Source organism: Scomber japonicus, chromosome 9 (genome assembly GCF_027409825.1).
Source record: "Scomber japonicus isolate fScoJap1 chromosome 9, fScoJap1.pri, whole genome shotgun sequence".
Classification (NCBI taxonomy): Eukaryota; Metazoa; Chordata; class Actinopteri; order Scombriformes; family Scombridae; genus Scomber; species Scomber japonicus.
The window spans coordinates 9178095-9250183 of record NC_070586.1 but is presented as its reverse complement, the minus strand read 5'-3'; the positions used below and the strand labels follow the sequence as shown (position 1 = coordinate 9250183).

Here is a 72089-nt window from a genome sequence, read left to right as displayed (position 1 = left end):
TGTGTTTTATAATTTCATAACTAGGTTAAAAGATTATAGATAAATAATCAACCCGCAGTGACATACTTTCAAAATGAAGAGCGGCAGTTCGAGTAAACCAGCCAAACCTCCGTCTAGTCATCGAGTAAAATAAGCTTCTTTTTTTTTTCTGTCTATTGAAAACCACGTGTGTCATGCCCACATCACAGGCTCTGAGCGCGATGGTTCACAGCTCGATGGAGATATGCCAACTGCGTGAAAAGCAGCGATATTGGCAGCTTTTGAGGCGGTGTCGATGCTGCGTCATGCTTTTCTGTTGCAGCGATTGCATGTGTCTGTAAAGACGACCCTCAGCTCATACAAAGAAGTTTTAAGTTCACAATAATGAATCTTATTTCTAGTTCAAATGTGAAGTAGGACAAACTGTGTTCTTGCTTATTAATAATGCAATTCTGACTGATCTGGTTACTTTAAATAGTCTCGTCAGATTCTCCAAACCTGCTTTTCTTTTTTCTTCTTTTTTTTGGGCCACTTTGAGGCAGCGGAAACACACACAGACACACATACACACACACACCACACAACTGTCACATCATCACCTTTTTAAGTTGATATGTTGAACTTGTTGGTAAACTGTTGCTGATTTCCACATCCAGCAGTTACACAACAGCATTATGATAATTTTATTTGTTTACATACACCAATTGCTTCATATTAGAAGGGGCTAAAAGGAGCATAGAGCAATGTTAAAAAACAAAAAAAAAACATTGTAATGTAAGGATGGGAGGATGGAAAAGAAAAATACTCATTACATATAGTCCACCTGCTGAATATAAGTCCAATACTCACTTTCTTTTAGCTCTTTTTGTGCTCTCTACTAACTCCTGAGGGAAATATCTGGCTAAATGCTCCACTATGTTCACCAGCTAGCCTACAGCTAACTGTGTCTGTTTGCTGTTTGGTGCTGAGCAGTACTGGTAGTGTACAATGACTTTTTTAAGAGCTTTTTCTCTGAAAACAGTTCAGGCTTTGGGTTAAAGTTGCAGTCAGGCAGCTAAAACAATGAACTGAAACTCACTACAAAGCTCCATAAAACCAAGAGGAGCTGCAGAGTTGCTGATAAGTCTTTTGTAGTTGCAATGGTACGAGCCACACCTCTAACTTTACATTGTTATGGTGAAAAATCTCCATTATATCTGCTTTTAGGATAAGATTGCCTTAAGATAGCACTCCTTTAGAGCATATTGCACTCCTCTTTATACTGCCCCCTTGTGGATCAAGTTTAAAAAGGAGAACATGCAGAAGCTTCAGGTGGTCTTCATGCAGACACTGCTCCAAAAACAGAGGTGGTGTAGTTCAAGCGGCTTGTTCTGTAATGCTGGAGTCAATACTTTTTACCTGAGACACCTGAAATGTACATTTATCTTTAGGCTGAATGTTGTGCGCTACCTTTCACGAATGTGGTGTGTTGTATATGTTTTTTATCTTGGATTAAGAGTCTGTAATAAAGTTGTTGTTGATGATGATATTGAAATATTTTGTTCCTCTCTTCAGCATTGGTGTCTAATTATTTTTTTATGTGTTTTTTTCTTTTATAATTATGCAGCTCTGCTTATGACCGGGACAACAAGATCCGTGTGGCCATTAAGAAGATCAGCCCCTTTGAGCACCAGACGTACTGCCAACGCACCCTGAGAGAGATCAAAATCCTCCTCCGCTTCAAACATGAGAACATTATCGGCATCAACGACATCATCCGCACGCCAACCATTGACCAGATGAAGGACGTGTATCCTTTTCCAGACATTGAAGGCCGAGCCTCAGCGGCATAAATCATCTACCCTGACTTTATACTTCAGAGCATTATAATGACATTTGTTTAGCATCTCAAGTACCAAGAATCTGGTGTTAGACTTGCTGATAATGTCGGTTTTCCTCTTAAACTGAAATCATACCTACATGTCACCAGTGAGGTTTGTCTCACACTTGAGCTTTCATGTTGAATTGGCGTTGAATGATGGGGGTTTGAATTGTGTTTTATTGCATAATAGCCGCCTGTCACCACATATTTGGCAGAAACACTCTTCACTCTAGCCCAGCAGCGACGATACAAACTGGTTAGAGTCTGCAGCCGCTGTCCGTTACATAATGTACTGTGTGCCGTTTTACACTCTGCGTTACCTAAAAGGAAGCCTGCAGCTACTCAGCTCACTGCTTTTCTGCTTTCAAGATAACATGAGCAGTCATCCGCACAAAAAAACAATAAACCTCTTACAGATAAAAGATCGCTCCTTCCCTGAAATGAGCTTTCCTTCACTAGAAGCTCTTCAGTGAGGATGCACCTCAGCCAAATTTGATTTTTTTTTTTTTTTTTTTTTTAGTGCATTGTAGCAACTCGAGCACTAGCTTATCTAACCACCACGACACTTCACGGCCCTTTTGAGATTTGACTGATTTTAGAAGTTGCACAAAATAGCAGTCAAGTCAGCAGTTCATTAAAAAAAACAAGATAATCGTCTGATATGAATGATGCAAAGTTTCTTGTTTTTTTCATTGCAATGCTAACAACCTTAAATCTGGGTGTGCCAGTAAAGCTGAAATATATAATCTGATTTTATAGAACATACCCACACAGTCTAACTTCTGTATGTTTTAAGAAGCTTTTTGTATGACAAGCAAGCAGAGACAGCTCTTTAACCTGACGCTGTGCAGATATATTGTCCAGGATCTCATGGAGACAGACCTGTACAAGCTTCTCAAGACTCAACACCTGAGCAACGACCACATCTGCTACTTCCTCTACCAGATTCTACGAGGGCTCAAGTACATCCACTCTGCCAACGTGCTGCACCGCGACCTGAAGCCCTCCAACCTCCTGCTCAACACCACCTGCGATCTCAAGGTAGAGCTTGCCCCCCCCAAAAAAAAAATCTCCAGGAAAGGCCTTTCTTAATTTAACTGGTTTCAGTTTGCATGTACTGGCTAGCAAAGAAAAGCTGCCATACACTCAAATCTATGAAGTATTCAACAGAAATTGATCAATTAACTTACTAAACGTGAAAATAAACATTTTATTGCACAACACAACATGAAAAATGAGACCAATATTAGCTCTGATGAGTACGAAACTACCATGCAAACATTAATCTGAAGGCTCTGAACATGTTTACTCCAATCTTTTGATGGTTTTAAATTAAAATTAGCATCCAGTTTACTTTACATCTCGTGTCCTCTGATGTTATAACCATGTTAGTTTTTATTTGTCTCTCTTTTGTCCTCAGATCTGTGACTTTGGTCTGGCTCGTGTGGCTGATCCTGATCACGATCACACTGGTTTCCTAACAGAGTACGTAGCCACCCGTTGGTATCGAGCACCTGAGATCATGCTCAACTCCAAGGTGAGTGTCTTCACCTGCTGTGTGTATAAATATATGTTGACATTGACAATAGTAGTAAGGACAAGTGAAAATAAAATCAGTTTTTATGGATAAAATCTGTGTTTTGCATTTTTAATTATGCAAAATGAAATGTGTTGTGGAAGTATATTGTTTATATTTGTCCTAAATTAAATTTTAGATTACACTTTTCTTACAATTTCAATTTGCTTTCTTTCTTTATGAGTCATCATATCTGATATAATTCAACAGTAACACCAAGGCGCTAACACCTAAATCCGAGCCAAAATGATGACCAATATCCCAACTATGCTTAGTCAGGCTTAGTATATACATTATACATATTAATGTTCAATATATAAGACACGCCAGCAGTTTTTATTATATAAGATTCATATGTATTCATGAGTGTGTGTCTCTCTGCCCCTCGCTCTCAGGGCTACACTAAGTCCATAGACATCTGGTCAGTGGGTTGCATCCTGGCTGAGATGTTGTCCAACAGGCCAATCTTTCCTGGGAAGCACTACTTGGATCAGCTCAACCATATTTTGGGTAAAAAAAGAATTATCTTTATATATCTATTTATTTTAGGAGTGGAGTTAGACTGTGGTATGTGTTGTTGTTTTTGTAACAACCAGCAGACACAGAAGAGCTGCTCAGTGTTCACATAGTAAAAAATAAAGTGTGTACAAGTTTTATTATTGGAGGGTTTCGACAAAGATCTTTTTCATTGTGGTTTTCACACCTTGTTTGTACATTACTTTAACAGTCTCACTTTCAATTTGGAAAACACAAACCCTTTTATTCTTACTGCTAATAATAATAACTTTGTTTGTGCAGCACCTCTCATGCAGATACAACTCAAAGTGCTTAAATGAGAAATACAAAGAAACGAACAAAACAAATCACATAGAAGACATAAAAGATTAACAATGATGCAAGTTAACCCAAATTTAACCTAAATTTAAAAAATCTGCATGCTGTCCCTAGATCCAGAGGATGTTATAAACAGTGTAGCGACTACTTTTCTGAAAGGCCGCTGAGAGACTTAGTAGGCTCTTATCTGTGACACGTCTACAAAATCATATTGAAGTCCAGATGACGTTTATTTGAATGAACAAAATCAAAAACATATAAAAACCCTGATGTGATCCGACTGTAAGAATAAAGTGATGAAAGACGATGGTGATGGTGATGACGATGGTGACGGTCAACAGAAAATATCGGAGCTCTACTAACTCCCTTTGTCCAAAACTCCTGCCGCCACCCAAGTGAACAGGTAAAATCAGGGGAAACCACACCCATGTGTCAATCAATCCATGTGACGCAATACGTGCAGTGGAAGCAAATATAAACATAAACAAAACATATTTTGGCTCTTACAAACAGTTCAGGGCCATAAAGGCAGAAAGTAGCCTCACCAGATTTTTGAACGTAGTGGAAGATCTGAGACTTCTTGTCAGGACTTAAAGATATAGTATAGATATTATGTTATTGGAAGTAGAGTATATACTGTGTGTCAGCGGCCATCTCTCAAGGTTACAGATATCCACTATAGCTGAATCATGATGTCATATTTGATGATGTCATGATGCCTCAAAGTTGAGACGATTGTAAGTCTGTTTGTGAAAGTTAACAGTCTGCTTACAACTTTAGAAAACTTTAGGACTAAAATTTCACACTTGTTGTCAGTAGCAACACTTTCCTCGTTGCCAGTCCATAGATAGTTGTTAATATGCGTTTATCAAGCTGTACTTTTTGTGTCTTCGTGCTAGACCACATATGGCTTCTCCCATCTGTCGGTTTGTTGTGTGTTCAGAAACTGTTTTTTTTTTTTTGCTTCATGTGGCTGAAAACTTTTAACAACGGCTTGAGTTTGTGTTTTAACCCTCCTGTTGTCCTCGAGTCAAGGAAGGGAGGGAGGAAGGAAGGAAAGGAGGGACACGAGGAAGGAAGGGAGGAAAGGAAAGAAGGAAGGGAGGAAGGAAGGACGGACGGATGGAGGAAAGAAGGATGGAAGAATGATAGAAGGAAGGAGGGAGGGAGGGAAAAGGAAAAGAGGAAGGGAGGAATGAAGGTCAGAGGAAAGAAGGAAGGTAGGGGGGAGGAAAGAAAGAGAGAAGGAGGAAGGAAGGAGGGAAGGAATGAAGAGGAAGGGAGGAAAGAGAGAAGGAACAGTCAAAACAGACGGGGTCAATGTGACCCAGGAGGACGACACAAAGGTTAATAATGATTTTCTGTGTGTTTTTGTGCTTCAGGGATCCTCGGCTCTCCCTCTCAGGAGGATCTCAACTGTATCATCAACATTAAGGCCAGGAACTATCTGTTGTCGCTGCCGCTGCGCTGCAAAGTGCCGTGGAACCGCCTCTTCCCCAACGCTGATCCCAAAGGTCAGAACCGGGACAACCGCTCCAAAGACAAACACAATTCCCGCTGATGATGGAATTTATTATGAATGTTCGAGAGGTGGTACTGCAGACAGGGAAGGTCATGTCAGTTTAACAATTTCCTGAAGAAATTCCAGAAGAAAATATCATAAAAGTTACGTAAATGTAAAACCCACCGAAGCAGAACAGAAACATGACTGAAGCCTGTGAATAGTCAGGTTTTAGTAGAAAGGAATGTGTCCAATTCCAATTTGTGGAGAAAAAAGGATGAAAATACATTTTTAATAACATTTTTCAGTCTGGACAGCATGTGCACATATTTCTTGTCTCTCGAGTCCAAAAAAAATAGTAGTGGATTGCTGCTTCTCGAAGACTAAAATAAACTTACAATACACCCTCTAAAAATGTTTATTACATTTAGAAAGTACATTTTAGTTTCAGACCTAAATTCTCTGGTAGGTGTCTATGCAGAGGAAGCACAAAATCAATAGTTACACCGTTCAGGTTCATTAATTTTTTAAGTGACTTCTTCATTAAGAATAATCGAACTAGAGCATCTGTTCAAATGTTCTTTATGTCAGATCCAATGAATGTTAGTGGATGTGGAGAGAGGAACAAGGTGCAGCTACAGTCACACAAGTTACATCCAGAACAGTTTAATTTCTTGCTGGATTATAAAGATTGAACTCCAGCTCCTCTGTTTTAATAGTTTATTGAATAGAGGTGGAGGTATACTGTTGTGCAGAGCTCTAACTAATAATTATTTGCATTATCAGTTTATTCTCAATTAATTGTCTAATAGTTAAAGATGCTGTTATACTTCCCCAAGCTTTAAATGTCTTATTTGTATCCTAAAAGAACCCAGAGAGACACATTTTCTATAATTAATGACAAAAACATTGAATCCTTACATTTGAGGAACTGAAACAAAGCTAAAGTGACTAAAATAATTATTCAGTAATCAAAATAGTTGCTGATTTAATTTTCTGTTTAATTGATTAATGGACTAATTGTTGCAGCTCTTATTCTATGTGTCGTCAGTCATTTAACTTTAATAAACTTAAGTATGAAAAGGTTTTAAACATGCTCTAGTTCAGCAAATCCATCATATGTTAAATAAAATGAAAATAAATAATCCTGCAGTATGTGGTGTGTCATGGCGCCCTCTAGTGGACAATCCAGTGTATTGACAATGCTATTGATCGTCTGTATTAACTTTTTTTTTTTTGCTGCAGCTTTGGACCTGTTGGACAAGATGTTGACCTTTAACCCTCACAAGAGGATCGAGGTGGAGGAGGCCCTGGCACACCCCTACTTGGAGCAATATTACGACCCCACAGATGAGGTGAGTCCCATATTTCTGCTCATCTCTCATTCTTCTGTTATTTTAAATTTTTTAAAGCAACATATATCATCTCTGTTGTAAATACCTGAGAGGGGATTAAAGTCTAAAGTCTCACACTCCTATTTCCTGTCTGCTGCCGTGTTGTAGCCTGTCGCTGAAGCCCCGTTCAAGTTTGACATGGAACTGGATGACCTACCCAAAGAGACACTGAAGGAGCTCATCTTTGAAGAAACTGCACGTTTCCAGCCTGGATTTAGATCCTAACATCTCAACACAGGTAAGTCCTCACCACTGCAGTCTAGATTAAAACCAATTTAAAACTCTAGAGAGACGGAGTTAAGAGCTACAGAGGGGAAATAACTAACTTAACAAGCTCAAAAAGATCAGGGGGAGATCCTCGTCACAGTCCCGAACCCGCCTCCGCTGCTTTAAACAACCTAAATGTACCAAGAGTGAAGAGTGTTTTCTGACCTCACACAACGCACTTCAATATAGATTTAAATTTTTGCTCTTGCAGAGTTTGAAGTAGAGGTACTTCACAAGGATAAAAAACACTTTAAAAAGCACCTATCTGAACTGGAACTTTTAAAGGAGCAACACCAGTATAAGTCTGCTTTTTAGTCTGTTTGCAGCAAAAGTACAAACATGAAACTGTGTGAAGAAAAGACGGACATCTATAGTAACGTGAGAGTAACATATTGAGACCATTGACTATAGGCTTTACGCCGATCTGATGGGCTGTATCGGATCGGCCGATATTTAGCATTTTATGTAATTAGTGAGATCGGCTGTAATGTCTTAATTCGCCGATCCGATCAATGTCGTCATGGTGAAACTTTCTGCAGATGCTCCCGTTGCATAGATTGCAGACGGCTTGTGTTTTATCTCTCATTTACTCCGAAGAAGTTCCACACCACCGACATGTTAGTTTGAATCCGACAGCTAGTTTTTGAGACTGACTATTAAGTTTCTCTGCGTAGGATTTTGTTTAGAGGGATAAAGATTCTTCACATCTCCAGCTCTATATTAATATTCTGAGTCTCTACTGGAATATCTTTACATGATTTCCAGTTAAAAACTCCTTATTTATCTTCTACTAGTCCTTTATGCAGCCGCTCAGTTCAGCCTCTTTCTGAAACAGGCCGTTTTAGCTCCTGTCTCTTTAAAGCCCCCCTTAGCAACCACCTTAGCAACCAAAGCTTCTACATAAACTAACTATAGCAGCAGGATTTCACTTCTTTTTCTCCTTCTTTACTCCAAATCTTCAATTTCTCAAATCACATCCGTACATGTTGGAGCTGAAACGATGTGACGGACAATGAAGTTTTTTGAGTCTTGAATCATGAGCTGTGGGATTCAAACAAACATGTGGGTGTTGTGGGCAGACAGATAAAACACAAGCTATTTAACAATCTGAGCAACACTAAAGAACCTCGTGGGGAAGCATCTGCAAAATGTTTCAACAGCACAAATGTACCTGGATAGGAACACGAGGAGGAGCATGCTGAGTTTAAGAAACGGAGCGTGGACAAAGAAGACGTGATCGGATCGGTGATCGGTGATCGGTTTATTTAAACTCACTGATCGTGATCGGCTCCAAAAATCCTGATCGTGTGAAGCCTAGTTGACTATATATGAATATGGACAAAAACCACCCAAAAAACAAGGTATGAATCTAAAAATCACAATCCAGAAGCATTACACTCCTATCTATATGACAACGGTAATAGTTTTTAAAAGATGTTGAATATATAAGAACATAAAAACATACTGATGCCTTTTTAATCTAAAGCTTGAAGCTACATCTGTTTCAGGCCTTTCCACCATCAACATCAAACATTATCATTTCCCACCAAATCACACTCCTCACTCAGACGGTGCTGCCTTTTCCCTCCTTGTCCTCCGCTAAGTACGCTCCCAGCTGCTCCCTGTCAGCCCTCTCAGTGTGATAATAACTAACAGGGTGACATTTTATCATCCGCTCTGTGCCGGCGTATGTATGTAATTACTGTGTTTCCTCTCCGCGGCATTGTGATGTATAACATGGGTCAGCTGAAAAAGGAACAGAGTGTGACATCTTCTTAAATTAGAGCAGCACAAAACAACATGGGCTCCTCTCTGCAGTGGGTGTTTTACACTTTAAAATGTTATTTATACATCTTAAATCATCACTTGAGTGTTTTTTTAACTTCAGTTGTTAATGAAGTGAAATCAGTAGCCAAAGTTTATTACATGAATCTTTTTAAGTGTCTTTTTAAGTTTTTTATATTTTAAAATGTTGCTTGATGTTTTTCGTAATGGTGCAAATTAGACCCTCTATTGGCAAGGCAGCTTTATTTATATAGAGCATTTTATACACAGGAACGAAACACCATGATTAAACAGTACAAATTGGAAACATTAAAATATATCATTTAAAAAAGGAAACCCTGATTTATAATAAAAAGAAAAAGTACAGAGAAGTAGAAAGAGAGATAGAAAACAAAAGGCTAGACTGAAATAGAGCATAAAATATGAGAGTACAGCTTTAAAATAGGTGGTAATAAGTAGATAGGTAGGTAATATATTATAGTATCTGATGCTAAAAACACTCGTCTGCAACTACTAGAAACTACTTAACTACTAAATCAGGGGGAGTCAAACTCATTTTCATTCAAGGGCCACATACAGTTTGATCTGATGTGGACCAGATCATCAAAAGCTGTGTTTCCACTGCAGGAGTTCCTGGTAAAAGGACGGGGTAGGAACTTCTACAGGAGCCGTCCTCTCACTCGGCCCTCTCAGTGGCCGTGTCTCCACTGTAGAGTAGGACCCCTCGGCGACGTCATGAGTTTCGATCCCCACGTAATCGTTGTGCGATTACAAACCTCCTCTGAATCTCTTCGGTGCCATAGACGGCAATCAATGCCTGCACCTCTTCGTTGGTCCATTTGTCGTACATCTTCTTGCTGTTGTCTTGTTGTTTACAGCGGTGTCTGCTGGGCTAATGCTCCCCTTCGGCTGGATTTTAAAAATGCCGGTTGTTTCAGTGCTTTCTGATGGCGTCACAGCCTGCTCTAGGTTTAGCCAATCAGCGCCGGGTTAACCTCAAGCCCCACCCAGGAGCTTTTCAGGGCCAACGGAGTACCTGAAAAGCTCCCGCACCCGTAAAGGTTCCTGTAAATGGTCCTGTGGGGGAGGTTCCTGCAGTGGAGACACGCACCAACAGGGCTGGCCCCGTAAAATTACCCTTAAGTTCCTGCAGTGGCGCCTAAATAAAGAAAAAAAGATAGCAAGGAAGGAAAGAGGGCCAGATTGGACCCCTCGGCGGGCCGGTTCTGGCCCACGGGCCGCATGTTTGACATCCCTGCTCTAAATGACACTGCTTTTATGTGGAGAAAAAAAAGATCTCTAATTCTCACCACTTAACACCATCTATCAAAGGCTCATGTGATAAGTGAAATCACTGTTGTGTTAAAGAAGAAGCTCATTAGACATAAATATGTGGTTTTGTCATGAAGTGTTTAAAATAAAGACAAATCTTCTGTCTTCTCATCACACCGTCACTTTTTTTCTCCTCCCTCCAGATCACTCTGTGGACTGGCTTCTGCGTTTGCCACTGCTCCTCCTCGCCTCCACACTGTTGCTGTGATTTGGTGTTTTTTTTTTTCTTCTTCTTTTTTTGTTATTTTCTGTTTTTTATTCTCCTCTCCCGTTCTCCACATCACCTGGATTCCTTGGGTCTCACTCGTCAAGTCCACTTTGCTCAGGAATGGCGTCAGGAATCAATCAATCAATCAATCAATCAATCATTCTCTCTCTTACTCTCTTTTCCCTTTTTTCTTTTCTCTCTCTTCTCTCTCTCGGAGGTGAGGTGAGGGCAGTTTTCCCATTACAGCTTACAGTTTTGGAGGGGGGGCGATTTTTGTGTTTTAAGCCAAGATAAACAATTGTGTGTGTGTGTGTGTGTGTGTGTGTGTGTGTGTGTCTCTCTCTCTAAGGCGTTCGGCTCTGGCTATTCCTATTCAAGACCTTTTTGTCCAGTTAGATGACAGTGATAGACTATAGCTGTTGTGTTTTTTGGTGCAACTGTCGTGGTTATAACTCAAATGGCACATGTCACAAGTGAAATCACTATTGTGTTAAGAAAAGAAAAAAAAGAAAAGGAAAAAAGCAGCACAACAGACATAAACGAGTTGTTTTTGTCATTAATTATTATTATTGTTTAATCCTCCCTCCAGATGATTAATTATAAGAATCATCCATTACAATAAAATAATAAAAAAAAGGCCTTATGAATTTTTCTAACCTTTATGGCACTGTATGTTAAAAGGGATAACATGATCTCCCTTTATCTTTTTTTCTCTCATCATTTCTCTGGATTTAAAAGAAAAAAAGAAGAAAACCCCCAAATTAAATCAACTGATTTATGCAATTAATTAAAAATCACCAGAGAATAATCAGCGAGAGACTCAACAGGCCACAAAGCAATCACACAAGGTGTTAATGAGGATCTATATTTTATCAAACACCTTGTATTATATCCTTAACACACTCACAGGAAGCCCAAATGCAAATCTACACATATTAATATTTATATCTATATAAATATAGATATATATAGCCGAAAGAGTCTTAGGATATTTTAAAGGCAAGCGTGATGCTAGAAGGTGAATCTGATGAATTTCTAACTTTTTTTTCTCTTTGTTAAAAACACAAAAAAAGCCCAGTGTCACCTCTCATTGGCTTCTTCTCTTAAGATGTCAGATTGTGTATACACGCACCAAGTATCAACATATTTCAAAGCGCAGTGGAAAAGTTTCACCTTCAATATTTCAATATGTTTGCCTTAGCCATGAGAAACTAAAGGAAAAGTCCGTTTATTTCACACAAGTCTGTATGTACAGTATGATTATTTTTCATATGGGACGGGGAGGGGGGAAGGGGGGGGGGGGGGGGGTGTCATCACCAGGACTAGAAATCGGTTATCACACAGGACTCGTTTTCGTCCGGAGGAAATGTGCCTCCCTTTTCTTCCTGTTCAGTGGTTTATTTTATTTTTTATTTTTTCTCTCTCTCTCTCTGTCTCTGTCTCTCTCTGTCTGTCTCGCTCTCTCTTCTCCAGTCTCTCGTCTCTCGTTAATCTCTCTATCGCCTTGTTAGAATTTAAAACTGTGCCCTTTTTGCATGACTGTTATAAGCTCTGTATACAAAGACGACGATGTTTAAGTGCCACACAAAGCCGGGGGCCGATCCGCCAGGACAAGCTCTGGCTCTTTCTGTTCTACCTTTTCGGTGGTATATCACACTTCCCGATCACACGGTGCTTTTTGTCCTCTTTCTTTCTTTCTTTGTTCTTCTTTCTCTTTTTTTTTTTTGCCATAGCATTCTCTTTGTCTGATTTTTATTCAGCTTTCATTGTTGTTAATTTCTACAGATTAACCCAGATTTCAGTCTCCTCTTTTTTAAACCCAACTCCATCTAAGCATGCTAAGACGTTGTTTAATTTTTTTTTTTTTTTTTTTTTTTGCAAAATAGGAGAATAACCATATATCTGTATATATATATATTTACCAGTCAAGAAGAAAATAACCACCAACATGTTGTTATCTGAACCTGAGAAATGGGATCCAGGCACATGATGATAAAGTTTAAATAATACTCAAATGTAACAGATCATGTTCTTCATATTTGGTCCGCTGTAACATTTCTTTTTTCTTTTTTTTTTTTTGCTTTAAATTGCACATTTTCACGCTGATTGGCAGTGTCAGTACCAGCAGACCACTGCAGTAGAAACTTTAAAAAAGAAATAAAAATTTAAATAAAAGTATAAAACTGCAGCAGACGTCAAAGATCATATTTTCACTTCTTGCCAGTAACTGCTTTACTGAAGACTGTTTGAATTTATTTTGATTTAAAAAAAGAAGAAAAAAAGAGGAATTATGACTTAAATGATTAGTTGTAGATTAAAAACTTTTTCCTGGTATAAAAATTAAGAAGTCAGAATTGCTGACACTTCAATGTTATAAAAAAAGCAACCTGGAGAAATCAACCAACCGTGTCATTTCTTACAAAGTGAGCCTCAAATATCCAGCTTTGTGGTACACCCCAAGCCTTTTCTTATTAAAGTCTCCCAAAAAGAAAAAAGAAAACTTATTTGGTAATGTGAGTGACCTAATGAATGAAACTAAGAAGTATTATTATTATTATTATTGTTATTATTATTATTATTATTTAGGGACACTAAAAGCATCTCAAAGTAGATTAGTTAAACTCTACCTGAATGGATTCTCAAAGAATCTGGCTCTGCTGGCACTTAAACTTAAAAAACTTAAAGATTTGATCATTTCAGATTCACCATTTTTTTGGTGACGTCTTTTTTTTTCCGAGAATGAAAACGATGTATACGAGTCTGTGATGTGATGAAGTATTGGGGGCGAGATGTAAATTTATGATTCTTATTCGACATATATGTTGAAATGCAGGAAGATTGAATTAAACCTTAGTGGGTGGGAGCCAAAGAGCTGCAGTTTTATTTCATTTTCTGAGCTGAATAACGACAGGAAGTTGAGAAAAGAGGAGGATGATGATGATGTTCTGATTAAAGGCTCTCTAATCATATTCACTTATTTGCACTCAATTAACTAAAGACTTCAGATCAGTCTGAAGCTATTGACAGATTTGGACATATAATAATAATAATAATAATAATAATAATAATAATAATAATAATGAACTTATTTGGGGCTAATTATAAATTTAAATTAGTTACAATTCACTTTTCTTTTTTTTTTTAGACGTAACTTTATATATTAACAAGTTTAATTGGCTCTTCACTCAGAGGTTTAATTCATCTAATGACCAAAACTGTAAAAAAAAAAAAAATGCAGAAATTATATATATTAAAAAAAAAAAATTGCACAGATGTTAAAAATCCACGTGTCTCAATACTCTCCTCTCATTGGCCGTATACACCCGTCTGTCACATGACTTATTAAAATGCACTTGCTTCTACAGTAGTTAGGATGGGATTTGTAATCCGAGGTGCCTGCTGGGACTTGACTTGCCTGTAGATAGTCTTTTTTTTTTTTTTTTTTTTTTTTCTTCTTTGGGAAGGGCGGGGGGGGGGGGGCGGGGGGTGTAGAGGGGGTTTTAGTGATAAACCTTAAGGGCACTGGAAAACCTTACTGGGATTAGTTGTATGATAAGCTTCTGCTGAGTTCTTTGTGCAACCTGTCTGTTTGTGCCTTTTTTGATAGTCTTGATATCCAAGATTTGATGTGCAGCTTTTGTTTAGTCGGGACTCCGTTGTAATCGCAGTATAACGCTCTTAAAAATGAACACAATCAAGTTTTTGGGAGGGGGGGGAGGGACGGAGGGAGGGTATACTTATCTTTCAGTTATGTAAATTTTAAAGAGATTTGTTGCCACAGCTGTGTGATTTGTGACTGTATTGAAAAAGATGAAAAGCAAAGATTTATATTTTTTGCGTTACCCTTTTTTTTTTTTTTTCTCCTTGAGCCTACTTTTTTTTCTCCCCCCTTTTTTGGGATGTTTTTTTTTTTTTTTTGTGCAGATATTTTTATTGTAAAATGAATGTTATGTTTTTATCAGACACTAATCTTGTTTGAGTTGTCTCCAGTGGAACTACTTCACTCTTGTATGTTTTTGATCAGTATAAAAACTTTAATTGTGTAGTTTAACATTTCGGAAAGTTAAAAGAAGAAAAAAAAAAAGAGCGGGAAAAAAAAGAAGAAAAAAAAAAGGTCCTCGGTTGTATTTTGAAAAGGTTTCTGTTTGACCTGCCATAGAAATTGTTTGAACTGATCGGTCAGTTTTATTTTTGCTGTCGTGTGAAGGATTTGACTTGAACGAAGCATTTCTTTGCTATTATTAAAGACTGACTGCCACTTTGAGAAAAAAGAGATTCTGTTTTTTTTAATGTTTGGGGGTTTTTTTGCAACTCTGCCATTACATTTAAATAGTAGACGCTATGCTGCTCATATTCTGACTGATAATTAGTCTCTACACCAATTCACTCTCCTGTTGTCCTCGAGTCAAGGAAGGAAGGGAGGAAAGGAAACAAAGAAGGTAGAAAGGAAAGGAAGGAAGGACGGAGGGAGAGAGGAAGGAAGGAAGCTAGGAGGGAGGAAGGGAGGAGGGAGGAAAGAAAGAGGGAGGGAGGGTGGAAGGCTGGACAGAAGGAAGGAAGGAAGGAAGGAACAAAGGGGATGGAGGAAGGAAGGGAGGAAGGTTGGAGGGAAGGAAAGAAGAAGGGAGGAAGGTAAGATAGAAGGAAGGAAGGAACAAAGGGGATGGAGGAAGGAAAGAAGGAAGAGAGGAAGGAAAGTAAGGGAGAAGGAGGGAGGAAGGACAGACGGAAGGAAGGGAGGAAAGAAGGAAGGAACAAAGGCACGAAGGTTAAACTCCTCGTCAGTCATTAATAAATGTTTGATTAATCTTGTGATAAAAAACACAAGCATGTTTCAAATTTGTACATTTGCATATAAAAAAATGTGTAGAAGAACAATATAATAATACAGTTATAAAAACTCACAACATTATACAAAAATACAATACAATGGGGAAAAAAAAGACGACAGAAAATGAGAACATGCAAGAAAATAACAATATATATTCAAAGCATTCAGTGTGGGTCACATTAGGAAAAGTCTGGCTAAAAGAAATGTGTATATGGTGTTTTTACAGCTCTCTAATGTTTAAAAAAAACCAAAAAACTAATTTGACCCTGAACAGTATGTTAGGGTATGTAGTTATCATTCACTTCAATGTAAGAAACAAGTGAGCAAAAAAGCACACAAAGCTCAGCTGAAGTTAATCTAATGTTTAAGCAGTCTGAGGTCAAGTAAAGGAACCTTCCACAGTTTTTAAAGTCTTGGTGTTTGTTTCTCAGCTCAGCAAGTAAATTCAGTCCAAGGGAAAGAGGGTTTCTTTTTTAACTAATACCTACTTGATTTGTCTGAGACTGCTGAAACCTAATTTTAGCTCAAACTGAACATCACAGTAGATTTTAAGCAGAATGACGACTGCTTTCTGTTTTTTGGCGTCCAGACCGGAAGAACAGGAACCATTAAGTCTGTCAGTGAACATCCGGCCTTGTGAGGACTCCAATTTGATTCATTTCATATCAGATTTTGGCGACTTGCGTTCAGTATGTGGTCCTCATATCCGATCTCTGGCTATGCTGCTGTCAGACTGTCAGTATAGAGAGGATTTATGGAGGGTTTTTTATTGTCTCACTTCTCTGCACATGTCGCCTGTCGTCATCATTCATTGTCTGCAGTATGGACGTGGATCGCCGACCAAATGAGCTGGAAATGTATGGAGAAGCTTCAATTTATTTCTATTGGACTGTCGCACAAATGACAGCTTGCACTTCAGTTAAATGTGTGCAGCAGAGTTCATACCTGAGTCTGAAACATGAACCATCAAAACAAAAACATAGAATCTGACTTAAACTATGCACCTTTACACCCTCCTAAATGTTCTTTTTCTGGATAAAATGAATGTAAAATTAGTCTCTTTGGTGTTTGACTTAACCCTCCTGTTGTCCTTGAGTCAAGGAAGGAAGGAAAGGAGGGAGGGAGGAAGGAAGGAAGGAAAGAAGGAAGAATGGAGGAAAGGAGAGGAATGACGAAGGACGGACGAAGGGAGGGAGGAAACAATGAAGGAAGGAAAGGCGGGAGGGAGGAAACAAGGAAGGAAGGAAAGGAAGAATGGAGGAAAGGAGGGAGGGAGGGAGGAAACAGGAAAGGAGGGAGGGAGGGAGGCAGAAAGGAAAAGAGGAAGGAAGGAAAGAAGGACAGAGGGAAGGAGGGAGAGAGGAAGGGAAGTAGGGAGGGAGAAAAGAAAAGAGGAAGGAAGGAGGGAGGGAGGAAGGAAGGGAGGAAGAATGGAGGAAGGGAGGGAGGGAGGGAGAAAGGAAAAGAGGAAGGAAGGAAAGACGGACAGGGTCAATTTGACCCGGGAGGACGACAGGAAGGTTAATAAAGTGAGAGAAGGATTTTTTAGTCACTCAACTTTGTTCCTTCTAAACAGGGTTCGAGATATGATCTGATCTTTGTGAGGGTCTCTAGTTTAACTAACATTGAGCTTTCCCCTCATGATGACCTCATAAATGTAATGATGCAATTTCTGGACACAATATGAACCACAATGTATTTTTTGTGTGCTTCCTTTTTTTTTTTCTTTTTTTTTTTTTACAAAGGTCAGACATGGTGCAATACAGGAATTCTAATGATTAGTCAGGAGGAGTCAACAACATAATCTCACTGTCTGCCTCCTCTCAGACCAACGGCATGATTTGAAAACATCTGAGCTAATTTTTAAAGTTTTGAGTCCAACGTTAACTTCACCTGAAAATGACTTTATGACAAATGACTAGTTACCTGTGATATTAATACTGATTCATTTACATTAGCAGAGATCATTTTTTAAGAATTTATAGTTATAAACTGGTCATATACTGTATTTTATGCATGAAATACTGATCAGAAAAGTACCTAGTTATTAAAGTTGCAGTGGTTTATTGTTAAATGTTTTTGTTTATTTAAGCTATAAATCTCTTGAGAGTCTCTCAAAGCAAAAAGTTACATAAAAACACTTTAATTAATTAAAACAATCACATCTAACACAACACAAATGAAATGTAGTGAAGTAAAAGTACACAGTAGAATAAAATGGATGTACCTCAAAGTTGTATTGAAGTACAATATTTGAGTAAATGTGCAAGACTGCTTTTATTGGACCAGCCTAAATAAATAAAGCTGAATAAATGATCATCAGAACCACTAAATGTAACATAAACACACATTAAACTGTTTGTCCAGCAGAGGGCGCTGTCACACTGACTCATAACTTCCACTGCAGCCATCCTTTGTTTAGTCAGCAGCTTGATTCATAAATTGAAGCCATTCATTTTTTTCGTAGCCTACAAACTACAACACGTTCAAAACCTGATGTTCATTTTCTTTAATATTAATAAAATTGTGGCAGATGTCAAAATACAATCCTGACAGAATAGTGAACTTCAATCCATTTAATGATCTTCATTTTCAAGAAGAGGATATAAAACATATTAACTGTTTAATCTAAGAACATTTATACATGTCAGCATTGTTTTGCTCCATAAACCCAGAAAAATAGACACAATAAAAGTTAAAACCAACAATTAAAGATTTTAAAATGATAAAAAAAATTAAATCTATAAGATATTTTTTACTCTAATTAATCTCTTATTTTACCTCTGACGTAAATACTATTAATAAAACAACAGTAAGACGTAATTATTGGTCGTGAATCGATCATATTGATTGTCGGGTGGTTTGTTTACTTGCTGAGCTTCGACCACGTGTTTGCAATGCGGCCACGCATGCGCACTTTGGTATATTTATTGGCGTTTGGCACGCGTGTGTCTCGGTGACGCGCTCAGCCAAAAACAATCCTCGGCCACGCGAGCGCGCATACCAGAGCCTGTTCTCACGTTGATTGGCTGGCCGGTGTTTAGCACCGCCCTCTCTGGAAGCGGATTGGTCAGACGGAGACTCAGCTGCTCGTTGATTGGACGCTATTTGTAGAACGGGCTGTGTAGCTAGGCTACTGCTGCGTTCAGGTACCTCTCCAAAGCTCAGATTTAAGTGTTTCAGGAGAAGCTTTTTGTTGTTTTGGTCTTAAAAAGCAGCTGAACGACACCCATAAGATTGTTTTTAACTTTCTGAAGGCTACAAAGACGAAGAGACATGTGTAAGCTGAACTATGAGAGCAAAAATATGAAAAAAGTGTGAATTATGTACTTAATATATGCCTAATAAACAGTAGGCCTGATAGCAGCTGGTTGACATTGTGTCTATGCTTTATGTCTTAATCCCCTAAACAAATAAATAATAAATACATTACTCCAGGTTGGATTAAATCAAGATGTGACAACTGTGTGTCCAATCTTACTTTTCTTTAATTGTAACTTCTACAATGTAAAGATGTCAGCTGTATTTACAACCCTGAAAAAAAGAGAAATATTAATGTACTTCCAGTGTATTGTTCTTTGTTTCTACTCGGGTATTATTGCATCAGATAAGATATGATACTCCTTTATTAGTCACATAGTGGGGAAATTTACATTATTGCAGCACCAAGTGTTTCCTCATACAGATATTTCCTCATTACATTAAAAACACAATGTGATTTCAATTAAACCATCTCCATAGCAATGTCATCCACTGAGGAAGACACCAAGATGTGGCTGAAAGCTCTGGAAAAAACAAGTAAGTTGGACTTTGTGTTCATACTTTTTTGATTTGTTTATTTTCAAGTTTTTGTATTTCATATTAAAATGTTGTATCATATTTTATAGTTAAAGTTTTATTATATTTAACAGGCTACAGTCTTTTATTATGATGTGTTATTTGTTATGCATGTGTTTAATGTCTGGCTGTAAACCACATTTCCTTCAGTAAGGTATAAACTTGAACTTGTTCTGACATGTTCCATGGGAAAGCTCACAATCCCTGCAGCACTTAAAGGCAGCACCAAGCAGATTAAATAAAAAACGCTGCTTTATTTGCACTTTTTCTGCAAGTTTGTAGACCGTAACCAGCTCTCACGCTTCCTGCCCCCCTGGTGGGAGAATATACCCCATTAAAAACCTGATCACGCAGTCTCATCTGACAGCAGCAGTGTCCTGGATGTGTGTGTGTGGGTTTTTGCGCATTATTTTAAGCAGCGCTGTGCACTGTGCATCACCAGCGCTAATTAGGATTTCAGTATAAATGGCCGCAGACGGGACAGATCAGCTTGTCCTGCCTCTGATGTCGTAGAAGTGCTGATAGACAGATAGAGAAAGAGAGCGAGAGAGAGAGAGAGACACACACACAGAGAGAGAGAGAGAGAGGGGGGTTAGAAAGCTGCAGGCTGCTCCAAACATGCACACACTCTGAGCTGCATCACGGATGGGACTCTACTCACACCGGACACCCGCAGATATCCCGAAGATTTGACTCTGTGGCTGATAAATGCGGTGATAACCAAAAAGAGGACATTGATTATTTTTTTTTTAAGGAGACTTGATTTTTTTTGGAGACTTTATGGCACTCGACTCTTGCTATAGACAGGCTTGCCTCCTCTCTGTAGCCTGAATGGGACGGTGAAGGTGTCTTTATATTTTTTTGGTTATTTTATTTTTATCTTTTCTTTTTCTTTTCTTTTTTTTAAATGTATTCATACTCCTGGAGGTCCAGTGGAGAAAACGATTTCCTCCACCGGGCTGTTTTGGTTTCCAAAGGGGGGGAAGAAGAGGAGGAAGAAGAAGAAGGAGGTGTTTCTGGGGTGAGTGCTGAGCCAGTGACCTGCTGGAGGACAGACAGGCATGTGTTTATCCAAATAACATGACAGTAATAAACCCTTTAACGCTGCTCTGACATCCTCCTTAGAGACTCATAAAGTGTGTGTATGTGTATGTGTGTGTGTGTGTGTGTGTGTGTGTGTGTGTGTGTGTGCTGAGTTTGTGTAGCAGGGTTCATACTTTATTATCATTTTACATTTTATGTTTCCAGCCTGCATCATTTTGTGTCATAGGATTAGGATTTTATTTTGGATTGAATACTAATCCACCAGCCCGTGCAATGCATGAACACACTTTCATATTGCACACTTTGTTTATAATAGACCTCACTCTCTCTCTAAAATTCACCCTTAAACTTAAAATGTGTTATTTATGTAGCAGATTATCACTTCTTCTTCTTCTTCTTCTTCCTACTTTTACTCTCTCAATTATATATAGAGCATGTTTACATTAACGATCAGGTTACAGCGTCTCTTTCTTTAATGAGACACGTTTTGCAACGTGATCTTCGAGTTACGTTCAAGACCCAAAAAAAAAGAAGAAGAAGAAGAAAAAAAGAAAAACCTCTGAAGCGCGCATCCTCTGTCCACTTCTAATGTGCACTATCTCCCGTCCCGATCATCACCACCACCACCAGTGCGCCTTCTTGGCTGCAGATCTCGGTCAATTTTTGGGAGGAGGAGGGGTTGGGAGGGGGGGGATGAGGGGAGTTAATGCCACGTGAACAGGCTACAAAAACACGGTGAAAGGATGGATTTCATAACGCTCATACGCGCACACAGCCTGCACCTCTCTCTCTCTCTCTCTCTCTCTCTCTCTCTCTCTCTCTCTCTCTCTCTCTCCCCCTCTCTCTCCCTGCAGTGTGCAATGTTGTGTTGACATGCATCCTGCTCCTATGGTGAGGTAACACATTTTTGGGGGTTGCAACATAACTGAGGCTCATCCTGCAATGACAACCTTTTTAAAAAAAAAAAAAAAAAAATGAAATACAGAAAAGAGAGGAAAAAAAAGTGCATGAATTGTTGTTGTTGGACGTGCGCGTCCTCGACGTCTGGACATGAAGGGTATAGGATGACGCTTTTATTCATGTTTAATTTTAAGGGTTAGGGTTATTTTCCTTTTATATTTTCTTTCTTTCTTTCTTTCCTTTCTTTCTTTTTAAATCTATTGAATGTCATCATTAATAACATTTAGATGTCAGATGTGGATCATGTCAGGATGATGCAGTGTGACACATAAACAGAAGAGGAGGAGGAGGAAGAGGAGGAGGAAGAGGAGGATGCTGTTTTTGTTTTAATCTGTAAAAATAAATAAATAATATCAGCTTTGTCCCACATGGCACAAGCCTAAATATATACTCGAGGAATATTGATCTGTTTTTTTTTAATTAAGTAAAAGAGGGCAGGCTGGTTTTTGGCATAAAACCAGAAAAGCTGTATAGTTTATCCTTTAATATGTTTCTATGGTGCCCAGTTATGACTTTAAATTGACCTTTCTCTGTTTTCTGGTGTCATTACGTCTATTTAGTGTCAGGATTGTGTATTATGTTGTTTTTTCCATCTTTATAAGACATGAGAGTATCATGAAAGCTCTTTATCTTCAAGGATTTTAATCAATTATGTCCTTTAATCACTTTATAAATCCATTAATATAGAAATGATTGATCACTCATCTGACAATTGAAGGCAACATGTGATTCAGCCTTTAATCACAATTTTATAAAAGAACAAGAGATAATATAAAAAAAGAGAACACAAAAGAAGTAATACAAATTTGTCACACCTCAGTAAAGATGAAAATCAGATTCATATTCTCATCTTGTATTTATTTACACATCCGGGCATCTGTGCGCTCCCTCCTTCTCTCGGTGGCGCGTTCAGGTCGCATGGGAAATAATCGCTTCAAGCCAAGATATAACAATACGGTTCAAACACAATAAACTTTTAAGGCTCTCTGATCTGAAACTATGATTATATTTGGTTGGTTCATACTTATAACACACAAACACTGTGTGATGCATCTGGATTCATGTTTTTATAGCAGCATATCAAACATTACAGGCGATGAAATAATCAGAAGCACCCTTTTGGTCATCTTAAAACTTCTTCAATATAAAAATAAATCAAATTCAGAGAAGTTAACAACCTGAAACCTGAAGTGAAACTCATGGAGGAAAAAAATGACCTCATCTTTATTTATAGACAGACAGTGTAAAAAAATAAATTGGTATAAAATAAAAAGGAGGATAATTCATATGTTTTCCATGAAAATTGAAAAAGCAAACCAAGCCTGAATTTGGAGAAAATATATTTAATGTATAATTACAGTAACAACTCTACTCTCTGGGTAAGATACATTTAATTGACCCCAGACAGGGGAAGTTGGAAATGCCACAGTTACAAAAGGAAGTGCAAGAACAGGCCAAGCAACTGGACATTATTAACACCCACTACAAAAACAACAACAAAAAAGCACACAACAAAAATAAAAGTACATATTTAAAGACCTATAGAGTGAACAGAGGCATCATTATTATGGGATCAGGTGTTTAGTAAAGATCTTTAAAGTTTAGTACATACAAAATGTTTAACCCTGTTGTCTTACTTTGACTGTTTATAAAGCACAAAGTATAAATTATCGCCCAATTCTGTGTTTAGACCTTTTTAGTCAACTTCAGTCCAACCTATCACCACAGGTTTTACACATATTTATGGAAATTATATTCAATAGGCCTCATTTAGATGAAACTATACCTCATTTTTGAGTGAATGCCTGTTGTCCTCCTGGGGAAAAAATGACCTGAGGACAACAGGAAGGGTTAAGAATATCCAAAATAACAAATAAATGACCCTAAAAACTCATAAAAACAACTCCACTCAATCACCACTTGAACACTACTCTTCCACCTGATTTCCATCTTTCCCACGGGTGCCTGAACGTAGCGCAGCCGCTCATTGACGAGCTCAGCTGTCAATCACAGCCTCGCAGCTCCCTCCCACGTGGTGACGTTTCCGTACCAAAGTAACCAGGCCAGTCCATTACGCACACAAAAGACACAACAAAAGCCCGTGCTGGGAAAAATGAGATCCGTCAGCACCCAAAGGACACAACAATAAGTTCCCATCTGGCAGCATCACACATGGACCAGAGCCTGGGTGGACGACAATCATTTATTTAACTCCAAAAAAGAAAACAACAACAACAAAAACATCTCTCTCTCTTTTTTCTTCAGCTGTCCAACCAAGCTGCGTCTCTGCTCAGATCTGATCCAGGTGGTGAGTACAGCAGCAGCAGCAGCAGCAGCAGCAGCAGCATGATTACCTCAAAGAGAAAGAAAAAATAATAATACTGATTCTGGTTCTGGTGGTCGTGCTGGATTCACAGTCTGCATCAGGCTCGGAAATAACTAAACAACCCCCCCCCCTCCAAAAAAAAACCCCAGCCAGCACAGCGACACTGTTGCGCTTGAGCTTGAGCTTGCGTCGTGTGCTCTTTGTTGAGGATAAACACTCTTTTTTTTTTTTAGAAGAGAAGGAAAGAGAAAAGAGAGAGAATGGTTTGCTTAATTGAAAAAAAAGACATGCAACGCTTTATTTAACTAGTTTCGGTTGTCATGGTGTTAAATGTAAAGGCAGGTGTTGTTGTTAAATGTGTTGTTAGTAGTCAGTCTTTTGTCTGGACGACTCTTCTTCTTCCTGTTGGTTACCACAGACGCACATTGTGCTGCTGCTGCTTCTGCTCCTCTTTGTTTTCACTTTTGCTCAGTTTGTATATCAGCTGTTCCTGCTGCTGTTACCTGTACACTCAAAACTCAGTCTTTTTTTTTTACAATAAAGAATCTCTCCTTTAATGTGTTTATACTCCAAAACATGTTTTTTAAAATTTGGATTTGAGTCTGTGAAACAAAGGAAGCAGGAGTTTGCAGCAGTTTGCAGCACCAGGAGATGATTTAGGCTTATTTTAGCATGATTCTTGCAAAAATTGAAGGATATTTTAAAGCTTTTATTGATTATAAATACATATCATTGTAAAATAACATCATAAAACTTGAACACAAATAAGAGCGTGTGCTGTCAAGTACTTTGAAGTTGCCAACTTGGCTTCAACAAACACACAAACAGCTGTGCAGACATTGTTTAGATCCTTATTTGGCATTTATGAAGACAACAGTAAGGTGTGTGTGTGTGTGTGTGTGTGTGTGTGTGTGTGTTGAAGAGAAGAAGTGGTGGTGTTGGTGGGGGGGCTGTGAGGAGGAGGAGAGAGGAGGGAGGTCTTAATGCGAATAACAGCATGCTTGTGTGTGTGTGTGTGTGTGTGTGTGTGAGTGACAACACTTTCTTTTTTGCTCTTTTCCTCTCGGGGATGCACAGTAAAAAGAACCAATTCAGATGATGATGCTGAAGTATGACACACTTATTAAAGCTCGTGTGTGTTTTTACCTTTCCTACCCCCCATCCCCCCTCTCCTCCGTGCACGTGCAGCTGGGGTTAAACTGGGCTAATTCAGAAAGGGGATTTTGTCCTTTTCATGCAGGGATTATGCTTCAGGCACCTGTGCAGATTATACAGTATGTATGTAAATATGGCTCGTCTGGAGGCCACTGGGTTGAGTTGCCAGTTTTTCACCTTTGTACCTTCTCAGCTTGTGCGTCTGCGTGCGTGTGTGTGATGGTGTGTGTGTGTGTGTGTGTTTGTGTGTTTGTGCAGCCATGCTTTGCCTCACGTCACGGCTGCTTCCTGTTGAGTTGCGGAAGCTCCTTTGTTTTCTTGTCTGGCTGCTGGTTTCTGTCTCGGCGCTGCTCTTCCTGTTGCAGCATGTTCAGCTCAACTGGAAACTTCTAGAGCCGCTGAAGCTCGTTTTCATTGTGTTTTCACTCTCAGGGATGCAGGGTTATTGTGTGTGTGCATGTGTGCATGTCTGTGTTTCTACCACAAGGTGCAACCTTTTGTTATGCAGTGTTGTCAGCAAGTGTGGCTGTTGAGCCTATAGACAAAATAGCATATAGAGTATAGTACAACAGGTAGTTTTTCTTCCTTTCAACACTTAAATCATCACTCAGAGGATGAAAATGAAGCCCTGACACTCGACATTGTCATTTCTTATAAATTACAGATCCTCTTTCAAAAGATGTGTCATACTCTAAAATATGGCTCAATTTCTTGTCTATATAAACCCATTATAAGGAATGACCTCACCAACATTTAAATACAGTCAATGTCTCTTTTCTGCCTCTCACAGCCGTCACCAAATTTGTATTTTTGTTGTAAATGGAGGGAATGAAATAACCGAGCTGATAATCAGCACCGCCTGTCCACAGTCCAGTTTTGATCAACAACAAAACAAACAAAGACGTCATAGTCCCGCCCACATCGTCTGATTGACACATGCCCACTGAGTACAGTCATTTCAATCAGTGGTGTAACAATAATTCAGATGCTTAAAGGAGCAGTGTGAAGAATTTAGTGGCGTTTTGTGGAACAGACGTGGCAGAAATGGAATATAATATAATATAATATATATAATAAGTATGTTTTAATTAGTGTGTAATCACCAGAAAATAAGAAGTGTAGTGTCCTCTTCCACAGAGCCTGCCATGTTTCTACAGTAGCCCAGAACAGACAAACTTAACACTGACTCTAGAGAGTTTTGCAGCCACATGCTTGGCAGAGAATGGTTAGTAACATAAAGTTGGTTGCAGTTTACAACCTCACCACTAGTTGCCACTAAATCCTACACACTGGTCCTTTAAGAAAAAAGTTGAATTACCACAATGTTAAAGTGTTTTTATTACCAATAAAAGTCCTGTATTCCAAATCTTACCAAAATAAAAGCACTAAAATATCACTAGAAAAATGTAATTTAACATTATTCAGCAGAATGGTTGATAGTTACATTATTATTTATTTTTATTTTATTTATTTATTTTTTGAAGTACACTTTGAAAATTGAAAGTGAAAGTATGAAAGTGTTTTGCTGAACAGCGCCCACTGTGGCCATAAGTCATAATTACAACTAAATGCTATAAAGTAATGCATCAGTCACACAAGCAGAGAAGAGTCATGTTTTCTATGGTTAGCTGTATGTTCACCCACTTTAAGCTACTGTTCCTATTAGAGTAAGTCTAGAGTAAGTAATTAATTAAGAAGGTGTTTTATTGATCATGAATTCAACTTATAATTTATAAGAGACTCAAAAAGTTAGTCTCAGTATAAAACTGCTCTAATCAATGTTTTTTTATCAAGTATTCAATTTGTTGCAACTTTCAACCTCACCACTAGAGGCCACTAAATCCTACACACTAGTCCTTTAACTTGTTGTTTTCTGGCCTGCTAATTTTCCAATAAACCCACTGTACTCTTAATGCTGAGCACCAAACAGCAGATAGACATAGTTAGCGACAAGTTGGTGACGAAAGTGGAACTTTTAGCAGCTAAATTGAGAGTTATGTCCTTCAGTAGCTGGTGGAGACTAAAGGCCCATTTATGCTCAACGTACGTATGAAAATGTATCCGTCCTTTTCAAACGATGTTACCGTCACTGCTCACATCCTTCCATGCGTCCTTTACATTGGTATGGATGTTAACCAATACATCCACCAGGGGGCAGCGCAGAGTCAAAAGTTCATGACAACAACAAACTCAAAAACAAACATGGCGACTGTGGAGGAGATATTGATAATGTTCCTATCGCATAAAAGACAAAAACGATATGTTTAAAGTTTCTAACCAACTCACAAAACCTTTCCTCAAAAAGTTTGAGTAGTTCCTCCATTATTATTTCTTCTTCGTGTCTCACTAGAGCTACGTATGGAGTAGTGACAGCAACACTGCCCCCCCATGGTTTCCGGTGGTACTGCTCCGTTTGGTCTGTATCCGTAAGCTTTATGGAAACGTGCAGAAATACGGACGAAATGAACGCAGAGCACGGACAGAAGGCTCCGTCTGTATCCGTATTTAACGTTGAGCATAAATGGGCTTTAAAGCAGAGCTAAAAGAGAGTGAATAGTAGACTTACATTCATCAAGTGGACATAAACACGGCTCAAAATGGATAAAAATGTTGCTCTGTGACTGCCAGATTTGTAACAGTTTGTTGCAGTTCTGCTGCAAAAAAAAATCAATCAATGCAGCTTCACATAAGGTGATTGAGTAAATTTAGCTACTTTTCAACACTGTCTGTAATACAGTTTTATTAGAGTCACATCATGTTTAAATCAAATCAAATTCAACTTCATTTCCACGGTGCCTTTAGAGCAAGATTGCAATACAAAGTCCTTCACATAGACCTGAAAGAATGATCAATAAACAAGAAACAGCATAAAACAACAGTATCAAACCGTGCAAAATGAACCAGTGAAAGGCTCATTCTTTTACTTTGCCCGATATATGAACAAACCACCATAACCTCAAACCTCAGTGTCCACTTACAGCCGTCATCTCTGAATACAGTCTGCGGTAGTGTTTAGAGGAATAACACTACACTGTAAAACATTCGCCAAAGCATTCGACAGCTGATCCTTTTTTAGTTCCCAATTTCTGTTCAACCGTGGACACCATCACACAATCACACAAACAAAATGACTAATAATCATAGTTTAATAAATGAGATAAGAGGGTTATAAAAAGGCAGTAGGCAGTGGGATGAAGAGGAAGGTGTGAAAACAGATCAGTGTTATAGAAATAGGTAGAATTAAACAATTCGCCTGAGCAAAATTTTAAAGGTTTGCTTGTCTTTTTAGGAGTAACCCATGTAGATGTATTGCCATGTCAACCCTTTTTAAGCATTTAATCACCTTTAGAGTCTCCAGGTTACAAAAGACTCAATACATTATGGATATTTTCGATGGTGACGGAGGCATAAACATCAAAGTCTAGACGGCGGTGCAGTAGGAGGTAGAGCAGGTTTCTTCTTCCCAGTGAATATTTGGCGTAGTTGCAGACCTGTAGCGATGTTTTTGTCAATCAGAGTCCCTTCAAAAGGTCACACACTCATTGTGTCTTGGCTGCATTGTCTCATCGGCTATTCTAGTCTGTCCTGCATATGAACTGGTATACTGGCATTTGTTACTGTGGAGCTGAATCTCATGCAGGCCTGCTGAATTCAGCAAATAAAGCCTGTTTAGAGATGGTATTGGTGCTTTTTATCAGGTTTTTTGTGCTTAATTTTCTCTTTTTTTGTATTTTGTCTTGCCTGTTTTTAACTTTTAAAGGAAAATTCATATTTGTCACAACTTTATATCATATTTTTTGTAGTTTTGACCATCATTTCTATTGATTGTGATAACACTGTACTCGCTACTAATTGCTGTGATCTGTAAAACTAGTCAGACGGGACGAGAAATACGAGCAACAAGGTCTTAAAACAAACATCCCCAAGTTAGTCAAACTAATTAAGAAGAGAAATTGAAGGTGAACAGTGAACTATTAAATGTTAAAGACAGACTTTTTGGCACTTTAACGCGTTTAGGTGGCATCTCAGCTGCTGAACAGTTAAGTGCGCTAACTCAAATTCACCACGACTTCACCACCACAGACGGGTCGTAGCTGCTGTGGCAGTGGACCAATCACATGTTGCATTAAATCGAAAAACGCTTGCATTGATTGGCTGTAAGCAAGTCCTTACAAATAGTCATATTTTCTAGCTCTAAAAAGGATTGATTGCAGGTGTTTGATGGGAGAAGTTCCGATACTACTTGATATCTGATATCCAGCCCTACTGGTTGCACTAACTTTCAGTTTTACCTCCCATTTAAAACTGTTTAGATAATTGGTCTGAATTGTTGGCGTGTTTACAACCTGTCTGATCTTGTTTCCTCGTGTTACCTGCTCTGACTCCGCTGCAGCAAAGTCACCATCTTCTCAGATCTCAGCAGTTAATGATAACAGTGTTATCATAATCAATAGAAATAATGGTCCGAACATCGCAACAAAGACCCAAGTTCAACCAAACCTGAATTATCCTTTAATTTCAACCTGCAGGTGATAATTAGCTGCATTAATGAATCACTTTTACATTTTAAAACATGTATAACTTCTTGTAAAGTTACTCTTTTTGTAGTATTTCTTATATTTCCTCTTTATTTTAACTGATTCATATCAATAGATAAAGTTTATCTCTTCTCAATAATTGTCTATAGAGCTAGGTTATATCTAGTGCAATAATAATACTGAATGTAGCAACTATAGAAATGCTACAGTTAAATCTAAATAATAAAATAAGTATAATAAATAAGTATCAACTGGAAAAGTAGAGAGAAACACACCAAACCCAGACTCCTCCTATCTTTTAAACTCTGTAAGGCACAGTAATGTCTTTGAGCTATTTATTTGATAACTTGATAACTTGTTCTATTTTCTACAACAGTCTAAATGCAAATATATATAATAGATAAACAAATAAAACCCACAAACTTTTATGTGAGCAGCTCTGATAGTCTCATCCTGTATTCATGGGTCCGGTGTGGCATAACAAACAAAGACTTGCTCCCGCCATAAAAACAAAATAAAATTGGAGGTGAAATATATTGTGTGTGTGTGTGTGTGTGTGTGTGTGTGTGTGTGTGTGTGTGGCTTCGGCTAAAGAGGAGTTTGTGTGACTCGTCATAACAATAAGTTACATCACCCTGCAGCCATGTTGGGAGTCAACAACATGCTATTGTAATCACATAATAGATGATTGTAATCAAATGATTGCCCCGGCAAATGAGCTGTGTGTTATATTGGAAATGCAATCAAGATCATGAGTTCTAAAAATAGAGGAGTGATGGGGGGTATTGAAGGGTATTGAGCGTGTCTCTGACCACGTCTCCTCTTCTCTTTCTCCCCCCCCCTGCAGGTTTGATTTTCTCCCGTGGTGTCTGTGTGGAGCGTGCCACACACCCACTCCACAACAACGACGGCTTTTGCTTGCATCTTCCAGTGTTTCTTCTGTCAGCAAGTCCAGCAGAGCTGCAACTCTTCCAGTGCCAGCCCTGACACCAGCGAAGAGCCCTGCCCCACTGACATGGTGAAGATGACCAAGTCGAAGACCTTCCAGGCTTACTTGCCGAATTGTCATCGCACCTACAGCTGCATCCACTGCCGGGCGCACCTGGCCAATCACGACGAGCTCATCTCAAAGGTACGACACGTGCACGGCCCACTCCTCATCCAAGCTCATCCAAGTCCTCACATGTCCTTCACATGAACCCCCCACCCCCTCCTGCAGCGCTGCACATGACTATATTTATATACATGATAAAGGGCTGCGGGGATTTGCAGTTGTGTCACAAATCTCCCAGCAGCCACTTCTGGTTTCATGGTGAAGGTCAACTAATGAGAAATCATACACACATGTAAGAGATACTTGAAATATATTCATCAGCTGTGAGTGTTGATCCACTTATTAATGTTTATAAATAAAAGTGGATAGTCTGACACGACAGATGTGGTTGTAAATGTAGGTTAGTGTGTCACAGACATCATTTCTTCTTGCAGACATGTAACGTGAGAAAAGAGTTTAAAGAACTTAAATAAACTGCTAGTTAAATAACCAGCGGGTTGTTTGCTATGAATAGCAAACAGTGTTAATGTTTTTAGGTTGTTTTTTTTTTGGAGCTATCAGTAACAGTTGTGTCTATCACATCATGTGGTGACAAACAGATGAAATGACCACAATAATAACCTGCTGATATGTACTTTAAAGCTGCATTCATTGGACTAAACTAGCTGATAGATGGCTCTGATATATTGAGGTGCAGTGACGCCAAAGCTAAAAAAAAATCAATTAATTTAGTGATTTAATTAGACTTTGGTGATCTTTGGTGACCTTTGGCTTTCACATGTGTGCTGTTGACCGATAGTAAACTCTTCTGTGATGCATAAGAGTCAATTTGGGCCAAAACTGAAAACACTTCTGTGACTTTCTGAACCACTTTGGTGACCTCAGAGACTAACTTTAACAGTATCTGATGAAATATATGAGTACTTTTTGTTTTTATTTTGTCGTGTATTGTCCTTTTTGTTTCTTAACCTGCTGAGTTTCATGGTCAAAGAAGTTGTTTTTAAGATGGTGCAACTAATGATCGCCTTCATTTATCTCATTTATCTATGTATTGTATTTTTAGATTCATTACTTAATAGTTTAGTATATTTAAAACGTCACAAAGTAAACCCAGTTTTCCGTGTGTAATTCAGCTAAACAAATGTTTGACATGTACATATGAGCTGTTGACTCATAGCAAACAATCAAGAGTGTTAACCTTTAAAAAGCAAAGAGTTCACAACAGAAGGAAGTATCATTGTACAATCTCCTTTTATAAATAACCTGCTGAGCATCTCTTGAACTGTGTGAACATATTTTTGTGTTGGCAACCAAGTCGGCGGCTAACTTGGAGAGCTACTGCGACTGTCTGTTTCCAGTTGGTTAGGGTCGTCACTCAGTCACCAAACCTGCTTCATTTTACAACCTGATTTATGAAGATAAGGTTTGCAGTGTTTCTTAACCCTCCTGTTGTCCTCAGGTCAAGGAAGGAAGTAAGGAAGGGAGTAAGAAAGGTGGAAGGAAGGAAGAAAAGGAGTAAGGAGGGAGGTAGGCAGGGAGGAAGGAAGGAAGGAAGGAAGGAAGGAAGGAAGGAAGGAAAAGAGGAAGGAAGGAATGGAGTAAGGAGAGAGGGAGGAAAGGAGAAGGGAAGGAAAGGAGTAAGGAGGTAGGGAAGTAGGAAAAGAGGGAGGAAGGAAGTAAGGAGAGAAGCAAGGAAGGAAATGAGGAAAGAAAGAGGGAAGGAGGGGAAGAACAAAGGAAAAATTAAAGAAAGAGGGAGGAAGGGAGGAAGGAAGGAAGGAAGGAAGGAACAGGAGGGTTAAAGTTAACTTTTAGCAAACAGTTGTCTTTTGACACATGAATCAGACAGGAAACAACATTCATTTGCCCTTTTTTAGCTCTGGTTTTGTCTCCACCACCTCCTGAATGAATCTCTGACTCTATCTTGCCATTAGATGCTCAACTTTCTCTTACAGCCGGTCGCTAACTAACTTTTTTTGCCACTTGGTGCTGGACAGAAAGTGAACATTCAGAAACATTTAATTCATAATGATGTCTGTTTCCAGTTGGTTAGGGTCGCCAGTCACCAAACCTGTATCACAACCTGTTTCATGAGGATAAAACTTTGCCGTTTCAGTTTCTAGTGTCACTGTCACTTTCTTTAAATTAACCTTTTAACAAACAGTTGTCTTTTGACACATGAATCAGACAGGAAACAACATTAATTTTTATCTTATTTTAGCTCTGATTTTTGTCTCCACCACCTCTTGAATGAATCTCTGGCTCTGTCTCACTATTAGATGCTCTATTTTCTCTTACAGCCAGTCACTAACTAACGTTTTTGCTGATTAAATGAGGATTCACTTTGCTATGTCACTTTCTGGTGTAGCTATCACTTTTTTAAGAATTAACTTTTATCTTATTTTAGCTCTGATTTGGTCTCCACCACCTCCTGAATGAATATTTGACTCTATATTACCATTAGATGCTCTACTTTCTCTTACATCCAACTTTTTTTACCACTTGGTGCTGGACAGGAAATGAACATTCAGAAATAATGACTATTGTATTTATAACGGGTATTGTTTTAATTCGAACTTAATATAGAAATACTTAACTCAGCAGCTTTAAAATAAGCGGTTTTATCCACAGCTCATTAATACCATGTACATCCAGACTAAGAAGCATAAGCAACATTTAGGACTGCTATTAATGAGTCTCCTTGTGTTGGTCAGTTGTGGAGAGAAAAGAGCGGAGAGCATAAGCTTCTGATAATCCTTTAAACTAATTAATGAAACACTACATGGTCAAACTACAGAGGATTGAAGTGCAGACTAGATATAATTTACACTCCAATGAAACACTGATAAGTTCCCAGACTCATTTAGAAATCAAATTGTCTATCTTTTGTCCCCTTCAATCACAGCTGTGGTGACATTTTGAGGTCCGTGGTTATAAATTCTGACGGCGCTATTTAGGAAATGAATAAATCTGAGGCCGACTCAGCCTGTGACTTCTCACTCAGAGGGGAGCCGGCAGTGATTGAGTGTTGTCCTCTGGTATTAGTTGTGGCATATGACACTTGGATTTGACAGCGGTGTCATTTTATTTGATGCTCACCTTCGCTGTTGCGCGTGTACCTGTCGTGTTTCTTGCATCCGTGTTTTATTCCTGCTCGTAGATTCTTCTCGGCAGATGACAGTCGCAGACTCGCAGCTGCTATTATTACTGGAGTCGTTTCGGCGGCGGCACGAAAAGAGAGCCGGTTTGTCTTTCAAGTCTTTCTGCTGGGGTTATTTTTGTTTCTGATCCTGCTTTTTTTTTTTTTTTGTAAATTAAAAAAAAAAAAGAAAAAAAATCCAAACTGAACACTGCTGTGGCTCACTGAATGTAACCTCAGAGGCTTACTTTCATAATATCAGATGAGAAATCAGGACACTCTGGCTGCCTCACTGCCTCACTGCCCACGTTTCCTCTGAACAGGCTTGTGTTTGTTTTTATTTCTCTGCTCTTTGTCATCTTATACTCATCTAACCTGCAGAGTTTCAGAGCGGTCCGAGGGGTTTCTGTAGGGTAGCAACTAACGATTGACGTCGTTGTGGTTGTCGGTTGATCTGTGGATCGTTAATAATTGTTTAGCTGTGAAAATGTCAGAAAAATAAAGAGAAATTCATGCAGGTTTCCAGAGATCAATGATCCAGTGGCTTCATCTGGCCAAAGAAAAGTTAGAAAACCCAAAGAGATTCAGAGTTGGGAAGGTTACAGATTACCAGTTACTCTATTTAAAATGTAATAAGTACTTAAACTTATTACATTTGATGATTTTTCTAATTTTTTAACCAATGTTTTCATAAATGTTCCCTCCATCTGTCCTTCCTTCCTTCCTTCCTTCCTTCCTTCTGTCCTTTCTTACTTCCTTCTGTCCTTCCCTCCTTCCGTCCTTCCCTCTTTCCTTCTGTCCGTCCTTCCTTCTGTCCTTCCTTCCTTCATTCATTCCTTCCTTCTGTCCTTCCTTCCTTCCTTCCTTCCTCCCTCAGTGTTCCCATTAAGCACCAAAATCTAAGCTCAGCTGTGTTGTCATGGATACTGACATGATTTATAAGGGAGATCATTTGTTATAAAGCAACATTTATCTCTCATTGTAAAATGTATTCATTGGTTCATGTAGTTCATGTTACATGGAACTAGTTACTCTCCAACACTGAAGAGATTTCAAAATAAGATGGATGAAAAACTGCAAAAAAAAGTCACATGAGAGCAACTAAAACAAATAAAGGTATTTTATTTTGGTAAATTACTTTAAATGATTAGTTGATTTTCTGTCAGTCAACTGAACATTTCAGCTGTAGAGGTTGTCGACACTGAGTTTAAGAAACCTTTGACTTTACAAGTAACTGTTGCCAACTCACTAAATTGGTGGGAGAAGAGATTTAATTAGTCGATTGGCTCCGAAGTAATCAATTACTCCTTTTTGTTATCAGTAGATTGGTGCGATGAATCTCAACTGCACTCCTTCCCTCTTAACCTTAAATTTAAAGAAATGCATTATCATCTCCGTCATCTTCATCATCATCATTATCTGCACCTCACCAGTGGGTAATTAGGCGTCATTAGAAATAAGACATTTTAATTGTTGAATCCAGAGTTTCTGTCAGATTGTTGTCAGAGAAACTCTCCTCTGTTGAAGACGGTGACCTGCAGAGAATCTAAATGACAGTTTCAGAAAGTGTCTTAAGAAGTGCCGCTCTGCATTTAAAAGGAGTTCTTCTCAGACTTAATATTCTTTTTAAAAGCTGCACCAGTAAAGATTCTCAGAGGGGAAAGTTAATGTGCTATTGTGAGGAAAAAAGCTTTGACATTGATTTTGAGTTAAAAAGTCTTTTCACACATGACTCTCCGTGTCCCTTTATTGTCTGATTATTCAGCAATTCAAAGTGGTTTTCATCTGTAGTTGTGCAGTAATAAGCACCATTATGCCAGCTTGCAAAACTTCCATGCACATTGTTATGCAGATTGTCAATTTGCACATAAATCAGAGTGAAATGACAAAATTTAACCGCACATGCTCTAGATAGTATTGTTTGGATGAGGTGGGAAAGTTGGCATATTGAAAAAGTTATTAAACTGCAGTCAAAACTTTAATGTGATGATGTCACTCATGACAGAGATGATGTCATTCTTTGCTCCAGGCTCAAATCCAACAGATAGACCAAAAAAAAACCCCAATAAAAGCAACATATAATGATGTATTGTGTTGCTGATGCAGATTTAATATTATCTATAAATCTTTTTATATTGACCCATTGTTACATTTAAAAATTGTAAAAACACCATAAATGCATTTCTTTTAGCTAAAGTGACTCACAGTATAACAAAAATGGAAATAAAATGCTTAATTTTTTACATTTTTGTGCAGCTGATACACAGTTTTGTATATGCAAATGTACAAAATTAAAAAAAAAACACACTCATATTCTATAAAAATGTTCTCCTGGACCCTAAAATAGTGATTTGTGAATGTCTTATTTTTCATAAATAAATATAATACACTCTGTTTGCTCTCTGGCAGCTTCAGTAAGGATTCATTAAACATTTATTATATAGTGAATCAGAATATGTACAGTATAAGGGTTAATACATTCACATAAAGGTAGCTGTTGCACTGATTCATGTTTAATTTAGCATAACAATTAGCTTAACTTTTATGCAACAATTTAATAGAAAATAGGAATTCATAAAGGCCTCGATCACACCAACATTTAACATGCTTCGTCAAGTTCAGCTGATTTTAAACGAGCTGAGTCGGAGCTTCAAGGAGGATTTGCTTCACTTTTATAGAAATGAGTCAGCTGCGATTAAAATCCACCGAGTGCAACTTTGAAACCGCGACAAGCTGTTCTGCAGGAAGTTGTTTTAGATAATAAAGTTTCACACTGCTTGTACTTCTCTAGTTTAAAACCCTTCTGTGGTTTTTGTTGTGTACTCAGCTGTAACACTTGATCTACGTTTGTCTCTTTGTTTCGCTTTTGTTCTTAATTAGCCAGCTACCTAAAGTTATTACAGTGCTGTTGCTTAATTTGTAATATATCTCTTTATTTAATCATTGTATCACTTGCTGTATATTAATTGATGTTTTTTGCCCATGTATTGTCAAGTTTTGCCACAATAAGAAGCTTTTTATGATTTTCCACCATTGTGTCCTTAATTTGTTCTTAATTTGTTTTTGTTTCTTTATTTCTGCAGCCGCACTGCAAATCAATACTCATTTTGGAGATGATTAACCCTTCTGTTGTCCTCAGGGGAAGGAAGGAAGGAAGGAAGGAAAGGAGGGAGGGAGGAAGGAGGGAAGGAAGGAAGGAAGGAAGGAAGGAAAGTAGTAAGGATGAAAAGAGGGAGGAATTTAGGAGAGAAGGGAGGAAGGAAAGAAAGGAGGAAGGAAGGAAGGAAGGAAGGAAAGAAAGGAAAGAAAGGAAAGGAGTAAGGAGGAAGGAAGGAAGGAAAGGAAGTAAGGAGGGAGGAAGGAAGGAAGGAAAGGAGTAAGGAGGGAGGGAGGAAGGAAGGAAGGAAGGAAAGGAGTAAGGAGGGAGGGAGGGAGGAAGGAAGGAAAGGAGGAAGGAAGGAAGGAAGGAGGAGGAAGCAAAGAAAGAGGGGAAGAGGGGAAGAAGGAAGGAAAGAAGGAACAGTCAAAAGAGAGATGGGGTCAATTTGACCCGGGGGTACAACAGGAGGGTTAAGTTAATTCATGTAGATACTAATATGAGTAAACAAGCTAACTGGATCTACAACAGCAGGACATGATTATTAATTTCAGTTTCCTTCCTTTTTGATATGTTTCCAAAGATCATTGTTAACATTCAACTAGTGTAGGAGAATATATGTGAATGATCCTCTTATCATCGTCCTACACTTCCTCCACCACGACGCTACTTCAGAGTCCTTATTAAAAAGTCGATACTTACCGCTAGGATCCTCAGATATACAACTTTGAACCTCCATGAATCACATCTGATACAAATCCTCCCACATCCTGTCCTCTGTGATTATCTTCACTTCTAGAGAAATAGTTTTTTTTTTATGTTAAACACACACAGACACACACACACACACACACACACACACACACACACTCTTACTCACACTCTCTCACACTTTATTTTACAGTCAGATCACAGAGGGATGATAAAGATTCAGTCCATTTGCCCAAAATGAAATTGTCCTGCCAGGTCTGGTCATTTATCTGCCTACAGACAGTGATGAATCAGAACCTGAGTGAAATACGAGCTGAGACTCTGATGCTTCATATTAAAGGATGTAACCGTACAGTTTGTTAAAGGACTTCTGGGTATTGAAGTCCTCATTGTCCAAACTAGCTCGCCAGCCCCTCGTTGACATTTGGAGCCACACACACACACACACACACAAAACATCCAAATTTGCCAAGAGCTTCTTTTAATTCTCACCGCAAATCAACAGCCGGTGAGTAAAGTTTATAAACTATCAGATTGAACCAGAGTCTCTCCCCCGACTGAAGCGATGACCTTTTATGTGTTATAATAAGATAGCGACAGTGTGCTCCCCCCCTGTGCGTCGCGCTCTCTCACCGCGAGCTAAGCTGATTATTCAAATGGCAAAGATGATCAATCTGCGTGCTCACCCATCTCCATGTCGAAATCCATTTGCCTCCCGCGGCTCCGAGGCTTGGAAGCTCGCAGCTTGTTAGCAGGAAAGCAGGAAAGAGGAGCTCGGTAAGCAGCTCCCACCACCACCACCACCAGACTGTGTCCTGTCGGTCGGATCAGAGGCCTCGAGATGGTAATTTTTTTTCGGGGTCTTACGAGGAATTTGCACATCTTTAATTGTTAAACACCGTCGTAATTCAAACTGATGTACCCTTTTTGGAGACTATCCTCATTTAGCTTTGCCTCAGTTAACCTCCAGAGCTGTGAAATACATGCAGATTTATTGTCTCACAGCAGAGGCTTTTGGTTTATGGGGGCTTTAGTTGCTCCTGTGCTGCAGCAAATCTTCACCAGTATCATTGTCTTATGACTCCACACGGACTTGAATGAGTTGGGAAAGGCTAAATAATGGAAAGGCTCTTATAAATGTGTTGGCCGTGATGCAGGGGGTGTAAAGCGTGCCGATCGTCTACCATTAAACCTCTGCCAAAACACCCAACTTAGAGGTCAGCTGTTAAAGCAGCGGCTTGTAAATGAGGTTTGTCTGAGTGATTTTGGAGGAGGCCGGGGGGCTCGAGGGCAAAATAGTCAGTAGTACCTACGTGCCTTGGATGCACCGTTTAACCCTCCTGTTGTCCTTGAGTCAAGGAAGGAAGGGAGGGAGAAAGAAGGAAGGAAAAGAGGGCGGGAGGAAGGAAGGAAAGGAAAGGAAAGGAAAGAAGGAAGGTAGGAGGGAAGGAAGGAGGGAAAGGAGGGAGGAAGGAAGGGAAGGAAGGAAAGACGGAGGAAAGAAGGAAGGAACAAGGAAGGGAGGAAAGAAGGAAGGTAGGAGGGAGGAAGGAAAGAAGGAAGGAAAAGAGGGAGGAAGGAAGGGAGGGAAGGAAAGAAGGACGGAGGAAAGAAGGAAAGGAGGAAGGAAGGAAGGGAGGAAAGGAAATAAGGAAGGGAGGAAAGAAGGAAGGTAGGAGGGAAGGGAGGAAGGAGGGGAGGAAAGGGAAGGAAAGAAGGAAGGAGGGAGGGAGAAAGGAAAAGAGGAAGGAAAGAAAGACAGAGGAAAGAAGGAAGGAAGGATGGAGGGAAGTAAAGAAGGAAGGATGGAGAGAAGTAAAGAAGGAAGGGAGGAAGGAAGGAATGAAGTAAGGAAGAAAGAAAGGGGGATGGAGGGAAGGAAAGAAGGAAGGAAAGGAGGGAGGAAGGGAGGAAAGGAAAGAAAGAAGGAGGGAGAAAGGAAAAGAGGAAGGGAGGAAGGAAGGAAAGAAAGACAGAGGAAAGAAGGAAGGGATGAAGGAAGAAAGGAAGAAAGGAGGATGAAGGAAGGAAGGAAGGAACAGTCAAAACAGACGGGATCAGTTTGAAATCTTATAATTTGATTGAAATTCAAAGCAGATTCTCGGTTGAATTAAAGGAAAAGGAGACTCTAGTTTCAGTGCTTCAGGGTGTTTGAGGTGAGACGGACTGAACACTGAGTTATTTTCTTCACCTCCAGAGCTGGTTTAAGTGGTTTAATGCTGCAGTGTGTGAAGGTCAGCTGGTCTCATTTGTTACTGCTGGAGTTCACTGCAGCGCTCCGCTAAGTGACCGAGTGTAGAGGAGGAACTAGTTACATGTAGCGGCCTGACGTCAATACGTAATTAAATTAGTTACTGATGAAAATGTTGATGATTATAATAAAGGAGGTTACATCTGAAGTCAGACCTTTAAGATTTTGCTCCTGAATTTTGTTACTGAATACATATATTGCTGTTTTTAATTCTTTGAAATCAATATTTTTTTATATTTAGTAAATAAATCATGACGTGGGCTTAAATTGAGTCACAGTACCAATTAAGCTCCATGTTAGACTTTTGACTTTTTTCCATCAAATATCTTTATTTTATATTCCAAAATCTACATTAAGAGATAAATGTTGCTTTATAAGAAATGATCTCCCTTATAAATCATGTCAGTATCCATGACAACACAGCTGGACTTAGATTTTGGTGCTTAATGGGAACATTTACCCTAACAGATGAAGGATAGAAGGAAGGACAGAAGGAAGGACAGAAGGAGGATGGAAGGACAGAAGGAAAGAGGGAAGGAGTGAAGAAATGACAGAAAGGAAGGAAGGAAGGAAGGAAGGAAGGAAGGAAGGAAGGAAGGAAGGAGAGAAGGAAGGAAGGAAGGAGAGAAGGAAGAAAGGAAGGCAAGAAGAAAGGAAGCAAGGAATGGAGGAAGGAAGGAATTGAGGAAGGAAGGACAGGAGGAGGGAAGGAAGGAAGGAAGGAGAAAGGAAGGAAAGAAGAAAGGAAGGAAGGAAGGAATGAAGCAACATTTACCCTAACAGCTGAAAAGTCATCAAATGAAATAGTTACATTACTTATTACAGTTTAAATAGAGTAACTAGTAATCTGTAACCTATTACGTTTCCATAGTAACCTTCCCAACCTTGTGAGTGGAGTAGAGTAGAAAGTTATATAACATAACTCCAGTGTGTGTGTTTGTGTGTGTGCTGTAGACTCTCTGGATGCTGCTCTGTTGAGTTCTGTCTGTAACATTTAGAAAATTGATTTTGATTTGTGAATCGATTTCAGAATCATTAAGAGAACCAGGTTTTTATTTTTTTTGCTCATCTTCCCATTTAATGCTGCATTTGTCAGGCACAGTTAGTTTTACGTAGAAATGTCATCCAGTAGAGGTTGTTAGTTAGATGTTTGAGCTACTTTACTGCTTTCTCGTGAATGTGATACATCTCAGGAACATCTCGAGGGAATCGCTTTAAATTTGGCTCAAGTGTCCACTTAGACTCCAGGATGAACTGATTAGATTTTAGTGGTCAAAGGTCAAAGGTCAAATCACTCTGAAATCACAAAACACGCTTTTTTTTGGCTGTAATTCATTCTCAAATTAATACAAAGTTTCACACAAATGTCTAATAGGATAAAATAATGAAGAGATGACATTATATAATCCAAAAGGTCAAAGGTCAACTTCACTTTGACATCATAATATATTATAAAAACACTTTTCTGGCCGTTATTTAACCACATTAAGTCAGGAACAGGAGGAGAGTATTTGACCATATTTCATATTTTGGATACTGACACTGATCTCGGCGCCTGTCTTGAAACTGGCGGTGACTTTTATTAAATTCCTTCAAAGTCTTCACTATAAATATGATATGAGTCAGAGGACAGACATCGATGTAAATTGCAGTTTGACTAGTTGATGGAGGCATACGACCGACCGCTAGTATTTATAGTTTGTCGCTGCGAGACTTGATTTTCTAGTAAATTTGTTCCATTAATCACATTTTTTGCTTCACTGACATATTAAAAAATCTCCAACAAATAAGTCTCTCAAATTCATCTTCCCTCCCCCCCTCCCCCTCCCCCCTCCCCCCTCCTGCATTCATTTATCTCACAACAGCCACTAATTCTTCTTCAGCTGCACTTTTTGACCTCCTCATTGTGACTTTGCCTTATTATTATTATGAGCACCCGGCTGACTGTTTGCTGTATAAGTGACAAATAATTAGATGAGAGCAAGATATATGAGCTCGGGTGTCGGTGCTCAGATGTCACTGTGGGAGAGGCTGATGAAGTTAAAGGGTGTTATGTTTGAGTGTGTGTGTGTGTGTGTGTGTGTGTGTTTTGCTTTTATGAGAGTCACACCATATTGTTCTCAGAGCTGAGGCTGAAGCAGGAATGTTGGAAAACCAGCAGCACCAGCAAGAGAGAGCTCCACACTGGGAACGTAGATGAATTGGATTTATTGCTGCACGGTAGCCGACATAGTCTCAGGGAGTTCCCCAGAGGCTACATAACACATTTAGCCTAGTTTAGCCTATGGTTTTCTGCTCATAAGGGCCTCTATTGTTGTGGTGCATTGTTCAAAAATTGCTGCTTGTCGAGTTGATCTTGTCTAGACATGAAAAGCATTGAAAACCTGCTGCAGGCACATTTAAATCATGACTTCCATGACTTCCAATACATAGATAGATGTTTATCAGCATAAAGCTACAGATGGCTATAATTAGGTTTGTTGTGGCTATAAGGTCATGTGGATCATTTCATCTATTTACGAGTGACTTTAACATCCTACAACTTCCAATATACAACCACATACATACTATACAGACACACACACACACTCACACACACACACGCATCTTTTGCTGAGATCTCCTGCATAAAAGTAATTTTGCAGTATGTTTTTGTGTAATACATAAATGTAAACATTGTAATAAATAGCTTCCACAGTGATGTAATTAAAATAAATATAGCCCACCACAGAATGCCTTTAACCCTCCTGTTGTCCTCGAGTCAAGGAAGGAAGGGAGGAAGAAGGAAGGAGGGAAGGAAGGAAGGAAAGGAGGGAGGAAGAAGGATGGAATGGAGGGAGAGAGGAAGGAAGAAGGAAGGAAAGGAGGGGGGAAAGAAGGAAAGGAGGGGGGAAGGAAGGAAGTGAAGAAATGACAGAAGGGATGGAGGAAGGAAGGAAGGAAGGAAGGAAAGAAGGAACAGTCAAAACAGACGGTGTCAATTTGACCCAGGAGGGTTAAATGCATTTTTTTGTGCAGGAAAATGACTGTGTGGTTTGGACTCACTGTGGATTTTGACCCCCCACGCCCCCATCACTTCCACTGAAAGCACATTTAAAGGGGATCTTTTAATAACCAGTATGAACAGGATGAATGATTTCAGTGGGGAAAACCTCCTTCAGTCATCATATGGGCTCCTGGCTGACAGACTCGAAAAATCCTTTAAACAAATTTACTGTCAGAGCTCTCCGCTGCTTATAACAGCCTCAACTGGAACCTCCTTTTATGAAATATTAACCTTCAGAGAGGAAGAAGATAGGTGCTATATCCCACAGCAAAGGCCATATATTAAACAAGGCTATTTTTACATCATCTAATAGTCACAATATGAGATGCATTATGATTAATATGATTGAACTCAGTCGGGCAGTGTCTGAAATTAACTTTCTGACTCCGCTGCCAAGAGAGCTAATAGATGAAAAAAAAAAAAATCCATCTGCCAAGCACATTTCACAGCAGCCAAAATGATAAATTGCCCTTTTGTGTCACATTTCATTGAGACAATAAGGTATCATGTTGAACGCTGACTTAAAGAAGAGGCCAGAGCAACATTTGTTTATCTGAGTTTGACAGGAAAGTACGCTTTTATTTTAATCAGTGCAGCTGTTTGCACCTTTAGATATAACGGCTCGAGTTCCACACATCTATTTCCTCATCTATTAGTCTCTGTTTGACACACTTTACACTGCTGCTACTGCATGTAACAGTTGATGCACTTTATGCTGCTTGGTTTTTTTTAACTATGTGCTCTATTTATTATCATAGGTTTTTAGGTTATTTAATTATTTATATGAGGGTCTATTTTTAGTCTTATTTATTTTGTATGCTGCTGGACCTAAGTAACACATTTCATTCCTTCACTGAACTGAACTACAGTCATTATAATTGGGCTCTGAGCACTTCCAAAACCAAGGTGACCCATGGAGCTTTTCCACTACACAGTTCTAGCACTACTCGACTTGCCTTGACTCGCCTTGGACTCGACTCGACTCCGTTTTTTTTTTTTTTGCATTTCCATTATACAGAGTACCTGGTACCTGGTACTTGGTACTTTTTTAGTACCTGCTCTGCCAAGGTTCCCAAGTGAGCCTCCTTTCCTTCCTTCCTCCCTTCGTTCCTTTGCTCCCTTCCTTCGTCCCTCCTCCCTCCCTCCCTCCCTCCTTTCCTTCCTTCTTCCTTCTTTCCTCCGTCCTTCCTTCCTTCCTTCCATTCCTTTCCTCCCTCCCTCCCTCCCTCCCTCCTTTCCTTCCTTCTTTCCTCCATCCTTCCTTCCTTTCCTTCCTTCCTCCCTTCCTTCCTTGACTCGAGGACAACAGGAGGGATAAATAAATACAAAGCAGCCTAAAAACTCCATAAATATGTAAGAAACTGACGATATGATTGTGTAAGACAGTTAAGAGGAGGATAAATCTTGCACATTGTCCTTTATTCTAAAGCCTGAGGCACACCAGATATTTTACTATTTTGGTGCAAAGATTTAGCCGCCAGTGTGGCACGTCGCCCTCTGAGATTTATTTGCCAAACAGAAAATCTCCCTGTATTTTGGCGTTAGCAGTGACAAACCTCTCCAGACTTTACTCACACCACCAAACACAGCATCTGTAATATATTCAGCCTTTCAGCACCAGTGTGGATGTCTGGAAACAACCAATTTAGTGGAAATGTTTCTCAAAATTAGTATATATAATCCTCTCTGTTGGCCTTCAAGGAAGTTTTGGCACATATTTTCATCCCTCTGTGAGTTAAGTTTCCTCCCTGTGGCTCAGCTGTGCAGGTGTTTGAACTTTTTACAACAACAAAAAAAAAAGCTGTCTTTTTAAAAATTTCGAGTCGACTAAACACAAACACGTCAGACTGGATATTTTTTGGGGGGGAGTTTTCTTCCTTGTAACTGACCTCAATGTGCTGCAGCAATAGAAAGTCACATCCTGCTGCTCTACAGAGTGAACTGTTGACTGGGTTGTGCCGTCTTTTTTATTAGGTTAATGCCATAAAGCGACTCTTGACAAATGACCTAATTTGCTTGAATAATCCACTTAAACAATAATTGGATTTGATGAAGGGATCTTCGGAGCGGCAGTCTATCTTTTACCTGTTACAGTAAACATGCTGCAAAGTTGTTGTTGGAGTAAAACATCATTCTTCAAACACTGAGATAACATCTGAGTGACAGGTTGTTAGTTTAATGGACTGACGGGAAAAACACAACTCAACCCTGACAGACTGTGACGTTTCATATGGATCATTGTGTCTCTGATGAGTCAGCACTTTTTAAATCAGTGTGACCTGAATGTTTTTAACCTGAACAGCATTGTTAATAATAAAATGTGCATATATTTGAGACAATCAGCACGCTCTTAACACAATAATAAGGTGCAAAAACACATCTGACTCAGGTCATGGAGCTACATGAGAAATGCTACTCACTAACGACAACATGTTATAAATCAATGCAGAAAGCAATCAGAGAATCAAAATAATTAAATATGCACATTAGAAGTTACGTCAGCTCCACTTGTGATGAAATGCTGATATCAAAGTCCACATTTAAACTTACAGGATGTACAGTAGAAATCCTGATTAGTGAATCCAGTGCAGATCTTTAACCCTTACATACTGTTCAGAGTCAAACTTGGTCTGTAGAAACAGCCATATATTTACTAATGTGACCCACAGTTTAAGAAAAATGGAAATAAAATGCATCATTTTTAGAATGTTTGTGCAGCTGATACACATTTTTATTTATGCAAATGCACAACTTTTGACCTGTGTTTATTAAACAAATACAAAAATCAGCATAAAATAGTGATTGTGAATGTCTTTTAATCAAACAGAAGGATTAATCAAACATTTATTAGTGGCTCACAGGAAATTTATGAGTGTGAATTGGTGTAGAGACTAATTATGAGTCTGAATATGAACAGTATGTAAAGGGTAAAAACCATTTTAAACCTTTTTCTTTAATATTTAAATTTATTTTAAAACCTTGAATTGTTTCCTAATACAGGAAGTTATTTAGTTAGTATTGCAGTATTACAACTAGTACAAAATACTGTTAGAAAAATATACAATATATGTAGTACTGTAATATTATTATCAATTTCTTTTTTAGCCTTGTACATAGTTTTGTCTGATATGATGCATTATAATCCAGCAGTATACAGTATTGATGATTAATATGAATATTTATTTGTGAAGAGCTTCAATTAAGTGTTGTTTAAATAATTGATTAATGGATTAAATTATAAGTCTTCAAAGTCCAAAATCCTAAAAATCTTCAGTTTATAGTGATTTTAAAATACAGAAAAGCAGAATATCCTCATATTTAAGAAGCTGAAACTAGTGATTTTTTAAAATGTTTGCATGAAAATTAACAAATCAATTAACAAAATAGTTCTTCTGTCATCGTCTTATCATTTCATCACTTTAAAATCTGTCTTTTCTTACATTCTTCATATCGTTGTGAATATCAGAAAGAAGAATGTAACATATTCCCTGATATTAATTTTGACCACGCTGCTGCTCACAGATCTATTAATAAGCTCTCTCTATTCTCTGCCACACCTTGTTGGCATGTGTGTGTTCAGTCGTCCGAGGCAGCATCCCCCGGTCTTCAGCATCAACCCTTCTAAGCCGATTATGTTACTTAGGAGAAGATGACACCGTAGTCTGGTGTTTTCCACTACACACTGCCAAGGCCTGCTCACCCTGTCTTATCTTTTCTTATCATATGAAATTTGTGAAGTGCTATTCTCCATGTTTCTTGTAAGTTTTTTGGGGGGTGGGGGGTGGGGGGGGGTCTTTTTTGCACTGTGCTCACAGTTAAATAAGAAATTCATCACCCAGCCATGGTGAAACAGCACAGTAAGGTGTTTGGAGAAGCTCTGCAGGTTCTGGCAGATTTTTCTCCCCTCAGTTCCAGTTTGAGTTGTGGAAATCTCCTGAGCCAGGTAAAAAATACTGTCCCACCCCCCTCCTCCCTCCTCCTCCTCCTCCTCCTCCTCCTCCTCTTCATCCTCCCTCCTCCTCCTCCTCCTCCCATCCACTGAGCTTATGTGCCGAGTCTTCCAGGCATGCCAGCCGGCGAGCAAATATGCAGATGGAGGAGCCCGAAAGAGAGGATTAACCTGAACACATGGGCCAGGAGGAAGTATGGCAAGCACAGTGCACCTCCCTCCCTCCCTCCCTCCCCCCTCCTCCTTCCTCCTCCACCCCCTCTCCCTCCTGCCTTCAACCACCAAAACTAAATATGGGAAGCTTCTGACAGTTTGTTCTTGCAAAGAGCCTCAACAGAGAAGAAGTTTTCTCTCTTTTTTGCAGTAAAACTCTCCAACAAACCTCCATTTAATTTGGGATGTTATTGAGAGGCTGTGCAGTCGTGTCTCTGAAGCACTCCCAGGAATCATGCAGAAAGTTAACCTCAGACTGAAAAAACACTCAAACCTCAGCACAGAGAAAGCCTTCCTCCTCAGAGAGAGAGGGAGAGAGAGGGAGAGAGGGAGAGAGAGAGCGTGACGTTGCTGTTTTACTCTCGGCTGCAAATGAAGTTAAGATGATGCTCTGTAGTTTTCTGATAGTCTCAGTTTGTGCTGTTAAACAAGGGTCCATTTTAAAATGTAAAAAGCAATAGACCTTCTTTATATGTGCAAGGTATGTGGATTATATATGCATAAATATCTTATATCATATTATACAGTTAATGGGAACTATTTGTAGTGATCACCTGACACTTGATTCTGCATTTAGACTCAATGCAATCAATCAATCAATCAATCAAACTTTATTTATATAGCACCTTTCATGCAGACTGGTGTAGTTCAGAGTGCTTCACAGTAAGCTGATTGACCAGCTGATAATATGACAGAACAAGCAACAAAAATTTTAAAAATTCAATTAAAAAATTAAAAAAGGAATAAAAACAAACAAGCAAAAATTGAGACCAATGCATGCAAGAGAAAATAAAAATGTTTAAAAATTGAAATAAAATAAGTAAAATAAGAAAGATGAAGAGAAAAGGTTTATTAAAAGTTTAAAAAAGTCAAATAAAAAATGAAGTTTAATAAAAGCTGGACTAAAACTAGGTTAAGAAAGAGATTAAAAGGCAAAAGAAATAGACAAATATAATTGATAAGAAGATAAAACTATAGAATGATAAAAAATAAAATAAAAATAAATAAAATAAAGTAGACAATTACTTTTCACAGTTTTGGCTCACTGTCACGGCTGACTAAATGAAATATCCAAACTTAAAATGTGAAATCCATTAAATTCCTTTTTTAGTTTTTCAGAAATGTCAAAATAATTGAAAGCTTCCAAAGGTCCAGTTTAAGAAGGAGTGAATAAAAAAAGTAATTAAATAAAAGTGAGAATGAAGACATATCTTTCATTATACTTTCCCCAATCTCCATTCACAGTGGATTTATAGCATTTATATAAAGGACCAACATACTCTTATCCCTCCTGTTGTCATGGGGTCAAGTTTGACCCAGGAGGACAACAGGTGTTAACTCAAAAATGAGGTTTAATTTAATTTAAATGAGGCCTATTGACCATAATTACCAACAACCTTATGTTTTATAATCAGTCAGTTTGGACTCGGATGGATAAAAGTTTCACGGTCGATGAGTAGAAGCCAACAGGAGGGATAAGCTTTAAAAGAGGAACTTGCATTTTTAAAGTCTTATCTCAACTAGACCTCTACGTCATAATTGGATGAGTCTCTGTTAGCGTGAAGGACAACAAGACGCAACAGCAACAAGAAAACACCATCACCTCTCTTCTCCTCACCTTCCAACCAAAAAACATGTTAAAAAACAAGAAGAAGAAGAAGAAGAAGAAGAAGTGTGAGCACAAAATCTGATCTGACATCTGTTGTTATTGTCAACCTGAGCACGCCGCATCTCCTCAACATCGCTGTCAGTTCATATTTCGATCAGATATGGGATACATCCTACAGATACACATCGGAGCATCGTCCTGAAATCAGATCGCTGTGTGTGTGTGTGTGTGTGTGTGTGTGTGTGTGTGTGTGTGTGTGTGTGTGTGTGTGTAGCAGTTGAGAGCAGAGCGTGAAGGCCTGCAGTGTGAACGTGGTCCTGGAACGGGCCGACGACGCTGCCTGAATACTGACGAGTGTTTTATTCAGCACCTTGGCTTCGTCCCACCCATTAGGCTGATGGAAGCCCCCTCCCCCCCCGCCCCTCCCTCTAATGGATTGATCACACTTTTCATTTCTTGCCATTAACGGAGGCAGTTCCTTTTAGCTCTTTTTGTTTCCCCTTCCCCTTTAAACTGGGAGTTTGCCAAGACTGTGATGGTTTACATGTGACTGGAGTGACACTTGACAGAGAAGCTGATTTAATGTTTCTGTTCTCTCACGTTCTTTATATCATAATTGAACTGAGTCAGCAAAGTTTGTTTAACTATTTATTAGCCGTGATGGCCGAGCAGCTCCAGAGACGATAACATTGGTTGGTTTAATTGGTGCATCACTTAACCTCTTACATACTGTGTGGGTCAAATTTGACCCATTTTGACATTTGACAGTTTGTAAAAACACCTCAAATGTCTTTTATTCTGAAATTTGACGACTTTTGTGGCCCAAAATGCATGAAAATGAAAATATTTTAAAATATTATACTTTTGTATAGGTGCCACAAAAGTTTGTCCATTGAGACTGTTCTGGGTCAAATTGGACCTGTATCTATTGACATGGCTTTTCGTTAAATAAATAGTTTAGTTTTAATAAGAGAGTATTTGAGGATTTATTTTTATGATGTAGTTCTGATGGTTATACAATAAACAGTTACATAAAGTTCTTGTCATTTTCAGTTTCAATAAAATAACATTTAAATCATTATTGCTATGTTATATCTTCATGTCTCAAGTAAAATAGGACATGATATTGTGTGATAGTGGGTGTAAAACCTAAGAAATACACTCTCTCTGCTCTCTGAAACATTAATCAAGGTTTAATCACCCAATTATTAATCAGTCAGATCGAATATTAAACAGATCTGTGGTTCAAAATTTGGTATAGACACTTTTAGAAGGAGATTCAGTCAAAACTGACCCTGAACATACAGCTAGGGTGCTTAATATGAACAGTATGTAAGGGTCAAGTCCAGAGAAAAATATTTCCTCAACATTTGAAATAATTGGCATTAAATTCGGTTCCTGCTTTCATGTCACCTTTAGAAAAAAATGTAATTACTTTGGTGATCCTCTGACTTTATATCTGGTGCAATAATCAGCTCAGATACTCAGCATCAGCTGTACTTGTGGTAATTAGTTTAATTTTAGCACGCTAACATGATACATGACACCTGCTAAATATCAGCATGGTAGAATTGTCATAGTGACCATATTTGCATGCTAATTTTAACGTTAACCCTAACCCTAACCCTAACCCTGATTCTCTTTATAACACGCTTGGAGCCAGTTGCACCAGCAGGTCTTAAGCTAAGTCAGTCATAGGTTGGCGTTATAAGTCCGACCTAATAGAAATGCCGGTGGTACCATCTAGGATTAAGCCGTCTTCTCTCTAAGACCAGAGCTAAATCTTGCTCCGAGTCAGGTGCAGGAGTGTAGTCAAAACCTTTTCCTTGCTCCGGAGACCTTTCCACTTTTCCTGTACATCATTTTCTGAACCAAGGCTGCTGCCTGAGTCTGAGTAATCATTTATGGCCTCCCATTATTTCTCTTCAAGTCGACTGCTTCTTCTTATTTGTTATACCGTTGGACTGCTTGGCAATCAGCGTTTTCTTGTTGCCCGGCAGTACAGCTTTATTAATTTTCTTTTCTTTCTCAATGTCCGTGAAATTGCCTTTTCTTTTTCTTAGATCTTCTATTACTCTGCCACAAATTAGAGATGATTAGCTGTAAATGTAAAAAGTCAGCAGGAGATTGTTGGACAATGCATTTTAGTGACTCACGCTGCTAGGTCATAGCCATAGTCGCGTGGGCGTTCATGTGGATGTGCATCACTAAGACCGGCCGTAGTCCATTGTAGATACCAGACTTTACAAAGACAGATTTAACTAATTTGGACCAGGCTTATTAAAGACAAGTGGTACAACCCATCACAGGCGTCCTCATTGTCAGACATGGTCACACACACGTTTGTGAGCGTGTATAGTTTGTGCAGTCACACATAGACCCTCACATGCAGATACAGAAAGTATAAGTTGGCTTAAAGGTGCAGTGTGTCAAATTTAGTGGCAGAAATGGAATATAATATTCATAAGTATGTTTAACCCTCCTGTTGTCCTCGAGTCAAGGAAGGAAGGGAGGAAGAAGAAAGGAAAGGAGGAGGGAGGGAGGGAGAAAAGAAGGAAGGAGGGAGGGAGGAAGGAAGGGAGGAGGAAATAAGGAAGGTAGGAGGGAGAAAGGAAAGGAGGAAGGAAAGAAGGACAGAGGAAAGAAGGAAGGGACGAAAGAAGGAAGGGAGGAGGGAAGGAAGGAAGGAAAGAAGGAACAGTCAAAACAGAAGGGGTCAATTTGACCCGGGAGGACGACAGGAAGGTTAAATTAGTGTGTAATCACCTGAAAATAAGACATATAATGAATCCTTTATACCTACATAGGGTTGTCTTGTACAGAGCCCACCATGTTTCACCCCCTCGTAACTACTGCCCCCCAGCCACAGTGTGTTGCCCCCCAGTTATAATGTGTTGCTCCCCGGCCACAGCTCACTACGCCTAAAGGTGTTAAGTTGGTGGTTCCCCCTGCCCCCGTCCCCTGTCCCCCACCGTGCCAGTGTTTTTATCCTCCTTTTACACCCTTCAAAATCAATGGAAATGTGAATTCATGGCGAGAATTACAGAGAAGTCCTTCCACATGTCAGAAATTACATAAGCATGCATAAATGATCTGTTACGATCAGCAGATGTTACATTTTTAACGACTAGATAAACGACTGTAAAATAATCCCAAATCTGTACGATCAAAGGAGGATTAGATCTTTTAAGTATCTTAAATGTGTCTACGTGCAGCGTTGCATGTTTTGGTAGCACTGTAGAGAATACTATACCTTTTAATCTTTAAAAATACTTACCTAACACTGAATTGAGTTGGAGCCTTTGGGTTTAAGTTGGAGCTGAACCCTCACCTACAACAGTTGGCATCTGTTGAGAGACAGATGGTAAAAGTCGACCTCAGCAGGTTTGTTAATAGCTCAGATTTAATCTTTACTTCAGAACTTGGGTTGATTCATTGTGTGAAGCATTTTTCAACAGGGACTGGAAATGAAAAGACTTTTTTGTGAATTTCTGGTGAAAGGAGAGGCATTTTTTTTTCCTACCTGTGAGACCATCGGAGAAACGGCGACACTCTCTCTCCCTCTGTGTTGTGTAGTTGGAGCTTTTTTGCCTCTTAAGGTGGATTTATATGTTTGTGTATTTGGGTCTATTTCTCTGTTCGAGGTATTGTTCCCTTTCAGTCCCGTGTGGTCAGGGATTTTTTGGCTTTGTAGAATTGATTATTTGGGACCGAGCATTTTTTAAAACAAGTGCAATTGCGTCAGTTTAATGAAACGAGTTCGGTGACCCCACTCTCATTTGCTCATGTTTTATTAATCAGTACAAAAAAAAAGGCTTGTATCTGATTCTCAGTGTGCTCCTACATTTTGGAAAACAATGCCAGATCTTGTTGGGGCCATCTAATAGGATTGCTGGGAGTCTTTTAGTCGTGGCTGCTGTCTGCATACAAAATATGGTGTTTTATTTTTTTACTCATCTTTTAGGATTTTGCTGTGTGACTAGCATCCTCCGAGCTCCTGATGTGTTTTTTTTTTTGTGTAGCCGAATGATCCACAGTGGAGCTCGCAGCAGAGAAGAACACTGCCAAAGTAAAAATAGACTGTGGGAAACAGATAAGGGCAGCGAGAGACGGAGCCGCCGTCCCTTTTTGCCAGTGGTTAAGTTGATGGCTGAGCCGAGGCCACAGCGAAGCACAGATATGACACCCAGCTCTTGTCACATGCCCCCCTCCCTCCTCCTCCCTCCCTCCCTAACCTCCCTCCCTCCTCTCTCCCTCTCTGCCCCAAACACTGTTGAGAGGACTTGTTGTCGACTCCACGGGGACCGACCTAGTTCCCTCTGGCAGCTAAAGGTCACATGTCTCCTGGCTCTGGACTGTAAGTGTGTGTAGATTTAACTTTCAAACACAAACAGTGAACTCGAGGATGTAACAGTGAGACATTAACACCTACAGTGACAAGAGGACGGAGCAGGGCGACCGACATAATCCTCTTTTTTTAATGGGTTCCAAACACTTGATGTAAAGCCAAACTCCTCTATTATTATCTAACATAAAACTTCTCCAGCTTTGACAAATGCTGACAACAGCCGGGGCAGCTAGGAAGAATCCCCCTGAGACTCTGCGGTGGTGGTGGTGGTGGTGGTGGTTTCACCCCCCGGTGCTGCGTCTGCGGTCAGCGAAGGAGGCAGCTGCTGCTCCTATTAGGCGGTATTAGCTCAGCGCCCTCAACCGCAGCCACAAACTTATCTGCCGCACTCATTTGCAATGGAAAAAGCAAAGCCGATTGGGGCCTGTCTGCCGGCCGAGGATGACGGAGGCCGGAGGAGAGAAGGCTGGCAGGCTCTGTTGTCACCCACTGTGACGGCTTTGCTGCACTCTGCTCACATTAACATACAGTGAGGTTATTTATAAAGCCCACTTCCTGCATTTATCATGATTACATGATTGCTTTCATGTTGTGTATTCTCTCTACTTCATGCATATAATTGCACTTTTAATATTTCTTAATCGCTCATGTTTTCCCTTGTCCTGTAGTTGCAAGAATCTTTCATTAGCCAACTTATTCCTGTAACAACTTGCACTTAATCCTGTCTGACTATGTTAGCAGTAAATGATTTGGCTGTGATATTAACCCTCCTGTTGTCCTCAGGTCAAGGAAGGAAGGAAGGAAGGAAGGGAGGAAGGAGGAAGGAAGGAAGGAAGGAAGGAAGAAAGGGAGGAAGGAAGGAAGGGAGGAAAGAAGGGAGGGAGGGAGGAAGGAAAGGAGGGAGGAAGGAAGGAAGGAAGGAGAGAAGGAAGGGAGTGAGTGAGTGTGTGAGTGAGTAAGGAAGGAAAGAAAAATTAAAGAAGGAGGGAGGAAGGAAGGAAAGAAAGAAGGAACAGTCAAAAGAGACAGGGTCAATTTGACCCGGGAGGACGACAGGAGGGTTAAGGATTGATTTGTTGTCTCTCAGCATTGACCCCACCCCGTTTCTCTGGCATTTTACACCAAGCTCGTGACTTTTTCTCGTATATTCATGAAGGTTTCTTGTGAAATGTTACCATCTTGGCAACCAAACATTTTTACACTCATGTTTTTTTATGCTCAGTTTTGTTGGCAAACCTCCTATCATAACCTGATATAAACTGTTCAACATCTTGCAAACACCCTGCATTCATTTCCCAGGGCATGAACACACCACCGAAACACTTTGCATGGCTGTGTGAAGAGGTCACCATGACACGTAGTTGAAAGCGAGTCGATCAGCAGTCTTACTCAAACCAGATGTGAGATGCAGCGTCACGGATTTGTATTAATTTGGAAGTTTTTTTTATCACCAAATTATCAGTAAAATTTAAATTACCTTCAACTTGTTTGGTTTAGTTTGGATTCAGCCTTTCATTAAACATAATTAAACTACTTCTTCTACAGTATATATTTAATTAAGATGATGATGCAATGGGGCCGGTTTAATCCCAGCAGTTGAAGGAGCTTTGTTGCATTTCCTCGCTTCTCTCTCTCTCTCTCTCTCTCTCTCTCTCTCTCTCTCTCTCTCTCTCTCTCTCTCTCTCTCTCTCTCTCTCTCCCTCTCTCCCTCTCTCTCTCTCTCTCTCTCTCTCTCTCTCTCTCTCTCTCTCTCTTCCCCCTCTTCTTGGACTGTACAATGTCCATTAAAGGCAACAAAAAAAGTAATCTAATAGTATGTAATTGTGACGCAGTAAATATTCCTGCCAACAGTTTTCAGGTTATTCCACTCATCTGTGGTGGGAACACGCCAGGAAATGTACAACACACTAACAAAAAAGTTGGAGGAAGAATAAAACTGATAGCTAACAAACAGGATTGTATTTTTTAACATACACATACTGCCAAACTGTTTAAATCCAGCTTCTAGTGCCTCTCTTATGAAACAACAAGAATAATCAGTAAGTCTCTACAATCAGATACTTTTGCTTAAGAAGCCTGATCTGGACTTTAGTTTGCTAATTACAGGCCTATCTTGAAATCATGAAATCTCAATTCTTCCTTTTCTAAGTAAACTTCTCCATATTGTATGTGACCAGTCTGGCTATTGGTAACGTTAATAGCCTCTTTGCTTGGAACCCCCCCCCCCCCCCCCCCCCCCAAATTAAGTTATTTTACCTCAAAAACATATTATTGTGGCACATAAGTAAAGTATTGAATAGAAATATAGTGGCAATAGAAATCAATTCTTACAAATACATGTATTTTTTGCATTTCTGTGACGCTCTCCTTCTTCCATCTCATCATCTCTGAGATCTTCTCCTCCACTATGTCATCTTTTCCTCCTTTTCACTCCCCTGTTGCTCTCTTTCTATCAGCATGTCCTCCTCATGTATCTGTGTTTTATTAGTTGGTGTCCTCTTTAGTGACCTTGCTAATTACAGGCCTATCTTATATCTCAAATCTTCCATTTATAAAGAAAACTTCCCAAGAAGATTGTATCTGGCCAGTCTGGCTATCGGACAAACCATAGCAGTTGAATCATTATTGTTAATAGCTTATTTGATTTGGGAAAAACCCAAAAATAAAGATATTTTACCTCAAAAACATATTATTGTGGCACATAAGTAAAGTATTGATTAGAAAGATGGTGACAATAGATATTAATATATTGTTTTGTAACCAAATCTTCATTTCTGTGACGCTCTTCTTCTTCCATCTCATCATCTCTGAGGTCTTCTCCTCCACTATGTCATCTCCCCGGTCATCTTTTCCTCCTTTTCACTCCCCTGTTGCTCTCTTTCTATCAGCATGTCCTTCTAATGTATCTCTGTTTTATTAGTTGGTGTCCTCTTTAGTGACCTTGCTAATTACAGGCCAATCTTATATCTCAAATCTTCCATTTCTTATAAAACTTCCCAAGAAGATTGTATTTGACTAGTCTGACTATCGGACAAACCATAGCACTAAAATAGTTTGGAAAGCCCCCAAATTAACATATTTTAACCACAGACTGTATAAAAGAAATGGACGTAACATCCGTGACGTCACCCATTGGTTTGTGGACTGCTGCTCGGAAGCCAATAATTTCGAATCTAGGCAGCGCCATCTTGAAAATTTCAGGTGCATGCTGGGAAAAATAAAAACACGGATTCTACTTATATGGGCATGAGGCGGAGTCATGGGCGGAAGTGTGGGGGCGGAGCCAACAGCGGCACGGGGAGGTTGCGATTGGTTGCGAGGGCTGGATCTCGAGGACATTGGTCAATCAACCTGTCAATCAGGACGTAGCCACGCCCTAATGCATACCCTGCTTTATCGTCAAATGTAAAATCAGGGAGGCCAAAATGTCCTAAATGAACATCATACTGCATTGAAGAAGGCTTTAAACTAGCGATTGAGACCATAAACACATTTTGAAAACGTTTACTGAGGTTAGAAATCAAGTGAGAAGTTGGTGAATTCTCCATTGACTTGTATAGAGACGGAAGTCCTTTTGACACCAAAACAGTCGCCCCTTGGTGGCCTTTTGATAGAATGCAGTTCTAAGTTACTTCTGCGTCGGCCTCATTTCAGAGGACCAGAACTCCCCACCTGGTTTTAACTCAAAAACATATTATGGCACATGAGTAAAGCAATGAATAGGAACATTGGTGACGCTCTCCTTCTTCCATCTCTTCATCTCTGAGGTCTTCTCCTCCACTATGTCATCTTTTCCTCCTTTTCTCTCTCCTGTTGCTCTCTTTCTATCATCAAGTCCTCCTCATGTATCTCTGTTTTATTAGTTGGTTTCCTTTGGAAGTTACAAATGTCTCCTACAAGATTCAGAGTAACTTTAAAAAAAAAAGTTTCCTTTTTAATATTCATCATCAAAACACACCCACCACCATCCATCTGTGGCAGTTCTCCTATCCCTACTAGTGGAAGTTGGCAACCCTGCACACAGATTTAGCAGTTGTGTAGCAAGGACCCGGGAGAGACTTTAGAGAAAGCTGAGAAAACGGAGCCGCTGCCCGTTGAAGGGGTCGGCTAGCAGCAGCTGGCGTCGCTTTTTCGTGCTGCATTCACTTGCACTCAGACATGGAATTTGTCATTTTTAGAGATGTTAATTTTTATACCAGTGCGGCGAATCCTCTTTGGCAGGGAAGTCGACAGGAAGTTGGAATCAAACAATCAAGCTTGTTTGATGTGTTGTTGTAAATTTCAGAGGTGTGTTCATGCGACCTCCGGTTACCTATAACACACTTCTCTGTGTCGACCCCCAGAGATTCATTTGCTTTTATCTTAATTCCTGCTTTTTTTTGGAGGAAGGAAATGCATTTAACACTTTTGTCAGACTTCAAGGAAAACACACACACACACACACACAATGAGTTTTGGTAGGAAAAACTGAGCGTAAATATAACTGTGTTTGTTTACAGGAAATCTCGGCAGGGTACCTTTAACACAATTTGTTTTCACAATGATCCTCGGTGTGTTGGAGCCAAAAGGTTCTGAGTCTGTTCTCGTGTGGGGAGACGGAAATGTTTTGAATCTGTAATTGAATCATAGCTCAGGGTTTTAATCACTGTGTGTGTGTGTGTGTGTGTGTGTGTGTGTGTGTGTGTGTGTGTGTGTGTGTGTGTGTGTGTGTGTGTGTGTGTGTGTGTGTGTGTGTGTGTGTGTGTGTGTGTGTGTGTGTGTGTGTGTGTGTGTGTGTGTGTGTGTGTCTGTGTGTGTGTGTGTGTAGTTCTATATCTCAGTAAACTGTATCTTGGCTGTGCTTTTATTGGCACTTCACTCAGAAAGAAACTCAGATTCCTTGTTATTGTTCAGGCTTTAAAGTGTCGTCTTCTTCTTCTTCTTCTATCAGCTGAGCGAGAGAGACGCTGTGCTGCTAAAGCTCCGCAAATACACACAAAGCTTTTTTTTTTATTTTTGTGTGTGACATCGCATGTCAACAACAAACCTTGGCATCTTGAGTTTGTAGCAAGGGGGGAAAACTCTGGGGGGAAAAAATGTGACTCTTATTAGATTTTTATTTTGTTTTCACATAACCTCATCGGGTTTGGCAAGAAACTTTATTTAAAACACACTTTTATCCATTTTTTTTTTTTGACTTTCTAAACTCATGGATGCAAGTAAAATGCTCATAAAGTTTATATAGCTTCTTTTTTTTTGTTAAACATGATTTTCCAAAGAGCTGTTTGTAGAAAGTTAAATATTGGCAGGAAATTGGAAGTTTGAGTAAATGTTTTTCTGGTCAGAGGAGCGGCTGCTGATGTAACTATCGGTAACAAGGCAAATGAGAGAAATTCCACTCAACGAGAAACACGAGCATCTCTCGTCATCAATCTTGACGTGTTGTTGACAGACTGGCTCTCTGATGTTTGCACGCTCTTTTGCCGTCTCTGACATCAGTGTCTCTCTCTCTCGCTCTGAGGCAAGTTTTTATATTCTTACCTCCAGCCAAAACTTGAGTGTGGGAACCTTGACAAGGTGGATGAACAAATATGCACAGAAGCCACCGGGAGAAAAGCACCCTAGGGCGTCAGTCGCATTCTTACACATTGCATGCACTCAGCTCTTTATTGTCAACTTACATTATTTTTCTCTCTCTCTTTACAGTCATTTCAAGGCAGTCAAGGAAGAGCCTATCTGTTTAACTCAGTGTAAGTATGAGCCTCACAAATGCAACACACTACTTTCTTTTTATACCACAGTGGGAAATGTTTGGTTTATGTCTCTGATGTAGAAGCTTGTAGATAAAAGTCACACGGACTCTACAAGTAGCTTATTTGTTGGACGGAGTCGTAAACTGTCTTTACAATGCGTTTGTTTGTTTGAGTCAAAATTGAGATTTATTACCCCCCCCCCACCCCCCCCCAACACCACCACCACCCTTCCTAAAAACCAGCTGCTTTGCTTTCACACTTGTTAACTGTGGTTTTTCAGCCTCAGTTCATTTACGTAGTCTTTGAAATCAGAACACTGCAGTAGTTTATTGTTGCTGTCAGAGAAGTATGCTGGCATATGCTGTATGGCTGAATCACACTTTGACAAACATGCAAATTGTAAAAAATGTTGAAATAATATACACACACGTGAGGATCCGTGTGAGTAAAGCTAAACAGAGTGGCAAAGTTTACATCACCCTGAAGATGGGGGTTGGTATAATTACACGTGGACCTTCATTAGAGCTCCAACTAGTAATTATTACACTTATATAATCAATCAATCTCCGTAAAACACACCTGCAAAGAATAAAAAATGCAGTTTCTAAGATCATCCACTGTCTGACTGTTAGTCCAAAATGTTCGACTATGATGTTTAGACAACAGAAAGGGACAAATGTTCACATTGGAAAAGCTGAAATCTCTTAATATATTTGGTATTTTTGATTAAAAAGTGACTGAAATTCATAATATTCTATCAATTGACTATTTGTTGCAGCTCTATACTTGATTATAAAATTCAACAAAGACATTATTAGGGCTGAGTATTGTTTAAAAAGTTACGATACCAGTAGAAATCCAAGTATCCTTTAAATGATACAGACACCAATTTAGTACTTCATTTAATACCCATCATGTGACTAGAAGCATTAAATTGCATAAAATACCGCCACTCCTCCACATCTAAATGATTAGATTTTTACACAAATGCACTTTGAAAGTCTTTAAATTATTCATATTGATTGGCTGTGAGCAAGTCCACACAAATAGTCATATTTTCTAGCTCTGGGTGTAAAAAGGATCGATGCAGGATTGACGGGAGATGTTTCGATACTACTTGGTATCGATTTATTTCAGTCGATGCCTTAAAGTGATGCAATTTCTATGACTGCAATGTCATCAAATGTTTTCTCTGAGTATAAGTCAAAAACTCAGTAAGAGATATTCAACCTACTATGATGTTAAGTCAACAGAAAGAGAGACATTTTCACATTAGAGAAGCTGAAATCACTAAATATTTGGCTTTTTTTTGCTTGAAAAATGACTGAAATTCTTAATATTATATCAACTATCATGAAATTCAACAAACACATTATAATACTGAAAATTCCTCCACATATCCCTCATTTAGCCACGTCAGGATTGATTTCAGACTTCATCATGTCAACAGTAGGAGCTTAAAACCAAACCACCAACTTTTCAACCCTCTGTACCACCTGTTACCTTTTTGTTGGTGGGAAGCCAGTGAAGGATCACATCCATATATCTGCACCAGTGACGTCTACAGGCCCAGATTACCTGTGAGACGAGAAAGCACAGACAACTCCGGGGAAGAAGTTTAGGTTATTGAATGCATTAATAGAACATGGATGTTAATGGATATAAATGGATGGATGGAGAGAGAGATGGAGGAGGAGAGAGGAGCTCAGTGCATCATGGGAGTCCCCCGGCAGTCTAAGCCTATAGCAGCATAAGCGAAGAGCTCTAAGAGCCCTAACTAAGAGCGTTTATCAAAAAGGAACGTTTTAAGCCTACTCTTAAATGTAGGGAGGGTGTCTGCCCCCCGGACCAAATCTGGAAGATGGTTCCACAGGAGAGAAGTCTTAGTTGGTGGGAAGCTACAGGTGCAGCTTCCCACGTCAGCAGTAATTAGCTATGACGAGGAAGAAGAGCAGCGGATTGGAAATTACACCTTCACTGTTTGCTTTAAAACATAAAACATAGACGTAGGTGAAACTGCCTCGCTGATCAAACAGCTGTGAGGCATTTTATCAGACGTTAACATCGTTAGCATGACATGCTCATATATTATCTTCCCGTCGGAGTATAAATTGCATAATGATTGCACACAAACTGCATCACAGGATGATTGGAAACAATCTTAGCTCACCTCCCTCAGGTGGAGTTCTTGATGAATTCTCAGTCTGCACCTTTTGGAGATAGAGAGAGAAAAAAAAAGAAAGAAAATGTTTTAGGCAAACACAACACTTACAACTGAATTAACTTCTCAGAGTGAAAAAGTGAAAAAGCAACGCAGCTGCAAGATTAAAAGATTTTGGTGTCAAGAACAATCTGATTCCAGTCTCTGATAACTAAACCCAGTAAAGCTCTGATTTGCTTCACTTTATTTTATCACATTTATAAATCAGGCAGCGTGTATTTAAAAAGAAACATTAATCTTTTACAAGGACATGAAATTTATTGCAATAGTTTAGCTGCTAGCGCTTCTCCACCTGCAGTCTCTAGACAGGTAGATATTAATGCAACAGGTGCAGCTTATGTAATAAATAGTAAACATACTGACACATTTAAACCATTATATCCAACATCCTGCTAAAGTCCAAGGGCCTCCCTCCTTTCCTTCCTTCCTCCCTTCCTTCCTCCTTTCCTTCCTTCTTTCCTCTGTCCTTCTTTCCTTCCTTCCTTCCTTCCTTCCTTCTTTTCCTCCCCCCCCTTCCCTCCCTCCCTCTCTGACTCCTACCTTCCTTCCTTCCTCCGTCCTTCTTTCCTCCGTCCTTCTTTCCTTCCTCCCTCCCTCACTCCTACCTTCCTTCCTTCCTTCCTTCCTTCTTCCTCCTTTCCTTCCTTCCTTCCTTCCTTCCTTCCTTCCTTCTTTCCTTCCTCCTTTCCTTCCTTCTTCCTCCCTTCCTTCCTCCCTCCCTCCTACCTTCCTTCCTTCCTTCTATCCTCTGTCCTTCTTTCCTTCCTTCCTCCCTCCCTCCTTTACTTCCTTCTTCCTTCCTTCCTCCCTCCTTTCCTTCCTTCCTGCCTTCCTTCCTTCCTTGACTCGAGGGCAACAGGAGGGGTTAATAACTATATTTCACTTCCAATCAGGTTGTACATTCATAGTGAAATCTAGTCATTGAACTGCTGTTGAAATTATTTTATTATGTAACCAAGACGTCTAAAAACAAATCTCTAATTTCTCAAACTTACTCAGCTCAGTTTTAACCTGCTTTGACCTCCGAGTCACCAAATCAGTTCTTCTTGCAAAACTGGATATGATGGACTTGTTTGTGCTCTCTGGAGGGCGAGGTTCAGGCTCACGTCACACAAACTACATTTTACCATTCATCTCTCCAAACCTACCAAGCATTCATTTATTTTTTGGTTGATTGGGTTTTTTGGGAGGGGGTGGGGGCAGGGGGGGACTTTGCTCTCAGTCTTAATGAACCACAGAGAAATTCCCCCCCCCCCCCCCCCACCACCACCTCCCCTAGAGGTCTGAGATATTTTCAGGTGTCACGGTGCAGCTGCTTTGTGCCACCTGAGTCCGAATTACCTGCCAAAATGAATCGAAGGGTGGAATCAGTGGAGCAGATGCATGAGAGAGCAAATAACTGCAGAAGTAACACTAGACACATGCTCGACCCCTACTGGATAATGTTTATGATGCTCATTTAAGCTGAAAACAGACTCAAACAGACATCTAAAATGAAGCTTATATAGTTTATATATAATGATTTGTTCATTTCATTCATTTCTCGTAGGCAGGTCCTTTTTAATTAAACTGCCACCGAAATGAGCTAATCAGCAACACTGTGTTCACTGAGAGGAAGAAAGTGTCATGTTTAGCAATTACACAGACTTCATTATAGTTTGCTGAACAAGGTTTTACTTAAAGTTTTGAAGCAAACGCTGGTACTGACTGATTGAGGGTTTTTTTGGCTTGTTTTTTTTCAAATATGTGAGTCAGTTGTTCCATTTAACAGGAGATAAGGTCAGAAAAATGTCGCTATCAGATAAAAGAAAAGAGGAAATGAGTAGGAAAGGGACAAAACTTTTTAGGAAACATGAAAAACAGTTTGGGGTATTATTCAAAGAGATTTAAAGCCACTTGTAGACAATCATTTAATCATTTGAATTGTTCTCAAGTCAAGAAAATACTTCAAATTTGTAAAATCTCATAAATGAAAAGTGTTATATTTTATAAATAGAGAATAAAGGATGTGGATGTTTAGCTTTGGTACTGTCCAAAGAGTGTTAGAGATATTTCTTAACTTGTAGACAAGCATTTAATAATTTTACCTAATTATTAAAATACTCCAAATTGGTAAAATCTCATAAATTAAAGGTGCTGTATTTTATATATGGTGATTAAAAGAAGGCAAGGCAGCTTTATTTATTTATATAGAACATTTCATACATAATGGTAACTCAATGTGCTTTACATAAAACAAACATTTAACAGTAAGAATTGGAAACAAAAAACATAAGAACATGCAATTTGAGAAATAAAAATAAAACCCAAACATAAAAACATACAATTAATGTGATAGTAATAAAAATATAAAAGTGGAAAACAGTGCTCCTGATCAATGTGGTTGCTTTTAAATTCATCATTTTTACTTTATTTGATAATAAATTCAGATTTTTACATGCTTAAATAAATATCAGAATATTATATGTATACATTCAGAAATATGGGTATTATCACCTATTTGTATTTCCAGATTATAAATGAATAAGCATGTTACCTGATACAGAGACAGTTATTTCTACTTTTACTCCCTGAGTTAAATTATCTGAGCTCTTCATCTGCTGCTGTCCTTGACCTCCGCGTCCTCTTCTTCACTTCCTGTCTCTCCCACAGGGTGAATGTCGGCTGCGGGCCAGCTGAGGAGCGGGTACTCCTCACAGGTTTACATGCTGTGGCTGATATCTACTGTGAAAACTGTAAAACCACCCTGGGTTGGAAATATGTAAGTCAATTGCTGCTTCTTAAACTTTCACCTGAGACCTTTTACTTTTTTTTTTTTTTTTCTTTTTGGGTGCTGCTGTGTTGTTGCGTAACTATTTGGAGGTTTTTTTGGCTTCCAAAGGGACAAATTATGCTGTTACAGGTCAAAAGAACAAGGTTGCTCTCATTAAAACATTGCTTGTTAAAGCCATGGTGACAGTTTATTTTGCTCAGGTTTGTATTTAGGCTCAGAGATTGAGCACTCAGTGGTCTCCTAGAGCGCAAGATAATTACAGTGCCGAAAGGTTGGCTGCAGACAGCCAGGCTGGTACCTCTGAGAGTCTACAGTGATTAAATGTCAGGCCATTTTGAAGAGGCTTGTCCCGGTAATTGTCTGAAAAGACCATAGAAGGGTGTAAAATAGCTGAACAAAGTATAAGACAAGGACTCACTTAAAGCCGTCGTCCTTCAGCGACAAAAACAATTAGAGATTTTATTTTTAGAGAGGCCCTGCAAGCAAAAGCAGAAGTAGAAGTGGTTTGCAGAGAGAGACGCAGGGCCAAGGAAGTAATCAGACACACAGATGCTCGTCTGCGTGTCGGATGCTCCCGACATCAGCGGGACTGAGACACACGACGGAAACCACACAAGCTCGTCTGCAGATTGACTGAAAGCTTAGAAATAAGAACGAGGTCATTGGGTCACTAGAGGACACTTTAATTTTCTTTGCATCTCTAAAATCTTGCTTGTTCTCAGATTATAATGAGACCAGGTGATTAAAGGTTTGCATATTTGCTTTTCTGCCGCACTTTTTAACCCTCCTGTTGTCATCGAGTCAAGGAAGAAAAGGAGGGAGGGAGGGAGGAAGAAGGAAGAAGGGATAAAGGAAAGGAGGGAGGTAAGGAAGAAGGAAGGAAAGGAGGGAGGAAGGAGCAAGGAAAGGAGAGAGAGAAGGAAAGAAGGAAGGAAGGAAGGACAAATCAGAACATCAGAGCAAAATGAGTGAAATATTTAAGGCTGAAACTAACTTTTTTAAAATAGAGATGAATCTGTTGAGTATATTCTTGATCATAATGTTGAAAAATGTTGATTATTGTTTTCCAAAGCCTGAGTCAAAGTCTTCAAATATCTAGTTTTGTCCCAAGCAACAAATCAAAACCCAAATATATCCAATTTTCTGTCATAGAGGACAAGAAAACATTTACATTTAAGCTGGAACCAGAAAATGTGAGTAGTTTTAGTTGGCTAGCATGTTGAGTAGTTGAGTTGAGTAGTTGTTGCAGCTGTGAAACCCAAGCCTCCATGTATTTACTCCTGCTCTTTAACATCAAATGTCAATTCTCTGCTAGAATTACTAGAATTTATAACAGAGTTTGGGTTTGTAATGAGTGTTTACTGCTCAAATATGAATATTATCTCATATTTACTGTGACTTTCATGTTTGATAATGGAGTAACTATGAACTATGAAAGACCTAAGACATAAAGACATAAAATGTGAGTATATATTATAACTGCCATACAATAAAAACAATTAAATCAAATAAATTAAGTCAACATCTTACGAAGAAATGGGTTTTAAGAATTGGAATATCGGCCGATATCGATATTTGACCAGTATCGGTATATCCATTACTCTCTATCAGTATTGGCGTGGCTGTAGTGTGGATGAAGTCTTGTAACTTAATTCTCTCTCTCTCTCCCTCTCTCTGTCTCTCTCTCTGTCTCTCTCTCTCTCTCTCTCTCTCTCTCTCTCTCTCTCTCTCTCTCTCTCTCTCTCTCTCTCTCTCTCTCTCTCTCTCCCTCTCTCCCTCCAGGAGCACGCGTTTGAGAGCAGTCAAAAGTACAAAGAGGGAAAGTTCATCATCGAGCTGGCTCACATGATCAAGGACAACGGATGGGAGTGACGCTCTCGGCACGCACTCGTTCTTTTTTTTCTGACCTAGGAATGCTCTTAAATGAACTGCGTGGAGCGATGACCATCAACCCCCCCCCCCACCTCTCCCTCCTCCCCTTTAAAATACCCCCTTACCTCCACCCCTCCCTCATCTCCTCCACATGCACACACCCACCTGCTCATCGTGAAACTGAACAAGAACAAATGACATGAGTTAAAAAAAAAAAAATGTTTAAAAAAAAAAAAGAGGACGACCAGGAGGAAGAGGAGCAACTGATGAAAAATCACATCGCAGGATTCCTGTCGTTACTTTTTTTTTTTTTTTTTTTTTTTGAAGATTGTTTTGTTCTCCTTTTGCAGCTCCGGAGCTTTTGGGTTTTGACTACCCTCCTTTGACCCGGCCCACTCACTCTCACCCCCCCCTTCCTCCTCCTCCTCCTCCTCCACTCACTGAAACCACGCTTACAAGTGATTGTGGTAACTATGGCGACCACTATGCGAAAGGAGATAAACTTCACTGACAGGACATTTGTGTGTTTTCTTTCTTTCGCTCACCCAGCGGAGACGGACAACTTTAACGTTATTTGCTATAGTTTTAACTTCTGGGTTTGGTAAGGTTGTTTTTTTTGTTTTTCTTGTTTGTTTTTTTTTGGTTTGATGGCAGACGGATGTTACTGGTTAGCATTTTTATTATTTCCCTGTCATGTTTTTTGTCATGTTTTTATTTGTATTTGTTGTTTTTTGGCTTGTCGTATCTCTGCCTATAGCTGAGCATGCTTTTATTTTGCTAAATGTCCAAAATGAGCAATCAGGGACGGGTGAGGAGCCGAGGGGAAAGGGAGTTTTATCGTAGTTACAAATATGTAGCAGCATCTTGCTTTTTTTTTTCTTTCTTTCTTTTTTTTTTTTTTTTTAAAGTGGAAAAAGGATGAGATTTGAAGTAGTGTGGGATTTTATACCTGATATTTTTTCGATTTTTGTCTTTTTTTTCTTTTCTCTATTGTGAATTTTCTTTTATCCCCCTACAACCCCTACTGGTACTGTTCAGCACCCAAAAAGCATTGAAAGCAGCACCTAGTGTTTGTTTAACATAAAATTGATATATATAGCCTATATATATATATAAAAAACATACATTATAAATATATAGATATAAATATTTGTAGTGTTTGGCTAAAAGCGATTGTGGCTGGTTCCATTTTGCAGCAGCAGTATCATTAAGTGACAGAGAAGGAGACCGGGTCTTGACATTATGGCAGACTGTATTATTCCATTGTCTAGTAATGAAACAATGAGAGACACAACTACATATGAATATATATATAAACACAAACTATGATTACATATCCATAAATACTATGAAGATGTTCGTAGTAGGTAGATTTTGGAACAGGGATTCTATATATTGATATACATATAAATATATTTGCTGTCATGCACATATATGTGTATATATGCATATGACATGTGTTTATATGCATTGTGTGTGTGGTCATGCAATACACAGCGGCATACTTGAACGACGCTACTTCGTTTGCACTTTGCTGAGGCCTTTGGTTCATTTCGGTTTGGAGGCAAAAAAAAAAAAGAAAGTAGTAGTTTGTTCGCTCTCGTCTGTTTTCTTAAATGGCCTTTTCACAGATGAACGACAAATAGTTGGAGACGGGAAGAAAGACGTTTGAGGGGTTTTTCTTCGTCTCTTGTTAGGATTGTATGGAGTGTTTTTAGCAGCTGCTGCCTGCTGCTTGATACTTCTTCTTCTAGAGGAATTTGAGTTTATCGATAAAATTGAGCTTTTCATCTCAGATCTCGCTTGATTTTCGTTCTTTGTTTTTTAGAGCAAAAATCTTTTTCTTGGAGAGGAAAGTGTAGTTTTTTCTGATACTTTTTGCTGCTACCCTTTTTGAAATCCTTGTCATTTTCCTTCCCGCTCTTGTAGGATCTTTTTGCACTTTATCTCTCACTTTGGAGCGCGTTAATTGTCTCTTCGAGGTCGGCGGTTTGCCTCTAAGCCGAATGAATCTTGTGCCTCTTCAAAAAACATGAACGGCCTCCCCCCTTTTTTCTTTTTTTCTGTTGTGCAGTGCATAACTCCGAAAAAAAAACCTTCATGTGAACCGATGTGTCTTCCCCCCCCTACCCCTCCCCCTTCTCAATTTCTGGTTCAAAGTGGCCCACAAAACAAACGTTCTTCACCAAATCCTCATAGAGCTCTGCCCTGTTTATTTTTTTTTTCTTTTCTTCCGCTAATGGATAACCGAGACTTTTTTTTTTTTTTCTTCTTAAAACCTGAATGGTATAACATACATACATACATGCATATATATATTTTTTATGTTAAGATTTCGCGGTGCAAACACAGATGGATATTCAGTATATTATTTCTCAGAGTAAAGCGTTAAAAAAAAAAAAGAGGAAGAGGTGTTGGAATATATAAAATGCGGGACGCTCCAGGGGGCTTGTTGTTTAGACTTTTTATTGGAAGGATATAAAAAAAAAAGACGGCAGCAGGTCGAGGGTCGAGGTGGGGCAGGGTGATGGGATGGGTGATGGGGGATGGGATGGAAGGGGATGGGATGGGGAGGGGAGAGATTTAAAGGAAAAAAAAATCAGCAGTGACTGATTACTTTGCAGGCGAGGTCAGTCAGATCACATGACCTTTTATCCTAAAAAAAACAAAAAACAATGACAATGCAAATCCTGAGTAGTTAGCAGTGATACCTACTTGAAAAATATAAAGACATAAACAGCTGAGACATTGGCCCGTGTTACAGTTTTTGTACATAAAGTAACATATTTAAGGTTTTATACGTATTTCTACTGGGTTAGTTCTTTTACTTCCCCAACTTGAAGCACTTTTGTTCACTGTACCTCTGGCTGTGTGAGTGTGTGAGTGTGTGTGTGTGAGTGTGTGTGTGTGAGTATGTGTGTGTGTGCATGCATGTGTGTTCAATCCACATACATGCATGCACACCTGCACAGGAAAGTGAATGTTTAGTTTCTTTTCCTCAAGACAGTTTTATTTCTCTATTATTTCCCTTTCTTTTTTTTTCTTTTTTTTAGTTTGGAAGTGTTTTTATGTGTTTTTTTTTCTTTTCTTTCGCAGCTGTTTGGTTTACTGTCTCTCTCCCGTTGATCTGTGAGGTCGAGAGCCAGGCTTAGTTTGTTTGAAAGTGATTTTATCCCTGTATATTTGTTTTATTTGTTTGTTTGTTTGTTTATTTTTCTGTTAGCTTGTTTTATTTAGCTTGTGTTGGTGGAAAAAGCCCGTTTAGGAGGGTCCGGTGTTTAGGTCTCTGCTGAGCCGTGCAGACGTTGGAGGGCGAGCTGGTATCACCCACAATGTCGCAGGGAGAGCCTTTACTAAGACCCTTTCGCCACCACAGTCGGTGTCTCCTGTATTTAGAGGGCTTTCAAGTGGTGAAACACACTTTCTGGCGGCCATATTGGAGGTCCTTATCGCTTCTTGGCAACGTCCGGCTTTCCGGCTGTGCACACTTTGATTGTATATCTCGAGAACTTTGCCGTCTCGAGTGAGAATTGCTCATTTTTCTGCCGGTTTTGACCGAATATGAACAGTTACATCACTGATTTTATTTATTGTACTTTATCATGTTAACATTTTAGCTACTTCAACCTCACTCCTTGTGTCCTGATTCACCGGCAGCATCTAAAAAGAGCTAAATCAAAAAGCAGCTGGACTTAAGATTGGACTGGATTATTATTATTACTATCATTATTATTATTGGCTTCTTGAGCTGAAGAAAAATGCCTCTTTTGCCTCAAATTTACAGCCTTCAACATCTCAGACTCATCGCTTTCCAATCAGTTATTTAATGGTGCGTTCAAGTGCTCCTTGTCAGTTTGTAAAGTCAAGTAATATCACATGACCTCACTGTATTTACCAGGCATTGGTGTTCTGTGGTCATCAGTTTCCTGCTAAACTGACTGCATTTCATGAACTCGGGTATCATGGAACTTGCCTAGAGTTTACTACTTCACTAATACTAATTTGCCACTGTGTCAGACGTTTCTTGGTGGTACGCTTGAAAAAATTATTGACTTTTAGGAGTTGACGAGGAGCACTTGAATGCACTTATTCTGTGAAATGAAGCTGGATAGTGTCATTTAGGGAGAACATGCAGGCATAAGGGGCATATATATAGTGCTAAAACACAGTGTTCACACCTTTTTCTGGCATCAATTGACTTAATTTACAGCATCTTGTGTGAACGCTTGCTGGCACGTAGAGTATAATTTGGGTTTTAGTCTGTCAGATCTGCCGAAGGACACCTTGTAAAGCGTACATCCATCAAAACTGGCAGCTCTTGAAAGTGGGATGCAGCTTTTTTATTTGGCCAGGCAGCCTTCTGTGTCTCTTATAACCAGATGTTTGTTCATCCAATCAAAGTCAAAAACACAGCTGTTTTTCTCAAACTCATAGCACTAAGAGATCAGCACTGTGGAAACAAAATCTATCTCACCAGATCATTAATATCAGCTAAAATCATTACTGAATGGACCTACAGAGTAAAAAGGCACTCCTCTTGTTACACGCACACAGCCGCCGACCCCCTCCCCTCCCCACCTAAAAAAAAGGACCTCCAACATGGTGCCAGCTTGGTGTTTGCTGGGAGTTTTGTAACACAACTGTAGAGCCTCTATACTCTCCCTTTCGATCAGTCAATCTATGTTGAAAACCAACAAAAAGCAGTCGCCAGTGTCACTGCCGGTGTGTACCAAATAAAAGAACCAGGTTCTATCGAATGCATCAGTGTCATGTGTCAGCGGGCTTTGAAAGGAGAAGCCCACCAGGGATCACGTTTCTGAGCGTCTCCTGGAGATTCATCTGCGATACCAAAATTATAAAAGACGAAGAAATCCTGTCGCGTATGACATTGTGTTTCTGTAGAATGTTTTGATCCTATGAACTCAACAGCATCAAAGCAGCCTGGATGAAATGAAAATGTAGATATTTGCTGCTGAAAACTGTTTACTTTTTATTGTTGTTTTGTTGTTTTATTAATTTTTTTTTTTTTTTTTTTTGGTGACACTGGCTATCTACTTTTTGCGCTCTGTTACTGTCTAAAACAACGTACCTGAAAAGATGTTGATCAAAGGCAAGATGGGTATACAGGGGAAAAGACTGTACAAGTTCTTCTCTTTAGGACTGTTAAAAATACAGTTTAAGGTCTAAAGCATGTTGTATTTATAATGGCTATATGTCGTGCCTGTTTTATTATTATTTTTTTCCTAAATTTAAAAACAAAAATATTCTATGCTTTTTATTTGACTACATTGCTTTGCATTCTGTCTTAGTAAAACCATGTCACATGTCTGTTTTCACTCTAATGTAAACTATCAGATATCACAATAAATTTTCAATGGCATTAATTTGTGGATTGTGTGAAGTTGTCGTTCTTTAAGGCTAATGTTTGCAGGAGGCTTGTGAAGTAAGAAACGTATCCTGCCTTATATTTCATGTTCAGACCATAGACTGTATAAAAGAAATGGACGTAACATCCGTGACGTCACCCATTGATTTGTGGACTGCTGCTCGGAAGCCAATAGTTTCGAATCTAGGCAGCGCCATCTTGAAAATTTCAGGTGCATGCTGGGAAAAATAAAAACACGGATTCTACTTATATGGGCATGAGGCGAGGCCATGGGCAGAGCGGGGAGGTTGCTATGGTTGCGAGGGCTGGATCTCGAGGACATTGGTCAATCAACCTGTCAATCAGGACGTAGCCACGCCCTAATGCATACCCTGCTTTATCGTCAAATATAAAATCAGGGAGGCCAAAATGTCCCAAATGAACATCATACTGCTTTGAAGAAGGCTTTAAACTAGTGATTGAGACCATAAACACATTTTGAAAACGTTTACTGAGGTTAGAAATCAAGATACAGGTTCAGATATGTTAGATTTTGAAATACTTACATGATTTGACACAATCTGGTCTTTTGTATCTTTGTTACACATACAGTAGGTTTGTGATACAGATAAAAGGAAATAGAAGAATAAAACAGAAGTTTATGGGTGGCTTTTTCCCATGTGTGCAATTACCTTAAAGAGTTAAGCAGTAATGTCAAATATATGATGCACAGTAGTTTCCCAAATAGCTAAAATGCACTTTAAAAAGCATTATAGGAGTTATAACAAGTATTTGCAAGCTGTGATGTGAGCTGTTTTTTGCATAAACTAAAGAATATTTAAGGGAGACTGCATATTTTTCTATGTTTTCAAATTTAAAAACATTTCAAAAATAGATCTATGAAGCATTTTAGTATCTTTGTTTTCTATTTCCAGCTGTTTGAGATATTTATATTTTGAATATCAAGTCAGTATGTGTTCAAATACTTCACTCACACAGCTTGTCATGTATCTGATTTTGTGTGGTTACTTATGCATTATGTATACACACAGGATTTTCCTTTTTTTTCAAATGTCACATTAGCCGCATGCAAAGGTTTAGGAGAAGTGTGTGCGTGACTTGAGAGTGATAAAACACTTGACTGCATGATATAAAAAAAAAAAAGTCCAATAATTGGTTGCAGTGTGGTTTTAACTCTATGATTAGAGCCATAAATCGTGTGGAAAGCCGCAAATAAAGTGCACATAATGAGAATAAAAGAAGAACATCAAGCTGCATGCC

The 72089-nt window shown here is 39.2% G+C and overlaps 2 protein-coding genes across 2 annotated transcripts in view; both read left to right on the top strand.

Moving 5' to 3' along the window:
• mapk1 (mitogen-activated protein kinase 1) overlaps positions 1-12007 on the top strand; it is a 36198-nt gene extending 24191 nt beyond the window's left edge. Inside the window, exons 2-9 of the mRNA XM_053325014.1 lie at positions 1586-1768; positions 2692-2881; positions 3261-3377; positions 3812-3926; positions 5633-5764; positions 6997-7106; positions 7254-7383; positions 10673-12007. Of these exons, the coding sequence (XP_053180989.1) occupies positions 1586-1768; positions 2692-2881; positions 3261-3377; positions 3812-3926; positions 5633-5764; positions 6997-7106; positions 7254-7370 (964 nt within the window). The 3' untranslated portion in view covers positions 7371-7383; positions 10673-12007. The remainder of the gene's footprint in view (positions 1-1585; positions 1769-2691; positions 2882-3260; positions 3378-3811; positions 3927-5632; positions 5765-6996; positions 7107-7253; positions 7384-10672) is intronic.
• An 11551-nt stretch (positions 12008-23558) lies between these two features.
• On the top strand, positions 23559-65490 carry ypel1 (yippee-like 1). Its single transcript, XM_053324964.1, has 5 exons — positions 23559-23717; positions 30276-30560; positions 58531-58574; positions 63451-63559; positions 65354-65490. The coding sequence occupies exons 2-5, from the start codon at positions 30444-30446 to the stop codon at positions 65441-65443; spliced, it is 360 nt and encodes a 119-aa protein (XP_053180939.1). The 5' UTR covers positions 23559-23717; positions 30276-30443; the 3' UTR covers positions 65444-65490.
• Positions 65491-72089: the final 6599 nt, after the last annotated feature.

Bases quoted from the DNA above. Each gene is read 5' to 3' on its own strand.
- ypel1 (XM_053324964.1), top strand. From the start codon at position 30,444: ATGGTGAAGATGACCAAGTCGAAGACCTTCCAGGCTTACTTGCCGAAT. The intron at 58,575-63,450 runs GTAAGTATGAGC...TCTCTCCCACAG, and splicing joins GCCTATCTGTTTAACTCAGT to GGTGAATGTCGGCTGCGGGC. The intron at 63,560-65,353 runs GTAAGTCAATTG...CTCTCCCTCCAG, and splicing joins CCACCCTGGGTTGGAAATAT to GAGCACGCGTTTGAGAGCAG.